The sequence below is a fragment of the Idiotropiscis lumnitzeri genome, chromosome 2 (assembly GCF_059441095.1).
Source record: "Idiotropiscis lumnitzeri isolate Australia: NSW breed Sydney's pygmy pipehorse chromosome 2, RoL_Ilum_1.0, whole genome shotgun sequence".
NCBI lineage: Eukaryota > Metazoa > Chordata > Actinopteri > Syngnathiformes > Syngnathidae > Idiotropiscis > Idiotropiscis lumnitzeri.
The window spans coordinates 23,208,938-23,281,026 of record NC_142392.1 but is presented as its reverse complement, the minus strand read 5'-3'; the positions used below and the strand labels follow the sequence as shown (position 1 = coordinate 23,281,026).

The 72,089-nt window shown below is 41.0% G+C and overlaps 4 protein-coding genes across 4 annotated transcripts; 1 reads left to right on the top strand and 3 right to left on the bottom strand.

The window, feature by feature from the left end:
• Positions 1-13,965: 13,965 nt before the first annotated feature.
• On the bottom strand, positions 13,966-14,616 carry LOC148342021 (general transcription factor II-I repeat domain-containing protein 2-like). Its single transcript, XM_088288033.1, has one exon. The coding sequence runs from the start codon at positions 14,614-14,616 to the stop codon at positions 13,966-13,968; it is 651 nt and encodes a 216-aa protein (XP_088144159.1).
• Positions 14,617-30,626: 16,010 nt separating this feature from the next.
• On the bottom strand, positions 30,627-31,589 carry LOC148342020 (general transcription factor II-I repeat domain-containing protein 2A-like). The gene has a single exon (XM_088288032.1). It carries the CDS (start codon positions 31,587-31,589, stop codon positions 30,627-30,629), a length of 963 nt encoding a protein of 320 aa, XP_088144158.1.
• A 10,369-nt stretch (positions 31,590-41,958) lies between these two features.
• On the bottom strand, positions 41,959-59,672 carry LOC148342019 (uncharacterized). Its single transcript, XM_088288031.1, has 3 exons — positions 59,599-59,672; positions 54,226-55,046; positions 41,959-42,761 (listed from the first exon to the last, which is right to left on the bottom strand). Exons 1-3 carry the CDS (start codon positions 59,670-59,672, stop codon positions 41,959-41,961), a joined length of 1,698 nt encoding a protein of 565 aa, XP_088144157.1.
• Positions 59,673-60,350: 678 nt separating this feature from the next.
• On the top strand, positions 60,351-61,679 carry LOC148342018 (uncharacterized). Its single transcript, XM_088288030.1, has one exon. The coding sequence runs from the start codon at positions 60,366-60,368 to the stop codon at positions 61,677-61,679; it is 1,314 nt and encodes a 437-aa protein (XP_088144156.1). The 5' UTR covers positions 60,351-60,365.
• Positions 61,680-72,089: the final 10,410 nt, after the last annotated feature.

Genomic DNA, 72,089 nt, shown 5'->3' with positions numbered 1-72,089 from the left:
AAAGAGACCTGAACATCAACTGAGTCAAAAAAATGAAAGAAAGCAATGGACGAAGAGATGAAGTCCTTAGAGGACATCCACACTTTCACTTTGACTAAATTGCCAGATGGCAGAGAGACAGTGGAAGGGAAGTGGGTCTATTCAATCAAGGAAAGCAGTGATGGACGTGAGATGTACAAGGCCAGGTTTGTAGCGAAAGGCTATAGCTAGAGAGCAGGAATAGACTATGGTGAAATATTCTCACCAACAGCAAATCTGACTCGTGTACGGGTGGCGATGCAAAAGGCTGACGTAAAAACAGCTTATTTGCACGCACCCATTGATAGAGAAATATACATGGAACAACTTGAGGGTTATGAGAAAGGAAGAGATGGGCTAGTGAATAAGCTGGAGAAGTCCATTTACGGCCGAAAACAATTTGGACGTAATTGGAATTTATTACTTCACAAATACCTAATCGGGAACAAATTTATCCAGAACCCAGCAGACCACTGTGTATACACGAAAGAGTCTAAAGTAGAAGGGAAAGTGATAATTGTTATCTGGGCTGATGAACTTATCATTGCTGCCAATAACACAAAAGTGGCTTCAAGCAAGTGAAGAGCATGTGATCCACCAAGTTTAAAATGAAGGACCTAGGCAGGTTAAAACATTTCCTTGGCATGGTCTTCAGCCACTCGGAAGGCTGTGTAAATGTGACACAAAACAAGTATGTGGAAAAGATCCTAAACCATTTTGACATGTAAATGTGTAGAACAAGGGAAACACCCTGCAAACAAAAACTAGACTACACTGAAGATGCGCCGAGAATGACTGATGTGAAAATGGACAGAGAAGCGGTTGGCAGTCTCATATATTTGGCCACCGGCACACGCCCTGATCTATGTTTTGTGGTGAGCCGACTATCGCAGCATTTTTCTGAACCCACAGATGAGCACTGGATCACGGTCAAACATGTCTTGCGTTATCTCAGAGGTACAACCGACGGACAGCTCTGTTTTAGAAAGAGCAGCGAGGGTCTTGGTATTCGAGCTTACAGTGATGCAGATTGGGCGTCGGACGCCACTGACAGACGCAGTACCACGGGGCATTGTGTGAGTATGTGTGATGACAGTGCACTGGTCTCATGAAGGACCAAGAAACAACAAACAGTAGCACTATCTTAGTGTGAGGCAGAATACATGACTTTTGCCTTAACAATACAGGAGTGCATACATTTGGAACAACTATTGAAAGGTATTGATGACTATGTGTGCACGAAAACTGTCATTCATGAGGACAATCAAGGGGCTAGCGCACTTGTGAGGAACCCTGTATACAGGCAGAGGTGTAAATATGTGGTCATCAAATATCATTTCATTAGATCCATCATAAAAGATGAGAAGATGATACTTGTTTCCTGTTCCACAAATGAGATGGCAGCAGATGTTATGACCAAGCATGTGACCAAATCTAAATGGAAAAAATTTACAGGGGTCATATTTGGCATGTAAATATTTGACATTCAAATGTCATGTGATTTGTTTTTCTTGATATATCTTTGTGAAAGTTGTACAGTTTACAAGTAGTTCATAAGTGGGAGTGTTGAGTGTTATTGTATGACTGCTTGTTTCTGTAATGTGCTTATTTGCCACTAGGGGTGCTGTCCCTGACAGATGATGTTAACATGCGATGTTCGGCAGGTGCTCACGCCTTATTTCTCTCTCTCTGCTTTTGGCTCTTGTGAGGAGCAGTTTGTGTGCGTTGCTGGAATAAACTACGCCACTTGGCAAAAGAGAGAAGTTGTCTGCATATCAGAATTATTCTTCTGCTGCGACTTGGCATTAAGGTATAATCCTAGTTTGCCACAAAACGGTGGATTTTATCAATGGCGAAACGGTTAATTCGTGCAGATTTATTAAGAGTCGCCCTTTGTTTTTCATTCATACAGAAGAAACGGACAATTTTAAAAAGATTTTGTTGAAATGAGAAACAGAATGTGCTGTTCTAAAGATAAAGATAAATATGTCCTTTATTAGTCCCACAATGGGGAAATTTGATAATATGTTGGGTTTGTTTCTCTGAATATACTTTTTTTGTTGTTTATTATATTGTGTGTTGTTTCCAGCAGCCAATCACATCACAGCGAGGAATGTCCTGACTGACTTCCGGTTTTCACTCCGGTGTCGGTACTAGATGTGTTCGGGTTGTGGATGGGGTCCTTCGGAAGCCTGCTGATGACGTCAGGCGTTATAATATATTTATGTACTATATTTCTTTGACTGCATGTTTGTCACCCCTGTGTGTTACATTTGTGTGTTCTGAGTTACTAAATAAAAACAATTACAAAATAATAAAGTATATTTACATCATACTCTGTGTGCCTGTCGAAGAAGTCACGTCAATTGAAAACTTGGAAATACTAGATTGAGAAATATTTCACACTATATGCAGACATTATATTCATACAATCTTGCAGCCCGAGTGAACCACAGCATTGTTGTAAATTCGGTCGGAGAAACGTAAACGTCCCACTGCTGGAGCAACAGCGGCTTTTCGGGAAATAGGCGGAAGTGACGTCGGAGCTGACTCGTCAATGCGGCGTTAATTTAGTTATTTTGTAAAAACAAAAATATCAACCGAATTAAAATATTATATAAAATATATATTAAAATAGAACGGCCAGGGGTAAAAACAAACACAGAGGCAAAGAAATATATTTGGAAAATACGCGCTTAAAGCATGACGTCATAAGCAAGCGCGCAGCTTCCGAAGGTCTTCGACCACATCCACCGACCCGTCCACACCGGAACAAAAACACCCACCGCTAAATTCTTCTGATTTAGTGTGGAACTGACTGTAATTTCCACACAGGATGTCCAGTGCTACTCTAAAGGACTTCGACATAATTCATTAAGTCTTTGTGTCCCGATAACCTCATCTTCGCGCGTTGATGCTTTTCGGCGTAGTTAGCTTAGCTTGTTAGCTAGCTAGCCGCTAACGAAAAGAGGCACATGACTCATCGCCGAGCAGAGATCGGAATTATTGGAATTATCATTTGAAAATGTGTGCGAGAACGACACCCAAGTGCAAAGAGGACCTTTGTGCAATAAAAGAAGAGAACGAGCAACATCTTCAACTGCTGGACGAAGTTTGCAAGCAGCCTCGTGTTGTGCCACTCAAAGCAGGTTTGTACACGAGTGGGTTGATCTGAATCAGAATGAATTGACCAAACCAAATCTGTGTTCATCTTTTTGTGTCCTGCAGACGTTAGTGAAAAATATTTCTGTTCTGTGAAAGAGGAGCCAGACTTGACTCACATCAAAAAGGAGGAGGAGGAGGAGGAGATTAACCAGTCATCAGTAAACTTTGACCCGATAAAGACTGAAGATGAAAAAAAGGATGAGAATGAGGACAAAAGAGGGGCGGGGCCTCCAAGCAGCAGCTCAAGTCATCACGTGACAACAGAAGGTGATGAAGACCACTGGGGACCATCACAAGTACATAATGAGGACACATTATCAGACGATGATGATGATGATGATGATGGGCAAGCCAAAACTGAAAGGGCATGTCACACTGACTCATTAACCTCAAAGTTGTCTTTAAAACGGCACACAAGAAACCACGGTAAAGAAAAACCTCTATTTTGCTCAATTTGTGGCAAAATTTTCTCTCGAAAGTTTCATTTGACAATTCACACAAGAACACACAGTGGAGAAGCATCTTTTCGCTGCTCAGTTTGTAGCAAAAGCTTTTCTTTAAATTCAAATTTAATAACACATACACGATTACACACTGGAGAAAAACCTTTTTCCTGCTCAGTTTGTGGTAAAAGCTTCTCTCAAAATTCAAGTTTAACAATCCACACAAGAACGCACAGTGGAGAAAAACCTTTTTCCTGCTCAGTTTGTGGCATGAGTTTCGTTGAAAAGTCAAATTTAAAAAGGCACACAAGAACACACAGTGGAGAAAAACCTTTTTCCTGCTCAGTTTGTGGAAAATGCTTCTCTGTAAAGTCAACATTAACAAGCCACACAAGAACTCACAGTGGAGAAAAACCTTTTTCCTGCTCAGTTTGTGGCAAAAGCTTTTCTGGAAAGTCAAATTTAACAAGTCACATAAAAACACACACTGGAGAAAAAAACTTTTCCTGCTCAGTTTGTGGCAAAAGCTTTTCTGTAAAGTCAAATTTAACAAGTCACATAAAAATACACACTGGAGAAAAACATTTTTCCTGCTCAGTTTGTGGAAAATGCTTCTCTCAAAAGTCAAGTTTAACAGAACATATAAGAACGCACTGTGGAGAAAAAACCTTCGCCTGCTCAGTTTGTGGCAAAGGATTCTCTCTAAAATCAACTTTAACAAAACATAGAAGAATACACAGTGGAGAAAATCCTTTTTCCTGCTCAGTTTGCGGAAAAAGTTTCTCTCAAAAGTTAAGTTTAACATATCACACAAGAACACACAACGGAGAAAAACCTTTTTCCTGCTTAGTTTGTGGCAAAAGTTTCTCTGATAAGTCAAATTTAACAAAACACACAAGGACACATAGTGGAGAAAAACCTTTTTCATGCTCAGTTTGTGGCAAGAGTTTCTCTCAAAAGTCGCATTTAACGAGCCATACAAGAACACACAGTCGAGACAAGCCATTCAGTTGCAGCGTTTGTGCTAAAAAATTCTCCACTAAACATAGTACTGAGAGACACAATTGTGTTGGTGAAAAAAGCAGCGATGCTTGAAGCTTAAAAAATGACAAAAAAAACTGAAGGAACCGACTCTTTGTGGTAAGACGTGAATGTGATTTTCAATAAAATATGATGAAATTGAATTTTGCAAAGCTCTTTTATTGACACAAAGCCAATGTGATCAGTGCCAGAAGAACCATTGTGTCTGAGTGATGATGAGTTTTTTTGTGTGTTAACATCAATCATTATAAATGAAATTAATTGCCTTTGCCTAGAACAACATTTGTTAACGTTATGCTTTTCAGTTGTCTTTTTAATCGTAGTTAATGGAAAAGGTGTGAGAAGAAACGGTGCTTATGAAATCGTTGCCTTCCACAATCATCAATAAAATCACTTGTTCCACTTGCTCAACTGGCCTTCATTACGCTGTGTGAAAAGGTGAAAAACAGAACTAGAAGTTGAACTATAAAAAGAACAAGAAAGAGAAACGCAAGTAGTCTCAGTTTCTCTCAAAGTTTTTGGAATGGCAGTAGTGTAGTCCAGCAAAAAGGCCACGATTCAGACTGATATCCAGATTTTCCTTTTTTATTTCTCCTTTTCCTCTGACGGCGTTCGGAAATTCCGGAGCCCCTTAGGGGACATGGAAGAAAAAATAACAACAACAAATCTTTGCTTTCCCTTGCAAAGATTGCGTTCCCTCGCAAACGCAAAGTTGTTTTTTTTTGAGTGAATGTTCGTTTATTTATTTTTTTAATACGTGTTTTTGTACTTCCGGGTCAGTTTGGCTTGCCTAGCCTCTGATGCGCGGCTGTTCGAGAGACGACAGTACGTCAGATGCGGCAATAATCTTAGAGGGGGACTTGGAACGTTTCTTGCGGTCAAGAGATGTCCCTCACGGTGACATTCTGCACATGAAAAGCAACAAGGTACATACAATTCACTCGAACGCACATGTCAAACTCAAGGCCCGGGGGCCAGATCTGGCCCGCAACCTCATTTTATGTGGCCCGCAAAGGGCAAATCATCTGCATCAACTTCCTGTTTCTATCATATTTTCTTCACTTTTAACAACACGGAGGTATGAGATATTGCCATTTATTTGTTAGCAGTCCTCCCCTTTTAAAATAAATGGAAAAATTGTTGAACAATTACTTACGAGCTTCTGATTTCAAAACCTGGCTTTGCATTCAATTTATATGGGTTCACAGTCCTCTGAGGGAAACCACAACTACGATGTGGCCCGTCCACAAAAATGAGTTTGACACCCCTGCTCTAACGAAATAACCTTAATAATAGCAATATGGGTCCCTACTGTTAATGTTTTTGCATAATACTAGCGTGCAAATTGTTTACCTTTTGAGTGGCTAGAAAAGTATTGCTTTTCTGTTTTCAATTTGTAGTTCATTTAAATCCTGTTATTGCATTCAAATTACTGTGAAGTGTAACGTTAAATATTTTTCTAAATGTTTTTTGTACAACGCAACTTTAGTTTCGTTCTGAAGCAGCGTAGTTCGTACCCGGAAATGACGTCATCAAATCGGATGTCGCAGAAGCAGGAAGTATAATAATAGATCACCAATAAGAGAGAAATGTGATGATAATGAAGTCCAATCGAGCACAATCTGCATACATCTTTTGCCTTATCGAAGCCGGACCGAGATCTTACATTGTGGAAACAAAGCATGGACAAAGAGTGAGGAGGAACAGGAGTCTTCTGAAGGTTCCCGAGGACTGGAAGAAATCTTCTGATGCGGCTGAGGCTGAAAAGCAGGTGGATACATCGAAGGAGCACAGACCTCAACCACCAGTAATTTCTGGGATTACTGAACCTCTTCGAAGATCAACAAGAGCTCGACGACAACCGGACAGGCTGATTGAAAATGTTTAATGTTGTGTGATTGTTGCTAAAATTGTTGTAGAGCTGCTTGTTGTCATAAAAATGTGTGGATATTGATAAGAAGTGAAAATAATTGATAACAAAACAAAATAATAATAATAATAATAAACAATAATAATAATAAAAAAAGGCATAGGCATTGTTTAACGTTTGAAAGGGAGATGTAATGATAGCAGTTATATCATTGGCCACTAGTTAGCAGTATTGCCTGACGTGTGTTTTGGTTACCAGACGAACAAGTGTGTCTGCACATAGACGAGAATGCAAGTCAATAAATAAAGAGACACAAGCTTTCAGCGTCACGTTGCCTGCGTGACTTCTTAAGATAGAAGACGGAACATTCCAGTAACCATTAAAAAAACGTAAAGTAACCATAAAATTATATTAAAAAAAACATATCGTCAACATACTAAAGCTGTTGCTTTATGGTATTTACAAAGAATTTTTGTTTAAAATCCCCCTCGCTCTTCTTTTTGTCATTTCTATATTATGTACGTATTAATAACTGTGTTTGGTTTGCTAATGTGAATAATGTTTTTTTTTTGACAAAAAAACGTATGAGTAAATATTTATCATCTCATCAATATTTGCACAACAGAGTACTGAGTTTCGAGATCCTCACAATAGTAGTTCTCAAAATCATATTATTTCTTATGAATTTAGCTTAGTTAAGGGATATTTTATTGACAATATAACATCAATTTACAAATATATATATATGTATAGCGTTTTTGACCGAAAGTTGTTGTTATTGTACCTTGTGACGCGCCACTTTCGTTTCCTTCTTGAAGGATGCCGTTTCAAGGCTTATGTGGCTCATAAGCCACTTACATTGGCAATGTCGAAGGTCACTGAACCATGGTCGGCCCGCCAGCAACAGCACTTAGCGGCCATTTCTGAGTTTACGACAGACATTGGGCACGTGGCTGGTAAATGTAACCCTGTAGCTGATTGTTTATCACGTGCGATTGTATGTCCAGTCCAGCTCGGGGTTAATTTTTCAGAAATGGCTGCCGACCAGTCCGATGATCATGACAACCGCAAGACGGTGAGTACGGCTCTTAAACTTGAAGTAGTGATGCGTGGCGGCGGCCCTGCTGTCCTCTGTGTGGCAGACATTAGGACTATGCCTCTCACCCAGCAGGCATAGTGCTTGGGGGCGTGTTCATGAAAATGTTTTTTGGTGCAAATTTATGATTGTGCATTATTCTGTTGTTGCTAGTCTTCAAATAAATGCCAGTTTCCAGTCAGACGTGTGTGTTCATCCGACTGCCACATAGTAACCATAAATGAAAAAAAAATAAAAATGTCGCGTATACATACTAAAGCTGTTGCTTTGTAATTTATGTAGAATTTTTGTTTAAAATCGCCCTTGCTCTTCTTTTTGTCTTTTCTCTATTTTGTACGTATTAATAACTGTGTTTGGTTTGTTAATGTTAATAAAGTTTTTTTTAACATAAACAAATATTCGTAAATATTTATCATCTCATCAATATTTGAACAACAGAGTACTGAGTTTCGAGATGCTTGCGATAATCGTTCTCAAAATTGTATTTCTTGTCAATTTAGTTTAGTTAAGGGATATTTTATTGACAATCTAACATCAATATAAAAAGACAGAAAAAAATGGTGGTGGGGTGGCGCGAATCTTTTTTTCTTGGTAGGGGCGGGCGTGAAATATTTGAGAAGCACTACTAGTATATGCAGGCATTATATTCATACAATCTTGCAGCCCAATTGAACCACAGCATTGTTGCAAGTTCGGTAGGAGAAACTTGAACGTCCCACTGCTGTTCCAGCAGCGGCTTCTCGGGGCATAGGCGGAAGTGACGTCAGAGCTGACGCGCCAATGTGGCGTTAATTTAGTTTTTTTTAATCAACCGAATTAAAATATTATATAAAATATATATTAAAATAGACCAGCCAGTGTTAAAAAACAAACACAGAGGCAAAGAAATATATTTGAAAAATACGTGCTTAAAGCATGACGTCATTAGAAAGCGCGCAGCTTCCGAAGGACTTCGACCACTGTATTACTAATAAAGCCAAGGTGATACATTTTAATATCTTACATAATATATATCCGGTTAATTCCTTAATTTCCAAATTTATTGATATTAGCAATATTTGCTCTTTCTGTGGGAATGAAACTGAAACAATATCTCATTTATTCTTTGACTGTATGATCACAAAGCAATTTTGGGCTGACTTAACGTTTCATTTCTTTAAACCATCTGAAACCCCCTGTGTTCTTAATCTGAAGGATATTGTTTGCGATTATTTTATTATAGTAACCCAAACGATAACAATTTTGCATACTTAATTAATTTATTCATTGTTGATGCAAAATTTTTTTTATCCACAAACAGAAATTCTCAAGATCCTCTCCCAGATTTATGCCTTTCCTGATAGAGTTGAAATCCATATTTAATTCGATTAAATTAATTAACAACAAGAAAAGCAACAAGATATTGACATTTTTGAGTGCCTTTTTCCTTTAAAAGCCTTAATTACATATCCAGAGACATTGTTCCTGTTTTACTGTGTATTTTTATTTTATAATATATTTTTTTTTCTACATTCATTATCCTTTGTTGTGAATTCTATTTAAGGATGAAAAATGTATATGTTCGTTCAATACCTGAACTGATCTTGTGATACTGTAGTACTGTCTATTCAAAGTGTTCAATAAAGTTAAAAAAAAAAAAAAAAGGACTTCGACCACATGCACCGACCCGTCCACGCCGAAATAAAAACAAACACCGCTAAATTCTTCTAATTTAGTGTGGAACTGACTGTAATTTTCTCACAGGATTTTCAGTGCTGCTCTAAAGGACTACGACATAATTCATTAAGTCTTTGTGTCCCGATAACCTCATCTTCGCGCGTTGATGCTTTTCGGTGTAGTTAGCTTAGCTTGTTAGCTAGCTAGCCGCTAACGACTCATCGACAAGCAGAGATCAAGTGCAGATTTTTTGGAATTATCATTTGAAAATGTGTGCAAGAACGACACCCAAGTACAAAGAGGAACTTTGTGGAATAAAAGAATAGAACGAGCAACATCTTCAACTGCTGGGCGAAGTTTGCAACCAGCCTCGTGTTGTGCCACTCAAAGCAGGTTTGTACACGTTTTACTCTCATTTGCTTTGTAAAGAACGACTTTCTATCGTTAAAAATATGCATCACAACATTAAGTTGTTTGGGGAAATGCGTTCAAGGTTATTGCCGTTTTATTTTTAAATATTGCTTGTCGGTTTGCTAAACATTTGTTTATTCCAAATAAAATCAGTGCAGAAAATAAATGCCAAAGAATAACCAATAGTGGGGGGTAAACTCCATGTTTTTTTTAAATAAAATTTGAACTGATTATTTTACATTTTCAATTTTCTCGTTTTTATATCTTGTTCAAGCAATTCCTTACGGAAGGAATTCTGCCTAACTCTACAAAATGTGCACACTGCGGCGAAAACATCAATGGCGGTTGATCAATTTTAGTGGATAAAACACAAAATATTAAGGTTTTTTTTTTTTTTTTTTTTTTAATCAAGTACGTATTGGTCTTATTTGTTTATGAACTTTGTACTGGCTTGGTCGGGTGAGAGTCAAAGAACCTCGGGTGGCCCTGCACAGTTTTGTACACATGTGCGTAGTTTCACCTCATCCAAACATTTAAAATACATTTAATGCATCCATCCAAGGTTGCACGGATCTCATCGGTGAACAAGCGCATGCTGCAAGGAATGCATCTGCATCTTTGGCTTACTATGGGCTGAAAAAGGGAGAACGTCACTAACCCCTTTTCTACCAACAAGGCCAGGAACATTTAGTTCCTGGTCATAAAGTTCCTGTGGCCCAGGTGGTTTGCATCTCCCCCACAAATCATAGTTCCTGGTAATTTTTGCAAATGAAAATGATGACGGAACAATGGGAGTTGTTGTTACTTTGTTACTCATTACTGACACCCTATGGCTGTTAAGCGTCATTGCAGTTACAAAATAATTCAGTGAAGTCTAATAATATTATGGTGTATCTTAGTCTATTTTTAATACATATTGGATAACTTTAAAATATACGTTATTCAAATATGTCAAAGTGAAAGTGTTGTTGCTTAATTTATGTGTAGGGATTTTGACTCTTCAAACGTTAATTTTGTTTTAAAATTTATTTAGAAACAGAAATTTTATAAAAAAAGTAAAAAGGGGAATGTTGGAACGTACTAGCAGGCTAAATGTCATTTTGGGCAAAAAAAAAAACAAACAAAAAAAAACCAAACGTAAATCATGCAATAAATAGCGACTCTGATGCCAGGGCCCCTTTAATTCTTTTAGGGATCCAGATTATAATGAAAGCAAAAAGTACCCACGATGAAACTATCCATAAATGCAAAATTTTTGCCCTACGAGAATAGCAGCGATCCTTGAAACTTAAAAAAAAAGGACAAAAAAAAACTGAAGGAACTGACTCTTTGTGGTAAGATGTAAATGTGATTTTGAATAAAATATGATAAATTTAATTTTGCAAAGCTTTTTTATTGACACTAAGCCAATGTGATCCATGCCAGAAGAACCATTGTGTCTGAGTGATGATGATTTTTTTTTTTGTGATTTTACATCGAGATGTAAATAAAATTAATTGCCTTTGCCTGGAACAACATTTGTTACGTTATGCTTTTCAGTTGTCTTTTTAATCATATTTAATGGAAAAGGTGTGAGAAGAAACTGTTCTTATGAAATCGGTGCCTTCCACTATCATCAATAAAATCACTTGTTCCACTTGCTCAACTGGCCTTCATTACGCTGTGTGAAAAGGTGAAAAACTGAACTCAAAGTTGAACTATAAAAAGAACAAAAAGAGAAACGCAAATAGTCTCAGTTTCTCTCAAAGGTTTTGGTATGTCAGGAGTTGGCAACTTGATGGTGACTGGAGTCAACGTTTATTTGTCACCAGGAACGAGATGATTCGCATCACGCAGTTCGTTGGTGCTGCTGTCTTAATTGAACCCTGGAGGTCACCCGCCAGCGTCCCTGAATTTCACCGGCGGATCTTCAGCTATCCCACGTCTGACCCCAGATTGTTGTGGAATTTTCAGCAGTAAGGGAAGATCAATGAGATAGTCTGGAAAATAAATTGTCTTTTGAGTCAGTCTGCAGAGTAATCTCAGTGGGAGAAGTGCGTGGGAAGATACTGATGCACACAGAAAGATGAAGATTTATTTGACAGGAACTGTGTAATCTTAAAACAAAAAGATACTTTTTCTGCGTTGAGCCTACTTATCAGTCAAGTTCGTGTTGTTTTGGCTTCACAAAGAATCCTCGAGTACAAGAACCGAAAAGCACTTTCTTCAAAAGCAGGTGGCCACAATAAATAACAAAAACCTTACTTGCTAAATAATTTTCCATAACATTAAGATTGGACAAAATAGTGACAAATATTTAAAAAGTAACTACAGTAACGATTAAACATTGAATACTAAATTATTACTAAAACAGTTCAATGAATCTTGAAATAATGAATCAACGTAGTTTAATGAATACTGAAACGAATAATGAAATACTTAAGGACTTATATCAACACTGAAATCATTTTTAACACGAACATTTAGATAATAAAACAGTGACGTATTTTAATTTAAAATTCGCAACCACGTCGCTGGCAAAAAACCCAGTAAAAAGGCAAAGGTGCAAATATGTTGACATAAAGTATCACTTTATCATGTCAACTGTTAATAATAGGGAAAATACATTTGGAATACTGTCCAACCGACGACATGGTGGCAGATGTTTTAACAAAACCAGCAACAAAAGTAAAATTCAATACATCTCTCAAGTTCATATTTGGGAACTAAAATGTTTGTTCACGTGCATACGGTTCAAATCGTACGTTTTTCCAATGTTTAGAAGAAGATAACAATGATTTGCATCGCAAATGGTGACATCTGTCGGTGAGTTGGTGACAGTGCGCCACACAGCCAGCAGCCAATCATATCACAGCGGGGTGTGTCCTGCTCTTCCGCTTTAGTGCCGAACAGACTGCGGTTTTCTCGAAGGAAAAAAACGACGCCATCTTTCATTCGTCTCGTCGAACAAAGAGAAGCTCACGCGTTATCGCCAAGCAGAGATCAAGTGCGGATTTGTTGAGATAGGCGTTTGAAAATGTGTGCAAGAACGACACCCAAGTACAAAGAGGAACTTTGTGGAATAAAAGAAGAGAACGAGCAACATCTTCCACTGCTGGATGAAGTTAGCAAGCAGCCTCGTGTTGTGCCACTCAAAGCAGGTTTGTACACGTCTTACTCTCATTTGCTTTGTAAAGAACGACTTTCTATCGTTAGAAATATGCATCGCAACATTAAGTTGTTTGGGGAAATCCGTCCAAGGTTAATTGCCTCTCTCATGTCTTGAATATTTCACAAGTTTGTCTAAGGCGAAGATTTTGAATTTGTTCACCTTTCCTCATAAACAAGTATATTATTATAAGTTCACCTCCGAAGAAAAAGAGAGACGACATCGTCGTATTTGCAAAAGAGTAGCTCATGGCGTGGTAAACGTACTCCAAAACACTTGAGTCTTGGAAGGCTTTCGTTATTGTGAGTGTTTCCAATTTCATAAAAATGTATTTTCGGTCAAGTGTGTACGTCAGGAGTCCCCAAACTTGTTCCTGTGGGGGCCATATAACTTTTCCCTTCTCTGATGAGGGGCCGGGGTCAGTTTGTAACAGAAAAAGTGTGATGATTGCAGGAGTGCCTAAATGTAAAAAAATATTGTTTTCCAGAAAGCCACAATCAAATAACCCTTTCTGGACTATTCACAGAACAAAAGTCAGAAAATAAATAACACTATTAACGAAATAAATAATAACCAAATAACCCTCTCTGGGCTCTTCATAGAAAAATAGCCAGGAAATAAATAACACTATTAATGAAATAAATAATAACCAAATAACCCTCTCTGGGTTCTTCACAGAAAAAAAATTCCATGGAACAGAAACTTTCTGTTGTGCCGTGCACAGTCTTAACAGGTCCAAGTTCAGCTTAGTTGTCAGAGCAGAATCTCTCACTCAAATGACTCATATGAGCAGTCTCTCAAAGTTCTTGTGTCCCTTCCTTATAATCCTTTTGTAGGTTCCAGTAGGCTTGTCGACATCGTTGTTTGCAGCTCTCTCTCTCTCTCTCTCTCTCTCTCTCTCTCTTTCTCTCTCTCTCATACTTCCCTGTGAAAACCACCAAGCAAGCAGGCTGAGAAACTGAACTAAGTGATACAGAACCTACACAGCACAACCAGTACCACTACCAGTATGGTTGTGGAGATGGATTTTATCCCAGTAGATTTATTATGATTATATTTGTTTATACTCAGAATGACTCATTCAAGTCAGAAAAGTGATCTTACCTTTGTTTGTTCATCAGTGTGAACTGTGGGCCTGCATCTGGCTGGTAAGAATAGGAATGTCAGGTTCGATTCTAGTCACTGCCAGTCTTAAACACTGATGCAGATGTTCATCTGTCAATCTTGATCTCATTGGAGTTTTCAGCAGTTTCATGCGTGAAAAGGTTTGCTCGCAGATATACGTGCTGCCAAGAAGTGTTGACATCTTCATTGCGTGTTTTCTGATGTTAGGGAACCTGTCGTTTGGGAGGGCGGCATAGAAGTCAATGAGACTGTTGGGCTTGAATCCGTCTTTCAGAACATCACAGTTCTGGAACTCGGCCAACTCAAACTGATAAGAAGGCTGGGCTTCATCAATGTCGGCAACAAATGGGTTCTGGTAAAGACGGATTTCTTTTGCATAAACATGTAGTTCACGGAATCGCACACCGAACTCCGCCTTCAGCATTTCCAATGCTTCCACACATTTTTCAGCTGGAAACGGGACCGCTGGGTTCTCTGCAGAGAGGTTTTGTGTAGCAGGGAGATGGATGAAGCTGTGCATTTTCACTTGTCCCAAAAGCAGCTCTAGTTTCACCTCAAATGCTTTTATGTGGGAATACATGTCGCAAATGAGTTTTCCCTGGCCTTGTAGTTGCAAGTTAAAGCTGTTCAGCATTTCTGTCATGTCTGTTAACAATGCGAGGTGCCATTTCCATTCTGGGTCCGTCAGCTCTGGCACCGTTTTGTTTTGTGAATGAAGAAATGCGTTAATTTCAGGTAGCAGCTCGTAAAAACGCCTCAAAACTCAACCATCGGACCTCTGTGTAGTACAGCACATCTCCGTGCGCAGATTCCAGTTCAGACAGGAATTCTTGGAACTGCCTGTGTTTAAGTCCCTTTGCTCTGATGAAGTTTATGCATGACACCACAACCTTCATGACAGAATCCCACGTCAACACTTTGCAGCACAGTGCTTGCTGGTGAATTAGGCAGTGGACTTGTAGCAGGGCGGTGAGACCCCGTTCTTCCATCTCATGCGTCCTATTAGACCCCGAGACACACCCACCATACTAGGAGCCCCGTCAGTTGTGATGCTGGCCAGCTTTGACCAGTCCAGGTCCAACTCTTCCATGGTTTGGTACACTTTGCCGAAAATATCCTCCCCCGTCGTAGTCCCTTTCAGACTTTGGAGTGCTGCCAGCTTCTCGCACATCTCAAAGTTTGCACTAACTCCATGAATAAAAATGAGCAGCTGCGCGGTGTCCGGCACGTCTGTGCTCTCATCGAGTGCTAATGAAAAAAAATTCAAATTCTTTTGTCTTCTGCTGCAGCTGGACATATACATTACCCCCGATTTCTTCAATGCGTCTGGTGATTGTACTCGCTGATAGACTCACGGCATTAAAGACATCTTTCTTCTCGGGACACACCTCCTCCGCGACAGCGTTCATGCATTTCTTGACAAATTCTCCATCAGTGAAAGGTTTACCACTGCTTGCTATCAGTTGAGCAACCCGAAAGCTGGCCCGAACAGATGCCTGGTTCAGCTGAGCTTGGCGTACAAAAGTATTCTTCTGAGCTAACAGTCCACTTTTTAGCTTTGAGAGTTTGTCTGCTCGCATTTGTTCGCATTTGGCCTTGCAAGCTATCATACTTGTCTTGGTGACGGGATTCATAGTGTCGCTGCAGATTGTATTCTTTGAATACCGCCACCGCCTCTTGACAGATGAGACAGACAGCCTTTTCTTTGCATTGAACAAAAAAATAATAGTTTGTCCACTGCAGGTTAAATGCCCTGCATTCTGAATCAATTTTTCTCTTACCTAATCTTTTCGCCATCATTCCGCTCTCTCTTTGAGAGGGGCGGGTTTAGGATTTTTTTTCTGGGGGGTTGCCAGATAGGGGCACAGACTGCAGAAGGTTGGAACAGAATGTCACGTTATATGCGTGTATAAAATAGTTACTGACTAATAGTTAATAATGAAAATAGTTCATAACTAAGGAACATTTTATTGCAAAAGTCCAACTTTATTATCAAATACAAATACACTTATATGAAAAAAAAAATCTAAATGCTTTCTGGTATTGTTCAGGGGGCCGGACCAAATGTGGAGGCGGGCCGTCTCCGGCCCGCGGGCCGTAGTTTGGGGACCAATGGTCTAGTGGTTAAAGAGATGAGAACTAAGAAGTGTAAAATTATAGCTATAGACATCATAGTTTCTTTCCGAGAGCCATCTCCATTCTGAACTCTCACACACACACGAGACCACCCTTACCTTGCAGAACAGCATCGTGATGTGTTTTTATATACCCGATTCAGTACTAAATTCCATTGCACTCTCTTATTTATTTATCTAATTTATATATTTGTCTGTATTATTGTTGTATTGCACTGGAGAGGGGAGCCCTCTAATCTCGTTGCACACTTGTGTACAATGACAATAAAGGGATTTCTATTCTATTCTATTCTAGTCGTGAATAAGCTCAGTTTGAGCACAGACCCTGGCCAGGGTGTAAATTTTAGCAGGAAAATGATTAGCTGGAAATAGAAATAATGAAGAGAAGCGCGCTTCCACGTATCGTATTGGGCACTTTGTGGCATGGAACACAGTAAGGATCGAGGCGTACCGTTGTGTGGAGAGCCCGACGGTTTCGCTGGTACGTAGCAAGAGTAATGCATTAAGTCTGGGCCGGTTCGACTCCGCTGTTCAGATACGTACCCTGTGATGACTCGTGTTCTGGTCAAGGCCACGCAAAATCAAAAACCTGGCTGCGGTCCGCCCCGTATTGGCACAGGATGTACGCAGGGGTTTGTGAAGAGATGAGATGAAAGTACGTGGAAGTTCGGCCTAATTAGGGGGGTTGCTGCTTCGTTTGTTTTTATTGTTATTTGTGTTGACACATGTGGGGCATGTGTCAAAGGGGGGAGATAGGTGCAGTATTTTGTTCTCATGATTGTTTTTTTGCATGTAAGGATTTTTAATATGACATGTCAACAATGATCATGCAGAGGTGAAAGAGTTGAAGATTGGGCCCAGCAGGAAGAATGCAAGCAGAGCGCTGTGGTCTCACCTCCATCTACTGTGGGACCAGGAAGTCAGGCAGCCCCCACGCAGGAGATAAGGGGTGATAGTTATAAACCAGTTCCAGTCCCTCCTTTGTAGAAAGAAATGCCCCTTCTAAAACCCATATGTTATTGCATTAATATTCCGTTTTATCAGTTCAACTAACGCGTGTGCGTCCTAGTGTGCATTGAAAGAATGCAGCATAAAAAATGTTCAAAAATTTGGATAATAACTAAAGCAAAATTAGAATGAGAAAGATAATTGGCTACATAATCATTGGGGTGAAATTAATCTTCATTGCAAGAAGCGGTGAATTAAATACAGAAATATAAGATCATAAAAGAATGAATGCATGTTCCGTGGAATGGGATTTGTCAACACGGAAAAGCCCTGAGTGATGAAATCGTTAACACAGATAAGAGATACAATTTTGTTGAAACAGAACATGCAAGGTTAAAGGTCATGCAAAACAAAAAAAAACCCCATCTAATGTTCCATACTTCAGTTTTGCGACCGATGTACTACGGTAATTCAATTAATGGAACGACATTTTGAGATGGAAATGACAGGAATATGATGAATTATCATGTTATGAGGGGACTTTTGATTTACAGTTAATTGATATAAATTAAATTAGAAATTTTTAGTCTGCGGATAATCCACTTCAAAGAATACTGACTCATGGGTTGAGGAAAACGGGGTTATATTAGTTAGTTAAAAAAGAATAGCTAAATTATAATTGACGTGTTCATGGGGATTGAATATGAATCATAAACAGAAGACAAAACCAATTGGCATTGGCATTTGTAAAATATGATGAGGGATTAAATTGGTGAGCTCTTATGGGAGACGGGGCGAGACGCGAATGGATTGAAGCTTCCGCCAGTGACCCGTCCAATAGTGTCACCACCACTCAGCTGTGCCGGGTGGCCGTCCTCAAGGGCGTGCGCCTCCCAGTTACTGACATCATGCGAAACAGTCCGTCAATGAGAAACTGCTAATCAGAATGAGTAGAACCCCCGTTTTTGCATCGATGAAAGAAAATATTGTATTGGATGTAGAAAAAGAATTGTTACAGTTGCGGGTTCAGGGGGCCAAGAGTGCTAGTTCACACAGAAAGGAATAAAGAATATGGGGAAAAAATTAAAATAAAGCAGGGGGGAAGCAGCTAATGCAGCAGCCGACGCATGCAGCTCCCATTGCGTCTGCTCTTTCCGTTTCCGCTGCTCCTGGGCCAGGTTCTGGTGACGCAGCGCCACAGCAGGATTGTTGTCCGCACCTGCCGGTCAACAAGGTCACGTAACAGAAGTAGGGGTGGTTATAGACATGGGTTGTGAGTGGGACGTGCTCTTGCTGTGGGTTGTGGGGTCACTGGGTGATGAGCGGTCCAAACCGAGCCACTTCCTGAAATGTACCATCCTGTGGTCCAGCGCCATGCCTGTCACAAAGAGCTCCACTAGCACAGGGGCGCCACCGCTACCCCCTTCTCCGACAACGCTTCCATGGCTTCCAAACGCACAGTTGACTCCTCAACCCGATTGGGACCACATTCCACGATAGGGGTGCCCGCGGAGCCTCAGCATTCAAGGACCGGCAATTCTTGGCATTCCGGTGACGATTGATGGACAACAGTTTTTGATGGTGGAACAAGATATTCCACGCTTTGCAAGCTCCCTTTGCATATCCCAATGAGCAACAACACTGTCACGTTTGTGGGACTCTTGAGATTGGCCGAGTCACTGCCAAGGACAGAACCCGCACCTGTGAAACACTGGAATTCGAGTGGGACTGAATTTCAAGAAGGGACTGAATTTGACTGTGCACGTCCGCCGGGGGAAGCATATGTTGTCCTCTGTTCCAGTAGACTGGGCAGCTCTGAGACCAGGGTCTCCATCCTCCCGCGGGTGGTCCGTCCTGTTCCTGCTCTGGTCTGCGCGGTGTAGCCGCCTCCACCCATTCAAACCACCAATTGGTCCTTTGCATTGAACACTGAGTTATGATGATTTGGTTTGTCAGGATGCATTCACCCAATTTCGAGGGTCAGAAGTGCATCTTGCATTAGGATTTTGTATTTGTGATGTCTACCGGTGCTGCCTCGCATGTGTGCCTTGCCCCAGAGCAGAGGAAACGGTATGAATTGTCTATGATCGCTGAGCCACAAATCACATTAACTATCGGTGCGCATCATCATACTCAAGATTTATGCCCATTGGTGAAGACGGTTGGCAGAGTTAATTTTTGATGTTGAATACTCCGTCACAAGAAGGGTGTGGTGTTTCAGCACCCATGACGAATTCTTCTGTTATGGAACATTTTCCGAATTTCTCGGCACTATGGTAGACAGTGAATAGGTCACTCTGAAGCAAAAGCTCTGTTTGCGTCTCTGTCAGAGGGGTTGTGGACCCGGGGTCTGACTGATGTTGTGCTCTGCTCCACAGCTTGTCCAATTTGTTTTTGCTATATCTGCAAAAGTTTTTATATTATTGTGAAAGAAATTAAGTTTGTCATGTCATCATGTTTCAAAACTATGCTTACGGGTTAATAGGTCACAAAAACATGGACCTCTTAAACAGGAAAACGTGAGTTCAGTGGTAAAAGAGTTGTGTCTATGCTGGCAGTTTAGCAAGAAGCCACAAAAACAGATGCACGTCTTGAACCGTGTTTGACAGGAAACCGTTTAGCTCGCATTGAACAGAAGTGTGACCCAAACATGTGTTGTAAGCTGAAACCGTTCGAACAACAGGAAGCGTGTGGACGGGTGTGATAAAGTCAAAGTGTACATGTTTTTCCATTCTTTATGAGTTTGCATATTCAAATTGCTTTGCTGTGCTTCAATAAAACGCCGCACAGGAGCGGGAACGCTTTTCTCTTTGGCGGACTGCTCCTCGCAAGTGACAGACAATCTTGGCTGGGTGAATCATTTATGAAGGCTTGTCTCGTTTTTGACAAAAACTCTGACATATCTTGTTCAAGCAATTCCTTATGGAAGGAATTCTGCCTGACTCTAAAAAATGTGCACACTGCAGCGAAAACATCAATGGCGGTTGATCAATTTTAGTGGATAAAATATTATTATTTTTTTAAATCAAGTACGTATTAGTCTTATTTATGAACTTTGTACTGGCTTGGTCGGGTGAGAGTCAATGAACCTCGGGTGGCCCTGCTCTGTTTTGTGCACATGTGCGTAGTTTCACCTCATCCAAACATTTAAAATACATTTAATGCATCCATCCAGGGTTGCACGGATCTCATCATTGAACAAGCACATACTGCAAGGAATGCATCTGCATCTTTGGCCTACTATGGGCTTAAAAAGGGAGAACGTCACAACCCCCTTTTCTACCAACAAGGCCAGGAACATTTTGTTCCTGGTAATAAAGTTCCTGTGGCCCAGGTGGTTTGCATCTCCCCCGCAACTCAAAGTTCTTGATAATTTTTTGCAAATGATAATGATGTATCAATGGGAGGTGTTGTGTTACTTTGTTACTCATTACTGACACCCTATGGCTGTTAAGCATCATTGCAGTTCCAAAATAATTCAGTGAACTCTTAAAATATAATGGTGTATCTTAGTCGAATTTGAATACATATTGGATAACTTTAAAATATACAGTCATTATTCAAATATGTCAACACGAAAGTCAGAGTGAAAGTGTTGTTGCTTAATGCTTATGTGTAAGAACTTTTACTCTTCAAACGTAATTTTGTTTTAAAATTCATTTAAAAACAGAAATTTTATAAAAATAAAAAGGGTAATGTCGGAACTTACTCGCAGGATAAATGTCATTTTGGGTAAAAAAAAAAAACCCAAACGTAAATCATGCAATAAATAGCGACTATGATGCCTTTAATTCTTTTTGGTATCCAGATTATAATGGAAGCAAAAAGTACCCACGATGAAACTATCTATAAATGCAAAAAGAAATACTTGAAAACATATTTCACTTGAACGATTCCTATTTTATCAATGACATTATGTTGCGATGGCCCCCAGTGGCCCCCATTAATAAGTTAGGGTCCCACAACAGGTGTTCCTTCAGACGCACACAATAGCCTGTGTGTGCTGACTTCAGCTCGCTTCCATAAACGTCTGTGACTATGTCAGGAATGAAATCGGGCATCAGCCGCAACGTGCTTCCTTTTTAAATGCTCGTTTATCACAGTTCTGCTGCTAAAGGGAGGTTTACATCGTAGGACGTAATTTTGTGAAATGCCCCCATGGTCCGGTCCAAATCGGGGTCGCACGCATTGCTCCGTATGCGACAGGCACAAGTCAAGATAGCACGGTAGAAATATAAGACAAAGTTGCCGCCTGAGCTTTGACTTGACCAAACCAAATTTGTCTTTTTGTGTCCTACAGACGTCAGTGAAAACGATCTCCGTTCTGTGAAAGAGGAGCCAGACTGGACTCACATCAAAAAGGAGGAGGAGGAGGAGGAGGAGGAGATCAACAAGTCACCAGTGAACGTTGTCCTTATAAAGACTGAAGATGAAAACAAGGATGAGAGTGAGGACAACAGAGAGGCGGAGCCTACAAGCATCAGCTCAAGTCATCACATGACAACAGAAGGTGATGAAGACCACCGGGGGCCATCACAAGCACATAATGAGGGCACATTATCAGACGCTCATGACAATGATGATGATGAAGATGATGATGATGATGGGCAAGCCAAAGGTGAAAGGGCATGTCACACTGACTCATTCACTTCAAAGCTGTCTTTAAAAGGGCACAGAAAAACACACAGTGGTGAAAAACCTTTTTCCTGCTCGGTTTGTGGCAAAAGCTTCTCTCAAAAGTCTCATTTAGTAAGGCACACAAGAACGCACAGTGGAGAAAAACCTTTTTCTTGCTCTGTTTGTGGCAAAAGCTTCTATCAAAAGTCAAGTTTAAAAAGGCACACAAAAACACACGGTGGTGAAAAACCTTTTTCCTGCTCAGTTTGTGGCAAGAGTTTCTCTCAAAATTCAAGTTTAACATACCACATAAGAATACACAGTGGAGAAAAACCTTTTTCCTGCTCGGTTTGTGGCAAAAGCTTCTCTGGAAAGTCTCATTTAGTAAGGCACACAAGAACGCACAGTGGAGAAAAACCTTTTTCTTGCTCAGTTTGTGGCAAAAGCTTCTCTGGAAAGTCTCATTTAGTAAGGCACACAAGAACGCACAGTGGAGAAAAATATTTTTCCTGCTCAGTTTGTGGTAAAAGCTTCTCTCAAAACTCAACGTTAACAAGCCACGCAAGAACACACAGTGGAGAAAAACCTTTTTCCTGCTCAGTTTGTGGCAAGAGTTTCTCTCAAAATTCAGGTTTAACATACCACAAAAGAATACACAGTGGAGAAAAACCTTTTTCTTGCTCAGTTTGTGGCAAAAGCTTCTATCAAAAGTCAAGTTTAAAAACGCACACAAGAACTCACAGTGTTGAAAAATCTTTTTCCTGCTCAGTTTGTGGAAAATGCTTCTCTCAAAAGGCAAATTTAACAGAACACGGAAGAACACACACTGGAGAAAAACCTTTTTCTTGCTCAGTTTGTGGCAAAAGCTTTTCTTTTAAGTCAAGTTTAAAAAAACATAAAATATTACACACTGGAGGAAAACCTTTTTCATGCTCAGTTTGTGGAAAATGCTTCTCTCAAAAGGCAAGTTTAACAGGACACACAAGAACACACAGTGGAGAAAAACCTTTTTCCTGCTCAGTTTGTTGCAAGAGTTTCTCTCAAAGGTCTCATTTAATAATTCACACAAGAACACACAGTGGTGAAAAACCTTTTTCCTGCTCAGTTTGTGGAAAATGCTTCTCTCATAAGGCAAATTTAACAAGCCACACAAGAACACACACTGGAGAAAAAACATTTTCCTGCTTGGTTTGTGGTAAAAGCTTTTCTCTAAAATCAAGTTTAAAATACCACACAAGAATACACAGTGGAGAAAACCCTTTTCCCTGCTCAGTTTGTGGCAAGAGTTGCTCTCGAAAGTCTCATTTAATAATTCACACAAGAACACACACTGGAGAAAAACCATTTTCCTGCTTGGTTTGTGGTAAAAGCTTTTCTCTAAAATCAAATTTAACAAGTCACACAAGAAAGCACAGTGGTGAAAAACAATTTTCCTGCTCAGTTTGTGGCAAAAGCTTCTCTCAAAAGTTTGATTTAACAATCCACACAAGAACGCACAGTGCCGAAAAACCCTTTTCCTGCTCAGTTTGTGGAAAGAGTTTCTATCGTAAGTCGCTTTTAACAAGCCACACAAGAACACACACTGGAGACAAGCCATTCAGTTGCAGCGTTTGTGCTAAAAAATTCTTCACTAAACGTACTGCTGCGAGACACGATTGTGCTGGTGAGAAAAGCAGCGATCCTTGAAGCTTAAAAAAAAGAAAACAAAAAACTGAAGGAACTGACTCTTTGTGGTAAGATGTAAATTTTGATTTTGAATATATGATATATTGAATTTTGCAAAGCTTTTTTATTGACATTAAGCCAATGTGATCTGTGCCAGAAGAAGCAATGTGTCTGAGTGATGATTTCTTTTGTGATTTTACATCAAGATGGAAATGAAATTAATTGCCTTTGCCTGGAATAACATTTTTTAACATTATGCTTTTCAGTTGTCTTTTTAATCGTACTTAATGGAAAAGGTGTGAGAAGAAACTGTGCTTATGAAATCGTTGCCTTCCACAATCATCAATAAAATCACTTGTTCCACTTGCTCAACTGGCCTTCATTACACTGTGTGAAAAGCTGAAAAACTGAACTAGTAGTTGAACTATAAAAAGAACAAGAAAGAGAAACGCAAATAGTCTCAGTTTCTCTCAAAGGGTTTGGAATGTCAGGAGTTGGCAACTTGATGGCGACTGGAGTCAGCGCTGGTTTTCTCGCTGTGTTTGGCTGGCTCGTATATGAATGGTCCATTGAACAAAACTCAAACTCTTCAAATATCCCCTCACATACATTTAATATTTCGCTTTCTGAATAAATTTCTGACTAGCTAAAACCTCTTTCTAGGTTGAGCTCTATCAAGCGTTTGGGGTTTGTTGCAAAGCACAATCTCACTTCGGAAAAACTATCATTTTGTCAAATATACCAAATATTTTTTTTCATGCTTTATTATATTTTTTATACATTGGATTATTTTTATAATGAAATAGGAAAATATTAAAATGTAAAATTGGAAACCACATACAGACTTAATTCAATTAACAAATATAGAAACATTTTATAAATATTGAACTATTTGAGAAGAGTCCTGATCTTGAAATAAATATTGAATTATAAAAAATACTAAAAAATTATTTCAATAACCCGACCCCGGATGAGCGGCCGGAAATGGCTGGATGGATGGAATAATTTAAATTGCATACATATTCAAATGAACAAATATGTTAAGAAATATTCAAGTGTGAAATAAAAAGGTTTAAATTAATATTTATATAATTTAACACATTAAAATAATTGAATAAATATTCTAATTTTAATTATTACATAAGCAATCTTAAATATAAATTGAAATAAATGAAAAAAAAAAGTCGTGTATTTTTAAATGGCCTAATCTAGATATGGGAAGTAATTCTCTTTATGAAACTATGAAGGGACTAGAGCTCACAGAAGTGACAAGTCTTGGTTCTGAAGTTCCGATGTAACCAGATACTGCCCTGAGAGAAAATAGGCCTGAGCATTGTTTATGGTGGGGGCAATTCTCTCGCCTGGTCAGTGACCTTCCAGGGTATGGAAGTAATTTAAGGTGGTCACGAGTAGACTGGTCGTATCAACGGGGAGACGCATCTGCTCTCCCTCTGGGGGACTTTTGGACGGAAATCCCAAAGACTAGCGGGATGGGAATTGCATATGAAACAAGGGAAAATGAGATATTCATGTCCTATTTGGGCATTCCCTGTAAGAAGGGAATGTCTGAGAGGGGGCTCGCACGTGCACGGAGCACACACACACGCACACATTTTTGGGGAGACTTCTTTTGACATCAGCATGTGACGAGAATAAAATCTTTTTCGAACCAGTTCTTTTCCATCACCAATCCAGCCTTGCTCGGCTGCCTCTCCGGAAGGCAGCAAGGACCCACACTTCAAAGACAAAATATACGACATATTGAAAGAAAAATAATACTCAAATATTGAAATAAGTATAGAATTGAATGAATAAACAACAAAGAAATAAATACCTCCTGGAAAATCTCATTATTTATCAACATTTGTCAACATTTTTCTTTCTTGCACATTCTTAAACGTAATTATTTTTTTTACTTTTACTTTTTAAGTTACTTCAGTGCATTTCACACCTGTGCCTTCGGGGAATTCCTACTTTGTTCTACTTGAATGAACCCCCATCAAAATACCATCATTTATGACACCACGGCTGGACAAATAATATCCAGAAACACACTTACGCACCACTGAGTGAGTGTTGGACGATATAGCTTCTCTTGAAAGGTCCGACTTGAAAATGTCCTTGCAAGTGTATCTGCAATAAAAAATCACAATTTTCCCTCCTTCGGCCATTGTGGTTTAAAAAAAGAAAGAATATATTTCAGATTTTTGAACGGTCGCCAGTTACGACTTTTTGGTGTGTTGGTTCGGCATAGCGCCGCACTGCCCCGCAGTATTGGAACTCACTGGAGTTGCATCTTCATTTGAAGTTTGAAAAACACAACAAAAACCTACGATATTTCGTCCGAAAATTGACAGTCGGAAGTTTTCTTACCTTCCGCGCATGTTTACAAGTGGCGACAAGTTCGTTCAAATCCGAACATTTCGGATTCTGACATGACTAAAGTAGCTCGCATATTTTTAAGTAGACAATTCAGTTGCGAGTAAGGAAGGGAGTAATATTTCATTATTGGCTGTTAATTCATTAGCTCCATGATGTGACCTGACATAGTGTCAGTGACTGTGTTCTGTTTATGCTATGAAAACAAGACTGTGTAATTGTAATTCTGTTGTAATTCTTTCGAGGCACTGTCCGAAAAAAAAAATTCATGCAATTTGTAATCAGACACTTTGTCATCCAAAAAGTCACTCAGGGCAAGGTAATTTAATCTTTGGGCAAGAGAAAAAAAATTGTCACTTGCCCAAGTTGGGCAAGTAATTTGGCCACTCGGGCAAGGCAAATTTTAGTGGCACTTGCCCTATGGGCTAGCAGTTTTTAAAGTTAACTTCGAAGCCTACGAGTGAACCACAGCATTGTTGCAAGTTCGGTCGGAGAAACGTAAACGTCCCACTGCAGTTGCAGCAGCGGATTCTCCGGGCAAAGGCGGAAGTGACGTAGTAGTTGACTCGCCAATGTGGCGTTAATTTAGTTTTTTTTTTTTTATCAACCGAATTTAAATATTATATAAAATATAGATTAAAATAGAACAGCAAGGTGTAAAAAAAGAAACAGAGGCAAATAAATATATTTGAAAAATACGTTTCTGAAGCATTAGCAAGCGCGCAGCTTCCGAAGGACCTCGACCACATCCACCGACTCCTCCACACCGGAACAAAAACACCCACCGCTAAATTCTTCTGATTTAGTGTGGAACCGACTGTAATTTTCTCACAGGATGTCCAGTGCTACTCTAAAGGACGTCGATATAATTCATTAAGTCTTTGTGTCCCGATAACCTCATCTTCGCGCGTTGATGTTTTTTGGCGTAGTTAGCTTGGTTTGTTAGCTAGCTAGCCGCTAACAAAAAGAGGCACATGACTCATCGCCAAGCAGAGATCAAGTGTGGATTTTTTGGAATTATCATTTGAAAATGTGTGAAAGAACGACACCCAAGTACAAAGTGGAACTTTGTGGAATAAAAGAAGAGAACGAGCAACATCTTCAACTGCTGGACGAAGTTTGCAACCAGTCTCGTGTTGTGCCACACAAAGCAGGTTTGTACACGTCTTACTCTCATTTGCTTTGTAAAGAACGACTTTCTATCGTTCGAAATATGCATCACAACGTTAAGTTATTTGGGGAAATGCGTTCAAGGTTATTGCCGTTTTATTTTTATTTTTTGCTTTTAACTTGCCGGTCTGCTGAACATTTGTTGATGCCAAATTAAATCAGTGCAGGAAATAAATGCCAAAGAAAAACCATTAGTGGGGGGTAAACTCCATGTTTTTTTCCAGTATAAAATTTGAACTGATTATTTAACATTTGACATATGACAATGTCAAAGTGTTCATGTTTTTCCATTCTTTATGAGTTTGCATTTACAATTTGCTTTGCTGTGCTTCAATAAAACGCCGCACAGGAGCGGGAAAGCTTTTCTCTTTGGCGGACTGCTCCTCGCAAGTGACAAAGACAATCTTGGTTGGGTGATTCATTTATCAAGGCTTGTCTCGTTTTTGACAAACACTCTGACATATCTTGTTCAAGCAATTCCTTATGGAATGATTGAACCTGACTCTAAAAACTGTGCACACTGTGGCAAAAAGATCAATGGCGTTGATGAATTTTAGTGGCTATAACACAATGGATTAAGTTTTTGAAAAAATGAAGTACGTATTGGTCTTATGTATTTATGAAAATTTTACTGGCTCGGTCAATGAACCTCGGGTGGTCCTGCACAGTTTTGTGCACGTGTGCGTAGGTTCACCTCATCCAAACATTTAAAATACATTTAATGCATCCATCCAGGGTTGCACGGATCTCATCAGTGATCAAGCGCATGCTGCAAGGAATGCATCTGCATCTTTGGCTTACTATGGGCTTAAAAAGGGAGAACGTCACAACCCCCTTTTCTACCAACAAGCCCAGGAACATTTAGTTCCTGGTCATAAAGTTCCTGTGACCCAGGTGGTTTGCATCTCCCCCGCAACTCAAAGTTCTTGATAATTTATGCAAATGGCAATTATGATGTATCAGAGGGAGGTCTTGTGTTACTTTGTTACTCATTACTGACACCCTATGGCTGTTAAGCATCATTGCAGTTACAAAATAATTCAGTGAACTCTTAAAATCTTATGGTGTATCTTAGTCTAATTTTAATACATATTGGATAACTTTAAAATACACCTTATTCATATATGTCAGAGTGAAAGTGTTGTTGCTTAATTTATGCGTAGGGATTTTGATTCTTCACACGTAATTTTGTTTTCAAATTTATTTAGAAACAGAAATTTTATTAAAAAAAATTAAAAAGGGGAATGTTGGAATGTACTAGAAACAATATAAGACAAAGTTGCCGCATGAGGTTTGACTTGACCAAACCAAATTTGTCTTTTTGTGTCCTCCAGACGTCAGTGCAAACGATCTCCGTTCTGTGAAAGAGGAGCCAAACTTGACTCACATCAAGAAGGAGGAGGAGGAGATTAACAAGTCACCAGTGAACGTTGTCCCTACAAAGAGTGAAGATGAAAACAAGGATGAGAGTGAGGACAAGAGAGGGGCGGAGCCTCCAAGTAGCAGTTCAAGTCATCACGTGACAACAGAAGGTGATGAAGACCACTGGGGGCCATCACAAGCACAAAATGAGGACACATTATCAGACGCTCATGACAATGATGATGATGATAATGATGATGATAATGGGCAAGCTAAAGGTGAAAGGGCACGTCACACTGACTCATTAACTTTGTGTTTAAAAGGGCACAAAAAACACACAGTGGTGAAAACCCTTTTTCTTGCTCAGTTTGTGGCAGAAGCTTCTTTGATAAATCAACTTTAACAAACCATAGAAGAACACACAGTGGTGAAAAACCTTTTTCCTGCTCAGTTTGTGGAAAAGGTTTCTCTCAAAAGTCTCATTTGGTAAGGCACATGAGAACACACAGTGGTGAAAAATCTTTTTCATGCTTAGTTTGTGGAAAATGTTTCTCTCAAAAGGCGAATTTAACAAGCCACACAAGAACACACAGTGGAGACAAGCCATTCAGTTGCAGCGTTTGTGCTAAAACATTCGCCACTAAACAGCAAGCTGAGAGACACAATTGTGCTGGTGACAATAGCAGCGATCCTTGAAGCTTAAAAAAAGACAAAAAAACTGAAGGAACTGACTCTTTGTGGAAAGATGATGTTGGAGTTCAGTCACCATGGAAATGAGAAGTAGTTTCGTAAATCAACCTTTAAAAGCCAAACTTACGCCAATGCATGTTCGTTTTTTGTACTCAAGAAGAAAAGGGTAAAAAAAAAGACTCAACAACTGATTAGAGTTCCGATATTTAGTTTCTTCAATTTCTGGAGTTCAGGAAATAATACAAAGACATCTGGGCGGCTTTTTCTGAATCTCACGAGAAACTGCACTCGGGCGAGCACAGTCGAAAAATGCGCGCCATCTTTCAGCCCAGCTTCAGTTTTTATAGGAGTTTTTTATGTCAAGGGTAATGTAGGTTGAATCGGTTGTCCTCGCTCCCTCCCACGGCACGGGTCCACGTCCAAGGGAAGGTCCTCCCCAGGTTAGTCATCGTCTGGATAAGTTGATTGCCGTCTGGTCCCGTAGACTGGCACGCCAAGGCTGGCCTTCCCCGGCGGGCAGTCTCTCCGTCTTTCTACCCGCTGGCATTCCTCTGGAATATTGTCGGTGTGCATGTGTATATGCAGGTATACGTGTATGTACGTGTGTATGTGCAAGTGTATGTAAGTGTTTGTGTGTGTGCATGCGTATGTGCATGTGCTCCGATCTCCAATTGTTCTGTCTTTCGGAATGTGTTTTTGCGATAGCGTCTATGTGAGTCCTCCAGTGCCTAATTTGGTATGTTTGCATCTCTACAGCCAATGTGGAGAATGTGCTTCGTCGTATTTGTCCATGAAGTGCTGTGAATGCAAGTCATGGAAATGCTATGTGTGCAAATTTGTTCTCACTACTGAGAATTTCAATAAAGTTCACACATTTAAACTAAGTACTATAAATTTAGCATATGAGAAAAATATAATAAATCAGAAAACATCAGGACTACAATCCCAGTTATTCTTGTGACCCGTGCTTCTAGTTCCATTTGATAAATGCTTCTTGTTTCATCAATGTTTAACATATTCCGTAAATATGAACCTGCTAAATTAAATAATTGACCTACTGTCCTGTAAGTGATTAAAATAATGCCAGTAATCGTAATACAATCCTTTAATCCCCGCCGAAAAATATTTTACCATGAAAATGAAAACGCAACCTGTGGCCACAAAAAATGCATGCGGCAAGAAATATACTATGACCCCACCCCCTAGTGGGGTTGATCCCAATCAAAGTTATATGAGCCAACAAAAAGTAACAAATTAATTAGTGCCGTCCCGCAATTAAATTTCTTAACTAAATAATCGCAACACTACCGTCATTAATTGCACTCAATCACTTTTTTTAACTTGTTTGTGAAGCTTGTATCAGTCACTTGAATAAGATATTGTAATTAACGTAGACCCACCAAATTTTATATCTATATCTATTTCAATTCCCAGACTGTTGTAAAAGCTTTTTTTAATATAATCTAGACCAGGGGTGCTCACACTTCTTTCAGCATGCGAGCTACTTTCAAAATGACCGAGTCAAAATGATCTACCCACTACAAAAATGCAAAACATCGATTTATTTTCAAATGTATTAAGGATTATTTGTACGTACAATGTATGTTGATGTACCTTACATAACCAAATGAGCCAATATTGCAAAACACACATAATTAACTATGAACATTTTTTAAATTAACTGAGTTTACTTTGATGACTTGCACTGAATTGAATCAGCCAGGGATGCATAGTCCGGACAGTAGCTGCTGATAGCCAGCCTCAAACACACTTCCAAATGTTCATCAGTCATGGTGGAACGGTATTTGGACTTAATGATCTTCATGTAAGAAAAGGCTGACTCACATAAATAAGTGGAGCCGAATAATGCAGTCAAAGAGATAGCACATTTCCTCATGTTAGGGTACTTTTCCTCCGTGAGTAAGTTCCAGAACTGTCCATGAGCTCTCGACTTCAGTTCAATGTCGGTTTGTAGAGTCAAAATCTCATCTTCCACTCCAGAAGAGTTCATGTGAAACAGTGATGCAATGTTTGATGCGAGTGAATCAACCTCAACATCTTCCTGAAAAGGATAGCACATGAATGTAGCGACTGGCTCAAGCAAAGAAAAGTCTTGAAAGCGTTTGTTAAATTCTGACAGACAACCGGTGATCTGCTCCGTGTAGCGTGCACTGTCAAGTTGCTCACAGGCCTTCCCTTGCGTCTCCAACTCTGACGCCAGGTTCTGGAAATTTGCCAAATCATGGTGCTGCAGCTTTGTGGAGAAATGTTGCAACTTTCGTTTGAAAGCGTGAACTGAGCTGATCATATTGGTCACTGTTTTGTCTTTTCCTTGCAGCTCAAGATTAAGGTCATTCAACAAGTTTGTCAGATCGGTTAAAAATGCCAAGTCTAACAGCCACTGGCCGTCATTTAGCTGCTTGTATTCTGCATGTCCAGATACACGGAAAAACTCCTTAATCTCCGGACAGAGCTCTCGAAATCTTTTGAGGAATTTCCCACGACTAAGCCATCTCACGTCAGTATGTAGCAACAACTCAGAGTGGTCGCAGTCAGCCTTCTCCAGATGTGCACGGAATAACCGTCTTTGAAGAGATCTGGCTCGAATAGAACATGCGATCTTCGTTGCCACATCCATGATCTCTTTCATGTTAAGCATTTTAGCGCATAGCGCTTGTTGGTGGATAATGCAATGGTAATTCAAGAAGTCTGGGAACGCATCATTCTGCCTGCACTTGGCAATAAATCCATTCACACGCCCAACCATTGCAGGTGCTCCATCTGTGGTGATAGACACCAATTTGTACATTGGGAGCTCAGTTTTCTCGATAAAGTTTTTAAACGTCTGAAATATGTCCTCTCCTCGCGTCTGTTCTTTCATGGGAAGTGCAGTGATATCACTTAACACAATGCGAATGAAAACAACATCTGGGCTGTGTCACTCACATCCGTAGATTCGTCCAACTGCAGTGAGAAAAATTCACAATTTCTGATGTCCGTCCACATTTGCTGGGTTAAATCCTCGGCCATGGCATCACAGCGACGTGTAACTGTATGTCTTGACAACTGCAGAGCTTTGATTGAAGATAATATCTCTGCCTTATTTTTAAAGTCCCGGAACAATGAGTCAGCTGCTTCAACGAATGCCTCTTTTACCATCTCTCCGTCTTGGAAGGACTTCTTGTTTTTAACAATGGCGTGACACACCCGGAACGATGCTTCGGTGGCCGCCTTCGCTTTTGAAGTATGTTGTGTGAAAAATGACTGCTGTCTTGTCAACTGGGATTTTAGTTCATTCACCTTTCTCTTTCTTAGCTCGCTTTTCGGCGGGAAGTCGTTTTCGTATCTTTCTTGAACAGTCCGAAAATGCCGCTCCACATTTCTCTTCTTTGGTACTGCGATGATAGAATGGCATATGAGGCAAACGCACTTCGAAAATGACATTGTGAAAAAAAAGTCCACCTCCCATTCTGTATGGAAGTGATATGTTTTTGCCTTTTTACTTGGTCCAGCTCCTTCACTCATTTTAGTGACCATAAACTTTAGCGAGGGCTTAAAATCTGACACAATTCGCCGACTAGCTTAGCACTTTGCGTCGTTGTTTACGCATGAGCGGTGACCTAAAGGTCAAAATTCAGTTGTTATCTGACTGGTTGTCCTGTATGTCAATCAAGTAACGGGGATGGATGATAGGCTGACATCGTAAGTTCTGCTGCACTTAGAGCCGTTTTTTTATTTGATTGGTCAACAGAATGGCAACATTCAGTTGTCATCTGAATGGCTGCCTTGTATATTAATCAAGTGACGGCATTGATGCTAGGATGATATTTTTTTAATGTCACGCCGCGATCGACCAGTACCACCTCCGCGATCGACCGGTAGATCGCGATCGACTTAATGAGCACCCCTGATCTAGACAGTGGCATCCTCACAGGCATTGCCCCGAGAAACAATTTTCCAACGTATACATTTCGTTGTGCCGATAATCACCACAATCCAGCAGTGTTGGTTCGCAATAATGTCCGAATGATATCCAGCTAATATGGCACAATGTTAGAATTTGGCTTTGCAAGATGGGCAAATTATTCCTGAATTAAAGAAAATGTAGTTCACCGAGTTCAAATATCTAACTGTTTAGAGATTATAAATTAAGCCCTGAGCTAATGCTCCAATTTTGACCGTTTTTTGGCAAATCTTCAAAGCAAACCAAATGAAATTGTAACCATTTATGATAAAAAAAATAAATAAATAAATAAAAATCCCAAACTAGAATTACGCAGATACCAAATTAAACCATTTTTTACGGGAAGAATAGGTGCTCTCCAAGACGTAGACAGCTCCAAGAACCGCTGCAGTCTTCACCTCCTATTGTCTCCCGAATGCTTCAATCCACCTCCAGGCTGTGCCAACTCTGATTCTGTCAACTGGGCGAGGGTGTAGAGACAGTAAAACAATTGGGGGAGCTGTGGAGCAGAGCCCAAAATCAGTCGGGCCCCGTGTCCACAAACCCTCCGGCAGAGACGCACACAGAGCTACCTCTCCCGAGTGACCCGTCTCGTGAAATTTTGAAATTTAGTCACGTTCCCAAAACCGAATAATTTGTAGTGGGTGCTGAAGTATGATACCCTGTTAGTGACGTGGAGTATTCAACATTCGTAATAGACGTCTGAACCCAGCCCAACCGCCTCTACACACCGCTTTACCATGGGGCCTAGATCTTTAGTATGAAGACGCGCATCAATAGTCAATGTGATTTGTGGCTCAGCGAAAGTAAACAATTCATACCATTTCTGCTGCTCAGGGACAAGGCACGCATGCGAGGCAACGCCGGTAGACATAACACACATATAATCCTAATGCAAGATGAACTCCTGACTAAATTTGGATGAATGCATTTTGATAAACCAAATCATGTGTGCGATCATATGTACAGTGTACAAGGTACTGGGTCAATTGGTGAATGGGTGGAGGTTGGATCAGGAACTGGGCATACCCACCGCGGGAGGATGGAGAACCAGGTTTCAGAGCTGCCCTCAGATGTTTCAGTTCAGCCAGTGGAATGGAAGAGAGCACCACATATGCTCCGCGGCCCCCTGTCATGGAATGGGGTACCAGCGGGTTGGTGTGAAGAGTACGTTGGGAGTGGGTAACGGTGGCGCCCCCTGCGCTGGTTGAGCTCTGGGCGACAGGAATGGCACCGGACCAGAGGATGGCACATTCCAGAAAGTGGCTCGGTATGGACAGCTCATCACCCAGTGACCCCGCAGCAAGAGCACACCCCACTCACAACCCCCGTCTATAACCACCCCTACCTCTGTTACTGCAATCCCGACCTCGTTGACCGGTCGGGTACGGACAGCCAGTCTGCTGTGGTGCCGCGTCAACCGAACCTTGCCTAGGAGCAGCAGAAGCGGAAGGCGCAGGTGCAATGGGAGCTGCATGCATTAGCTGCCCCCCCCCTTTTTTTTTTATCTCTCTTGGCCTCCTAAACATGCAAGTACAACAATTTTTAGTAACACTCCTTAATCCAATCCCACATTTTCCTTTTCTGATGTCGTGCAAAATGATGTAAAAAAAAAATGTGTTCTCCTGAGACTGATTAGCATTTTTTCATTGATGGACTGTTTCACATGATGTCCGTAACCAGAAGGACACGCCCTGAGGACGGCCAACTGGAACAGCTGCGGAATGACGACATTATTGGACGGGTCACTGCCGGAAGTCTCACTCCATTCACGTCTCGCCCTGGCCACATAGACCAGGCCTGTCTCCTCCGCTCCCCACCTGAAAGACACAGCAACATCATGCTGCTCTGTAGGTCTGGCCTCGGCCTCAAGTAAGGACAGTTCCTGACATCATTCACTTGATGCTTGAATTTGATTAGTCCAATCTGTCTCCAATAACAATTTGAAAATCAGTACTTGGGAGTGCAATAGGGATTCAGGTTGATCAGACCTGTCCACCCATTGCATCCTACGTGCTGTTCGGGCTTACCGGTGCCCTCAATCAGGTTTCTTTCCTGAGGCCCGTCCCTTAAACATTCACTCAAACCACTTAGACATACAAACACTTTTTCTGTCACACTTTCATTCACCAAAAAGATACTTTCCAATTCCACACAGAGACCCCTCCCTCGGCGCGTCCGCCTTTATTACACTGAGATTTGTGCTGGCAGAACCTTAATTTTGCCTCAATTTAGCCAGCGTATGCCAAAGTTTACCACTGTGCGTTTGTGGATTTTCCCATTCAGTCTCCGTGAAATCGTTTCTCCTGTTCCTCCTGGACGTAGCTGACGATCCTGCACCTGTGACGTCAAACAGCTCATAGATGCGGATGTTAGTCTGGTATTTCTGGAATGCTGTCTTGTCCCTTAAAAGTTGTCATGTCAGGGCTGGTGTCGCAAAATCCAACTTTATACTTGGCAAACCTCTCATCAATTGCTAGACATCTCGTGTTCTAAAGACTTTCTTTAAACATGATCATCAAATGTTTAAATTAAAACCTGTCCCAAAAACCTAATCCCTTTGTGTCATGGTCCGTTTTGTCCTGTCATGTTTTTGTTTTGTGTTTGCCCAGCTGGAGTGGGGGCGTTTCCTTCCAGCGCTTGTTCCTGTTCATGTCGTCATGGCTGGAAAGATGCGCCCACCAGCCACGCACCTGTCACTCGTCAAGTCATTGATTACTGCACTATTTAAACACTCCACGCTGACTACTCAGCGTCTGAATATTCCTCTTGCTCATGCTCATGTCCCAAGTTGTGAATTCTAGACACCTTGTTATTGCATTCCGTGTACCTTGTTCCCGTTCATTGTTTGTGTTTCCGTTTTCATTTATTGATCTTCTCGGTTGAGCTCAATTGGTTTTCCTTGCCCTTCTGCGGTAAGCGATTTTTGTTCATTTTGTTCCTTGCCTTTTGCAAGCCTTTTTCGTTCCCGTCGTTATTCCCCTGGTGTCAGTTTTTCCACCAGCGTCTTTCGTGGCACTTTGTCGGTATTGCGTATGATTATATATCTTATATATATTGTCCGCACCCCAGCCACGCCTCCCCATCTCCAACCCTCACAAACATCTTCCGTCCATCGGCCACTCGACCCCCATCTTTCCAACCTCATATCTGCAACTCCCCCTGCTCATCCAACTGCTCCCACCATTTTCCCCACACTCTTCACCCTGCTTGCTTTGACTTTTTTCTTTCAATTTCCTAATCAACTCAGAGTTTCCAATGGTCACATTTTGTACGTCCGCAAGACACATGCTCAATGAAGCCTTTGTGTTTCGGTTTCATATACTTTTTATCTCAAGTAATTTCATCGCCAATCCTAATTTAATTGCAAATCATCCCCTGAAATTTTTATACCAATCATAATTTTACACTCCCACCATTTCCCCATTTTTAATCAACTACGACTCAAGCAGTGTGGAACTCTCATCGGAGCAAGGTCCATCCTATCACAGATTTTTCCGTGTTTTGGATTCTCCTCTCTGTACTACCAAAATATCCACAACTTCATTATTTATCCACTCCAACCAATCAGGCAGTTTTATCTTATCACCGTTAGGTTTCCCCCTGTTCTGCTTCAGGGTTGCATTCACTCACACGATCGCTTGAACTTTCACACGATATATTGTATGCACCACACGATACTTTAAGCATGTTTTGTTGTGAGTGTGGGACGCAAACCCCACTCTCTCCTTTTTATCATCACTCACCAGACATTAACACTCTACTTTCTCACACACCCCCTAACATTAAACCAATTGAGCATCATAGGACATAGACGCGGGAATTATAAACATGAGACACAACAACCCAGTAGAACGCAGCACAGCAAGGGCCACAAATTGCCACGGGACACACACAACGTATAGACAATTGCACAACAAATACATGTCACAATTAACATTCAGACAACAGCACAAACACACAACAGAGCAAGTGAACCACATTGGAACACCCCGAAATCAAGAAACTGTCAACAATATTGGAACACCTTAAAATCTATTCTATATTCCAGCAACCGGAACGCTCCACGCCTCGGTCAACCACATATACCGTGACTGCCCGCTCTTTTACCGTGACTGCGCGCTCTTTATTGAGGTTGCAGTGCGACCATCAGCTCGTCAGCTGTGCACTTCCCTCCACCGTGTATGCCTCTGCAGCGACAGATAATGGTGGTCCGAAAGATCCAATCTTTCCCAGCCTCAGTCCACTTATATACTATACTATACTAACTATACTGAGCGTCACTTTATTGGGATCGCCGTGCACACATTCTGCTAGTCAGCTGTGCATCCCCTTCTTCGACTACCGGAGCAGGAGTCCCCCTTTTTGACTCCGGGTGCTAATTTCTGTTGCCGGCCAACAACAGGAGCCCCCTCCTTATTTCACCTGCGTACGCTTCCAATATTACGAGTAATCCATGCGCAATCTACATTCTATACAAAGCATGCAACCATTCCTGAAGTGCAAAAACGATATATCCAGAAACACTGACAAAATTTAACGGTCTAATAATCGACCACGTCTTTCCACTCTACAATATAACAAATCAGGAGACTTTGAATAAACAGGCTCTCCCCTACCTTTGTTCTGATTGTCCAGGCCTGGAATATTGTAGAGTGTGAAGAACAAGCCGCAAGGACTCCCTTTTTGAGAAAATCACGTCGGGGTCACCAAAACTGCTGGAGTTGAGCCACCGAGAAAACGAGAAATATTACGTAAATGAACCTGAAAAGCCAAATTTACCTACCGTATTTTCGCAGCCATAAAGCGCACTTTAAAGTCCTGAAACCCGTCCAAAAAAGCCAAGGCGCCTTTTGAGGTGGAGCGCCCATTTTGTGGACCAAGTGCAACAAGTGCACTGCTGGGCTGACTGCGAACATGAACTGCCTGCACACTGCTTATATAGAGAGAAGGCAGGCATGGCTAACACAGCAGGCAGATGTGGGAGGGGAGATGGGCGTGAATGACAACGCAAAGGCACGCCCCCAGTGCAAAGCAGGCTCCAGTGCCCCTGTATGGGCAAATGTGTCTGCTTGCTCTGTCGTTAGAGCTTTCGCAAGAGCCGGCATCAAGAGGAGCCGCACACAGCAGCGACACGGGAATCTGACAATGACAAGAGGGAACCTGGCGTGTTAGTGGGAGAATTTGCCCAGCTGTATATTTCTGATACAGAAGATGATTTTGATGGATTTGTGGATGATGACTAATTAATAATAATGTGAGTGCATTGTTAAATAGTTCAATAAAATACAACCAAACTCAGTTTTGCTCCTGTTGCCTTTTTAAAAACAGCTAGCCACGCTATCTTCTGTTTTAGTGTGCATGCATGTTAACTAAGGTATTGTAGGCAGAATTTTGCTGGGCCTACACTATTACGCTATTCAGTTGATTTGGGGTGATAGTTTTAGTTTTGATGTAACACCATGATGACACATTGTTTGTTGATTAGTGATTTGCTCACACCGGCATTGTGTCGGCATCCCATCTGAGGGGCTACGCGGCAGCGAGACGGCGAGGAAGACTGATAATGACTCTCGTGTTTGGTGGAGAATAGTGGATACAGAAGACAAGGACTTGGTGCATTTTTGGATAAGGACAACTTCTGCACGTTGTTAAAAGCTAAAATAAAATACCACAGAACTCCCGCTGCCATTTTAAAAACACGCGAGCGCGATTGAGCAGCTAGCGCGACTGCTCGGTTGCTTGGTTCTGTTTGCGGCCAATGATACCGCGCGTTCTATCTATGTATCAAATACAGAAATAGCACCCTCACCTGGGACTGCGCCCTTTGATACGGCGCGTCTTTTGGCCGTAAAAATACGGTACTCCAATGCGTGTTCGTTTTTTGTACTCAAAAAGAAAAGGGTCAAATAAAGACTTAACAACAGCTGATTATAGTTGCGATATTTTAGTTTCTTTGATTTCTGGAGTTCAGGAAATAGTACAAAGACAGATATCTGGGCGGCTTTTTCTTAATCTGACGAGAAACTATAATCAGACGAGCACAATCGAAAAATGGCGCGCTGATCTCAGCCCAGCCTCACATTTTATAGGAGGTTTTTTTATGTCAAGGGTCATGTAGGTTGAATCGGTCGTCCTTGCTCCTTCCCCGGCCTGGCCCACGTTCCACGTCCAAGGCTGACCTTCTCAGTCAGGCGGCAGTCTCTCCGTCTCTCCTTCCCTTGGAATCTCGTCAGTGTACAGATTGTGTGGTGTATGTTTTCCCAGATCAAATTGTTATGTTTTTGGGTGTTCTTGATCGCGTCCCGGTGACGTCCTCCCCGGCCCAATTTGATATGTTTGTATCTTCTATGGCCTATGTGGAGAATGTGTTTAGTCGTATTTGTCCATGAAGTGCTATCCGGTTTGCAAGTTTGAGGTCTTACATTGAAACGAAGTCATATAAATTTAGCATATGAATGCATCAGTAAACACCATGACTACAATCCCAGTCTATTTTATCGATGCACTGTACTTCTACATTCATTTGAGAAATGCTTTTTGTTTAATCAATGTTTAACATATTCAGTAACTATGAACCTGCTAAATTAAATAATTGACCTTCTGTCCCGTAAGTGTTTAAAACAATGCCAGCAATCGTAATACAATCCTTCACTATTAATTACATAACGCCTACAATAAAGCATAACTTTAACTCTATTGATGAAAGTAAAGTTTAATTTAGGCTATTAAGTAACTCAGTGGTGGGCCTTCAAGGCCTTCTCAGTTGGCCAAACATAATCAATAAAAAAAATGATCATAATCGTTGCATTGACGTCATATTATAGCTGAGCGTTGTATTTTTAGGTGAGTTTTGAATCCAATCGGAATTCCGCTCGCTCGTGTTGCCGGGCAGGTTTCACAATACGAGGAGCGCGCATTATTCGTTCCGAGGCCTTAAGATGCAATTGTACGGGCATCGCTTCTGTCAAAGTCAATGAGCTTTCATATTTGTTAGATCACGAGTTGGTTACAGTGAGCCTTCTCGCTGGCCTTATGCTGAGGGTGATGAACGCGTTTTGTGAAGCGCGATGTCGAATCAACACACCCAAAAGTCGTAATTGGCGGCCGTTCGAAAATCTAAAATATATTCTTGCTTTTTTTTAAACCACAATGGCCGAAGGAGGGAAAAGTGTGGATTTAATTGCAGATACACTTGCAAGGACATTTTCAAGTCGGACCTTTCAAGAGAAGCTATATCGTCCAACACTCACTCAGTGGTGCGTAAGTGTGTTTCTGGATATTATTTGTCCAGCCGTGGTGTCATAAATGATGGTATTTTGATGCGGATTCATTCAAGTAGGACAAAGTAGGACTTCACTGAAGGCACAGGTGTGAAATGCACAGAAGTAACTTAACAAGTAAAAGTAAAAAAATTATGATTGCTTAAGAATGTGCAAGAAAGAACTCAATGTGATCGAAATGTTGTACTTAGGTATTTATTTCTTTGTTGATTATTCATTCAATTCTATACTTATTTCAATATTTGAGTATTATTTTTCTTTCAATATGTCGTATATTTTGTCTTTGAAGTGTGGGTCCTTGCTGCCTTCCGGAGAGGCAGCCGAGCAAGGCTGAATTGGTGATGGAAAAGAACGAAAGAAAGAAGAAAGATTTTATTCTCGTCACATGCTGATGTCAAAAGAAGTCTCCCCAAAAACGTGTGCGTGTGTGCGCTCCTGCACGTGCAGCCCCCTCTCAGACATTCCCTTCTTACAGGGAATGCCCAAATAGGACATGAATATCTAATTTTCCCTTGTTGCATATGCATTCCCATCCCGCTAGTCTTCGGGATTTCCCTCCAAAAGTCCCCCAGAGGGAGAGCAGATGCGTCTCCCCTTTGGTACGACCAGTCTACTCGTGACCACCTTAAATTACTTCCATACCCTGGAAGGTCACTGACCTGGCGAGAGAATTGCCCCCACCATAAACAATGCTCAGGCCTATTTTCTCTCAGGGCAGTATCTGGTTACATCGGAACTTCAGAACCAAGACTGGTCACTTCTTTGAACTTCCCATATCTATATAAGGCCATTTAAAAATACATGACTTTTTTATTTATTTATTTCAATGTATATTTAAGCTTGCTGATGTAATACTACAATATTTATTCAATTATTTTAATGTGGAATTATATCAATATTAATTTAAACCTTTTTATTTCACACTTGAATATTTCTGAACATATTTGTTCATTTGAATATGTATGCAATTTAAATCATTCCATCCATCCAGCCATTTTCTGCCGCTCATCCGGGGTCGGGTCATTGAAATAATTTAAAACACAAGTATTTTTTATATTTCAATATTTATTTCAAGATTAACTCTTCTAAATGTGTTCAATATTTATAAAATGTTTCTATATTTCTTATTAATTGCAGTCTGTATGTCGTTGCTAATTATACATTTCAATATTTCCCGATTTCATTATATAAGCAATCCAAAGTATAAAAAATATAATATAGCATGAAAAAAGTATTTTGTATATTTGACAAAATGATAGTTTTTCCGAAGTGAGATTCTGCTTAGCAACAAACCCCAAACGCTTGATAGAGCTCAACCTAGAAAGAGAAACTGAGACTGCTTGCGTTTCTCTTTCTTGTTCTTTTTAGAGTTCAACTTCGAGTTCAGTTTTTCAGCTTTTCACACAGTGTAATGAAGGCCAGTTGAGCAAGTGGAACAAGTGATTTTATTGATGATTGTGGAAGGAACCGATTTCATAAGCACCGTTTCTTCTCACACCTTTTCCATTAGGTATGATTAAAACGACAACTGAGAAGCATAATGTTAAAAAATGTTATTCCAGGCAAAGGCAATTAATTTCCTTTACATGTTTGATGTAAACACACAAAACAAATCATGATCACTCAGACACATTGCTTCTTCTGGCACAGATCACATTGGCTTAGTGTCAATAAAAGAGGTTTGCAAAATTCAATATATCATATTTTATTCAAAATTTACATCTTACCACAAAGAGTCAGTTCCTTCAGTTTTTTGTTTTCTTTTTTAAGCTTCAAGGATCGCTGCAATTCTCGCCAGCACAATTGTGTCTCTCAGCACCCGTTTTAGAAAAGAATTTTTTAGCACAAACGCTGCAACTGAATGGCTTTTCTCCACTGTGTGTTCTTGTGTGGTTTCGTAAATGCGACTTTTGAGAGAAACTCTTGGCACAAACTGAGCAGGAAAAGGGTTTTTCATCACTGTGTGTTCTTCTATGATTTGTTAAAGTTGATTTTTGAGTGAAACCTTTCCTACAAACTGAGCAGGAAAAAGGTTTTTCACCACTGTGTATTCTTCTATGTTTTATTAAAGGTGACTTTCCAGAGAAGCTTTTGCCACAAACCGAGCAGGAAAAAGGTTTTTCTCCACTGTGTGTTCTTGTGTGCGTTGTTAAATGTGACTTTTGAAAGAAACTTTTGCCACAAACCGAGCAAGAAAAAGGTTTTTCACCACTGTGTGTTCTTGTGTGGCTTGTTAAACGAGACTTGTCAGAGAAACTCTTGCCACAAACTGAGCATGAAAAAGGTTTTTCACCACTGTGTATTCTTCTATGTTTTATTAAAGGTGACTTTAAAGAGAAGCTTTTGCCACAAACCGAGCAGGAAAAAGGTTTTTCTCCACTGTGTGTTCTTGTGTGCGTTGTCAAATGTGACTTTTGAGAGAAACTTTTGCCACAAACCGAGCAAGAAAAAGGTTTTTCACCACTGTGTGTTCTTGTGTGGCTTGTTAAATGTGACTTTTGAAAGAAACTTTTGCCACAAACTGAGCATGAAAAAGGTTTTTCTCCACTGTGCTTTCTTGTGTGATATGTTAAACCTGCCTTTTGAGAGAAGCATTTTCCACAAACAGAGCAGGAAAAAGATTTTTCCCCACTGTGTGTTCTTGTGTGAATTATTAAATGAGACCTTCGAGAGAAACTCTTGCCACAAACTGAGCATGAAAAAGGTTTTTCTCCAGTGTGTAATCGTGTATGTTTTTTTAAATATGACTTGAAAGAAAAGCTTTTGCCACAAACTGAGCAAGAAAAAGGTTTTTCTCCACTGTGTGTTCTTGTGTGCCTTACTAAATAAGACTTGAGAGAGAAGCTTTTGCCACAAACCGAGCAGGAAAAAGGGTTTTCACCACTGTGTGTTTTTCTGTACCCTTTTAAAGACAGCTTTGAAGTGAATGAGTCAGTGTGACATGCCCTTTCACCTTTGGCTTGCCCATCATCATCATCATCATCATTAGTATCATCATCATTGTCATGAGCATCTGATGTGTCCTCATTATGTACTTGTGATGGCCCCCGGTGGTCTTCATCACCTTCTGTTGTCACGTGATGACTTGAGCTGCTGCTTGGAGGCTCCGCCCCTCTGTTGTCCTCATTCTCATCCTTTTTTTTATCTTCAGTCTTTATAGGGACAACGTTCAGTGGTGACTTGTTGATCTCCTCCTCCTCCTTTTTGATGTGAGGCCAGTCTGGCTCCTCTTTCACAGAAAGGAGATCGTTTTCACTGACGTCTGCAGGACACAAAAAGACAAATTTGGTTTGGTCAAGTCAAACCTCAGGTGGCGACTTTGTCTTATATTGTTTCTACCGTGCTACCTTGACTTGTGCCTGCCGCACACGGAGCAATGCGTGCGACCCCGATTTGGACCGGACCATGGGGGCATTTCACAAAATTTCGTCCTACGATGTAAACCTCCCTTTAGCACAGACATGTCCAAAGTCCAAATGCGGCCCGGGGTCAAACTTCATCTGGCCCGCAGCCTCTGTAATAAAATTAATAAATTCTGGCCCGCACATATACAGTGCTTAGTTCGCTCTCTTCTTAATTGCTGTTCCTAATTTACCCACTCTGCGACATCACCCCGGGTGACCTTTACCCCCAAGTTCTAAAATGGCGACCATAAACAAAAAAAGGAAAGTTGACTGAGAGCAATATCAGTGCGCAAACAAAGTACGCATTAGATATGAAGTCTTTGGCTGAAGAGTTCACACGACGCTTTCGGGATTTTGCAGCTATTGAGGAGGATATCTCTCTTTTTTCATCACTTTTCTCCGTGGACACAGACAATGTTCCAGCCCAGCTGGAGCTCATTGAGCTGCAGTGTGACGCCGAGAGCCGCAGTCGGCACCGGCAACTTTCTCTCGACAACTTTTACCGACAGATGGATAAAGGCAGGTTTCGAGAGATTCGAGGGTTTGCTAGGAAAATGCTGAGCTCGTTTGGGTCGACGTATTTGTGTGAAAAGACATTCTCGGTAATGAACTTAAATCAGAGTCGCGTGAGGACACGGCTCACAGACTCTCACCTCGCGCATCAATACCACTGCCTTTGAGCCAGACCTGGCCTTTGTGCTGCAGTCCAGATCTCAGTATCACCCGTCACATTAATGCAGGCAAGTCATTTGTCATTTAAATAACTGACTTAATTTTGTTTTGTTCAGTCACAAATTTAGACAAGTTGTCGGTTTTCATTCCAGAATATAATGTTCATTCAACATTTATATTTGATGATATGTCATGTATATCAAATTAGTCCTGCACTTGTGGTAATCATTTCTGTTATTCAAACATTCTGTGAACATTGAACTCCCATGATGATATAATTCATGTTCAAATATTATTTGCACTCAAGACTATAATTACTTCTGTTTAAGAAAAAAAGTTAAGCAAATATTCAATTGCATGTGATGTTCATGCTTCAAATGAACCAAAATACATGTTTGATGGTTTAAATGAAAATAAAAAAGCAAATGTGAAACACAGAATCACTTGCTGAAATGTGTTTGAATATGTTGTTCTTTATGTAGTTAATGTCAGCCGAGGTCGGCCCTCCCACATTTTACAACATCAAATCCGGACCCCTTTGCAAAAAGTTTGGACATCCCTGCTTTAGCAGCACAACTGTGATAAAAGAGCATTTAAAAAGGAAGCACGTTGCGGCTGATGCCCGATTTCATTCCTGACATAGTCACAGACGTTTCTGGAAGCGAGCTGAAGTTAGCACACACAGGCTATTGTGTGCGTCTGATGGAACACCTGTTGTGGGACCCTAACTTATTAATGGGGGCCACTGGGGGCCATCGCAACATAATGTCATTGATAAAATAGGAATCCTTCAAGCGAAATATGTTTACAAGTATTTCTTTTTGCATTTAGAGATAGTTTCATCGTGGGTACTTTTTGCTTTCATGATAATCTGGATCCCAAAACAAATTAAAGGGACCCTGGAATCAGAGTCGCTATTTATTGTATGATTTACGTTTGTTTGGTTTTTTTTACCCAAAATGACATTTATCCTGCGAGTAAGTTCCGACATTACCCTTTTTATTTGTATAAAATTTCTGTTTTGAAATAAATTTTAAAACAAAATTACGTTTGAAGAGTAAAAGTTCTTACACATAAGCATTAAGCAACAACACTTTCACTCTGACTTTCATGTTGACATATTTGAATAATGACTGTATATTTTAAAGTTATCCAATATGTATTCAAATTCGACGAAGATACACCAAAATATTATGAGTTCACTGAATTATTTTGTAACCGCAATGATGTATAACAGCCAGAGGGTGTCAGTAATGAGTAACAAAGTAACACAAGACCTCCCACTGTTACGTCATCATTGTCTTTTGCATACATTATCAAGAACTATGAGTTGTGGGGGAGATCCAAACCACCTGGGCCACAGGAACTTTATTACCAGGAACTAAATGTTCCTGGCCTTGTTGGTAGAAAAGGGGGTTGTGACGTACTCCCTTTTTAAGCCCATTGTAAGCCAAAGATGAAGATGCATTCCTTGCAGCATGCGCTTGTTCACTGATGAGATCCGTGCAACCCTGAATGGATGCATTAAATGTATTTTAAATGATTGGATGGGGTGAATCTACGCACATGTGCACAAAACAGTGCAGAGCCACCGGAAGTTCATTGACTCTCACCCGACGAAGCCAGTACAAAGTTAATAAATAAATAAATAAAACCAATACGTACTTGATTTAAAAAAAAAAAGTTAATATTTTGTGTTTTATCCACTAAAATTGATCAACCGCCATTAATGTTTTTGCCGCAGTGTGCACATATTTTAGATTCAAGCAGAATTCATTCCGTAAGGAATTGGTTGAACAAGATATAAAAAACAGAAAATGTAAAATGTTAAATAATCAGTTCAAATTTTATACTGGGAAAACATGGAGTTCACCCCTCACTATTGGTTATTCTTTGGCATTTATTTTCTGCACTGATTTCATTTGGCAAAAATAAATGTTCAGCAGACCTGCAAGTAAAAGGCAATATTTAAAAATAAAGCGGCAATAACCATGGACGCATTTCCCCAAACAACTTAATGTTGTGATGCATATTTCTAACGATAGAAAGTCGTTCTATACAAAGCAAAAGAGAGTAAAACGGGTACTAACCTGCTTTGAGTGGCACAACACGAGGCTGCTTGCAACCTTCGCCCAGCAGTAGAAGATGTTGCTCGTTCTCTTCTTTTATTCCACAAAGTTCCTCTTTGTACTTGGATGTTGTTCTTTCACACATTTTCAAATGATAATTCCAAAAAATCCGCACTTGATCTCTGCTTGGCGATGAGTCATGTGCCTCTTTTCGTTAGCGGCTAGCTAGCTAACAAGCTAAGCTAACTACGCCGAAAAGCATCAACGCGCGAAGATGAGGTTTTCGGGACACAAAGACTTAATGAATGATTTCGTAGTCCTTTAGAATATCAACGGACATCCTGTGAGAAAATTACAGTCAGTTCCACACTAAACCAGAAGAATTTAGCGGTGGGATTTTTTGTTCCGGTGTGGACGGGTCGGTGGATGTGGTCGAGGTCCTTCGGAAGCTGCGCGCTTGTTAATGACGTCATGCTAAAGCACGTATTTTTCAAATATCTTTCTTTGCCTCTGTGTTTGTTTTTTACCCTGGCTGTTCTATTTTAATATATATTTTATATAATATTATAATTCGGTTGATAAAAAAAAAAAAACGAAATTAACGCCACATTTGCGCGTCAGCTCTTACGTCACTTCCGCCTATCCGCCTATGCCCCGAGTAGCCGCTGCTGGAACAGCAGTGGGACGTTTACGTTTCTCCTCCCGAACTTGCAACAATGCTGTGTTTCACTCGGGCTGCAAGATTGTATGAATATAATGTCTGCATATACTAGCAGTGCTTCTCAATTATTTCACGCCGGCCTCTACCGAGAAGAAAAAGATTCGCTCCCCCCCAGAACCAATTTTTTTTCTGTCTTTGTATAGTGATGTTAGATTGTCAATAAAATATCCCTTAACTAAGCTAAATTGATGAGAAATATAATTTTGAGAATTATTATTGTGAGGATCTCGAAACTCAGTACTCTGTTGTGCAAATATTGATGAGATGATAAATATTTACTCATACGTTTTTTTTAAAAATCTTTATTCACAGAAGCAAACCAAACACATTTATGAATACCGAAATCCATGCGATGCATCTAATTTGAAGTACTTAGCACCTGCCATGTCACTCAGGATTTTTTCACGCTTGGGAATCTGATAATGTTCTCTTATATGAAACAAATCAGTGCCTACCTTCTGCCAGGGAGTTGTGGGAAGGTCAGCTACCAGCATTGGCTCTTTGACTTGTTTGTGTTGATGTTTTTGGCAAACTTGGCATTTTTAAATCATTTCTTCTATGTCTTTGTTAATGCCCGGCCAGTAGATGGCTTCTCGTGCTCTTCTCTCACATTTCTCTACTCCCAGGTGTCCTTCGTGAAGACGCTGAAGCATGTCCTTGTGCATAGCTTGTGGAACTACAATCCTGTCCGTCCTCAGCAGGAGGCCGTCCGCCATGCACAACTGCGCTCTCATCGGGTAAAACTGAGGGCAGTTCCCTTTTGACCATCCATTGTTCATACATTGTGACTCTTTGTTCAAGACTGACAGCATAACGTCAGTAGCAGGAAGCGCGGCTGTGACCATGTTGATGTGAGCCTCAGCCTCCTCCGCCGTAACGCAGTCCTTGATGTCACTGTTAGGGTGCGACGCTCGGGATAACGCATCAGCAAGCACTATGTATTTTCCAGGCGTGTATATTAGCTCAAAATCATAGCGCTGCAATGTCATCATCATGCGTTGAATTCTGGGCATCATGTCATTGAGATTTTTCTTCCTAGTTTAAATCAGTGGCTTATGATCAGTCTCTGCTATGAACGTGGGCAGTCCATAAACATACGTGTGAAATTTGCCAAATCCAAACACTAGACCCAGTGACTCCTTTTCGATCTGAGCAGAGCGTTTTTCAGTCTCTGACATTGACCTGGATGCATAGGCTACAGGTTGCCATGTGTCTCTCGCCTTTTGCAGCAGTACGTGCCGTACATCTTTCGACGCTTCAGTGGAAATTTTGATGGATCAAAGTAGGCAAGGACTGGCTCAGCTGTCACAGTTCTCTTTAGATCTTGCCATTCTTTGTCATGTTTTGTCGTCCACTCAAAGGCGACGTTGTGATGCAGCAGCTCTCTAAGGGACTTTGTCCTCGACGAGAGGTTTGGAATGAACTTGCCCAGGAAGTTTATCATCCCCATTGCTCGCAGAAGTCCTTTTTTCTCAGTTGGAACTGGCATGTCCAGTATTGCTTGCACTTTGGTTCTGTCTGGCACCACTCCATCTGCTGTGAGCTTGTCTCCCAAGAATGTCAATTCTGTAACTCCAAACAGATATTTCAGAAATCCCTTTATTGACATTGTACTCAAGTGTGCAACGAGATTAGACATTTCTCTCGTTTTAGTTTAAGTCCATTCATTTTAACTCTTTGTAGCAGTTCCTCAAGTCTTTCATTGTGTTCTTGTTCTGTGTTCCCCCAAACAACCAAATCATCAATGTACACACGGGTTCCTTCCAGACCTTCTATGATTGACTCCATAGCTCTGTGAAAGATCTCAGGCGCAGATTTTATGCCAAATGGCAGTCTCAGAAAACAGAAACGCCCAAATGGTGTGTTGAAGGTGGTGTACCTGCTGCTTTCGGTGTCCAGCTTCAGCTGCCAAAATCCATGCGATGCATCTCATTTGCTGAAGAACTTAGCACCTGCCATGTCACTCAGGATTTCTTCACGCTTGGGAATCTGATAATGTTCTCTTTTAATGTTCTCATTCAGATCTTTGGGGTCGAGGCAAACACGTAACTCTTGGGAGTTCCCCTTTTTAACACACGTGATGGAATTTTCTTCCACTTTCTCGCTGACTCTGATCGGTGTCATTCTGCTCAGTTCCTTTTTTAATCTATCTTTGAGAGGGGCTGGGACTCTTCTCGGGGGCATGTACTACAGGTTCAGCATCTTCCTTGAGCTGTATTTTATAAGTGTAAGGTAGCGTCCCTTGTCCTTTGAAGACAGAAAAGTATTTGTTCACTATACTCTTACTACCTTCACTCTTCAACATTTTGTTGTTCTTATTGACATCCTTGCTGTTGATTTGGTAAATTCTTTTTACCAGTCCAAGCTCTTCAGATGTCCTGTCTCCAAGGATTGACTCCAGTCCACTTGGCACAATTGTGAACGTTAATTTGTGTTGTCTTTCCTTTGCTGTCACTTTTAGCCTACAACATCTCTTTGTTTTTATTGGCTGATTGTCGTAGGTTTTCAATTTCACGGGCTTGTCTGTGACTCTTTCCGGTTTCTCTTCAAGTGATTTCAAGTCTTTTTCATTAATTTTGTTTGCTTTTGCTCCTGTGTCAATTTTAAAAGTAACTAGTGTCCCATTGACAGGCAGTGGTGCAATCCATTTATCTTCTTTTACTGCATTAACAGCATGCTCTGGGTCTCCTATAGTTTGTTGTTGCACATCGCTTTCGTCATATGACACGATTTTTGTGATGTCCTGTGCTTTTAATGTTTGGTGGAGTCTATGACTTGTCTTGCAGGGCTTGGGCAACTTTCTGGTTCTACGCCCAGGCACGCCCTGCAATTTCTGGCGCCGGCCCCTGTGCACCTGCAGCTCATCAGCAACAGCATAAAAGATCAGCGCAGCCAGGAGTCAGGCGCCGGATTATCCCGTTATACCCGTGGTACTTTGGCCGCAGTTGCACGACACAGAGTGGCATTGTTGGCGCTGTCCTTGGTGCTCGTAATAACTCCGTTCTCTTATGTGCTTCCTCAAGCCTTCTTCCTGCCCGCCCAAGCCCGTGACACCACCGCCTTCCCGAGAAGACCAGACCGCGTCTCTCACCTCATCGCCCGACCTGCGCCCTCCGGACCCGCTGCCTGCGCTTGCTTCCCGCCGCGTCTACCGCCCCCTCGCCTGCCCTGCAGAACTCCGGACCCGCTTCCGCACAAATAAAATCCCATCTCATATCCAGGTTGCTCTTGGGTTCCTTTTCTCTCTCCATTACGGTTCCTCAACCCGTGACAGAATAATCCGGCCAATACAATGGACCCAGCGACCCCGGATCCCCTCAAAGAAGCCCTATCTATCCAAGGTAGGCAGCTCGGCCGCCACGAAAAAATGTTTCACGAGCTTATGGAATCGGTCCAAAATCTACACCATAAGATCACGCACCTCTCCACCCAGGTCCTATCTCTCTCTCCCTCCACCCATCCTCCCGTAAACACTCCCCCGGTCCCTTCTGCTTCCGCAATGCCCGCTCTTGGCAGCAAGGAACCTTTTGTTCCTACTGCCGAGCCGTTTACCGGGGATCTAGGATCATGTAGTCAGTTTCTCCTGAATTCTTCGTTAGTTTTTGACTTACAACCGCTAAGCTACCCCTCTGATCGATCCAAAATAGCCTTTATGGTTAACCTGTTACGCGGAAGAGCCGCAAAATGGGCTACCGCGCTGTGGGAGGCGTCTTCGCCAGTGATGTCCTCTTATGCAGATTTTTGCCAGGAACTAAGGAGGGTTTTCGATCACCCAGTCAAAGGACGCGAAGCGACCCGCAGATTGCTAGCCCTTCGGCAGGGAACACAATCCGTAGCGGATTACTCCATCGAGTTTCGAATCCTGGCGAACGAGTGTGGATGGAACGAGCCCGCTCTGAGAGGTATTTTTGTGAATGGTTTGACCGAACGATTAAAGGATGAGCTGGCGGTCCGTGACGAGCCCACCTCCCTCGAGGAGTTGGTCTCACTATCCATAAAAATTGACAATCGGCTGAGAGTGAGAAGCGCAGAAAAATCGCGGAGGGGGGATGGAAAAGCCGTTCCGCCTGTCTATCATTCTGAGCCGTCATCACCCGGCCAATTTCTGCCCTCTGCTCGCCAGGAGGAGCCTATGCAACTGGGAAGGACTGGTCTGGACGCTCAGGAACGCCATAGACGTTTGACTAATCGCTTGTGTATTTATTGTGGAAACCCCGGACATTATCTTGCTGCCTGTCCATCTAGGCCAAAAGACGGGGCTTGCCAATGAAGGAGAGCACATTGGTGAGCCAAATTGCATCTCTTCCCCTCGCATGTCTGTTCCCTCCAGTATCTTATGGCAAAGCAAATCCTTCTCAATCCCTGTTTTAATCGACTCCGGAGCAGATGGCAACTTCATAGATCAAGCCCTGGCTAAACAGTTGGGGGTTTCTTGGGAACCCCTTACTTCCCCTCGAAGAGTGGTGGCCCTGGATGGACATCTCATTTCCTTGGTCTCCCAGCAAACTATACCATTTACACTCATCATCTCAGGTAACCACAGAGAAACCATTCAGCTGTACCTCATCAATTCACCCCATGTTCCCCTAGTGCTGGGGTTCCCCTGGCTCCAAAAACACAACCCCTCCATCGACTGGAGAAACTGCTCCATTACCAGCTGGAGTGTTTTTTGCCACTCGCAGTGCCTGTTGTCCGCTGACCCGGCTCCCCGATCTTCCCCTCCGGCTACGACTCCTCCGGATCTTTCCTCGGTGCCCTCCAACTATCATGACCTCTCCCGGGTGTTCAGTAAGGACCTCGCTCTCACCTTGCCTCCTCACCGCCCTTACGACTGCGCCATTGACTTTCTCCCTGGAGCTTCCCTCCCCACCAGCCGACTGTACAACATCTCTCGTCCAGAGAGGGATGCCATGGAGACGTACATTCGAGATTCCCTCGCCTCCGGTCTCATTCGGCCCTCTTCCTCACCCCTCGGGGCAGGATTCTTCTTCGTTAAGAAGAAAGATTCCTCACTCCGCCCCTGTATAGACTTCAAGGGCGTAAATGATATCACAGTTAAAAATAAGTCCTCGTTTCCACTCATCGATCCGTCATTTGAACCTCTCTGCGAGGCCCAGGTCTTCTCCAAACTGGATCTCAGAAACGCCTATCATTTGGTCCGGATTAAAGAGGGTGATGAGTGGAAAACGGCATTCAACACTCCCTTGGGTCATTTTGGCCTCACAAACGCCCCTGCGGTGTTCCAAGCCCTCATGAATGACATCCTGAGAGACATGTTGAACCGGTTTGTTTTTGTCTACCTAGATCAGGGGTGGGCAATTATTTTTTCCATGGGGCCACATAAGAAACATAAAATATTGTGGAGGGCCGGGCCAAAAGGCTGAACTCAATTCTGCATAATATTAATTGTATTTCTTTTTTAAAAAGCAGTAAATAGCACTGTTTTGACAAGCTGGCAAGAGTATATATTAAAGTTAAGCAATGAAACTAAATACCAAATAAACTGAAAAAATGAGGTTGCCTTACAAAAATTTATTCATTCAAATTTCTCAACACAATGGTAGACAAAATATTAACATTTTTTACTATTTGTGACTCATATTAGTAAACATATTCTGTCACATTCACTTCAAAACACATTTTGAGTTCCATATACTGTTGGATAGTTGTGTAAAGGTTCTGAGCATTTTAAAGACATCACAATATTGTCTTTTTGCACCAAACATTTAGCAAGATACAACATATTGACTGTCACTGAACTGTGATTTTGAGAAAAAGTGTCCCAGTTCATTGTTATCTGGTGCCTTACAGTAACATGCCTACATTTGTGGTCTAACATTTGGTGTTTCAATGTTCATTTTTCTTGTTCAGTGAGAACCAATCAGTCAGAACCAAGACTGGTCACTTCTGTGAGCTCCAGTCCCTTCATAGTTTCATAAAGAGAATTACTTCCCATATCTAAATTAGGCCATTTAAAAATACATGACTTTTTTAAAATTTATTTCAATGTATATTTAAGCTTGCTTATGTAATAATACAATATTTATTCAATTATTTTAATGTGTAAAATTATCAACAATTTAAACCTTTTTATTTCACACTTGAATGTTTCTTAACATATTTGTTCATTTGAATATGTATGTAATTTAAATTATTCCATCCATCCAGCCATTTTCTGCCACTCATCCAGGGTCGGGTTATTGAATTAATTTTTTAGTATTTTTTATAATTCAATATTTATTTCAAGATCAGGACTCTTCTCAATGAGTTCAATATTTATAAAATGTTTCTATATTTGTTATTAATTGAATTAAGTCTGTATGTGGTTTCCAATTTTAATATTTCCCTATTTCATTATATAACTAATCCAATGTATAAAAAATATAATATAGCATAAAAAAAAAATATTTGGTATATTTGACAAATGATTTAAGTTTTTCCGAAGTGAGATTCTGCTTAACAACAAACCCCAAACGCTTGATAGAGCTCAACCTAGAAAGTGTATTTAGCCAGTCAGAAATTTATTCAGAAAGTGTAATATTAAATGTATGTGAGGGCATATTTGAAGAGTTTGAGTTTTGTTCAATGGACCATTCATACACGAGCCAGCCTAACACAGCAAGTAAACCAGCGCTGACTCCAGTCGCCATCAAGTTGCCAACTCCTGACATTCCAAAACCTTTGAGAGAAACTGAGACTATTCGCGTTTCTCTTTCTTGTTCTTTTTATCGTTCAACTTCTACATCTGTTTTTCACCTTTTCACGCAGCGTAATGAAAGCCAGTTGAGCAAGTGGAACAAGTGATTTTATTGATGATTGTGGAAGGCAACGATTTCATAAGCACCGTTTCTTCTCACACCTTTTCCATTAAATTCGATTAAAAAGACAACTGAAAAGCATAACGTAAACAAATGTTATTCCAGGCAAAGGCAATTAATTTTATTTACATGTTTTATGTAAACACAAAAAAAAATCATCACTCAGACACATTGGTTATTCTGGCACTCATCCCATTGGCTTAATGTCAATAAAAGAGCTTTGCAAAATTACATTTTTCAAAATCACATTTACATCTTACCACAAAGAGTCAGTTCCTTCAGTTTTTTTTTTGTCCATTTTTTAAGCTCCAAGGGTTGCTGCAATTCTCGCCAGCACAATTGTGTCTCTCAGCACCCGTTTTAGAAAAGAATTTTTTAGCACAAACGCTGCAACTGAATGGCTTGTCTCCACTGTGCGTTCTTGTGTGGTTTCGTAAATGTGACTTTTCAGAGAAGCATTTCCCACAAACTGAGCAGGAAAAAGGTTTTTCTCCAGTGTGTGTTCTTGTGTGACTTGTTAAATATGATTTTAGAGAAAAGCTTTTACCACAAACCAAACAGGAAAATGGTTTTTCTCCAGTGTGTGATCTTGTGTGTTTCATTAAAATTGACTTTACAGAAAAGCTTTTGCCACAAACTGAGCAGGAAAAAGGTTTTTCTCCACTGTGTGTTCCTGTGTGTTTTATTAAATTTGACTTTGAAGAAAAGCTTTTCCCACAAACCAAACAGGAAAATGGTTTTTCTCCAGTGTGTGATCTTGTGTGATTTATTAAATCAGACTTTCGAGAGCAACTCTTGCCACAAACTGAGCAGGAAAAGGGGTGTTCTCCACTGTGATTTCTTGTGTGTTCTGTTAAACTTGCCTTTCGAGAGAAGCATTTTCCACAAACTGAGCATGAAAAAGGGTTTTCTCCAGTGTGTAATCGAGTATGTGTTTTTAAATTCCACTTCAAAGAAAAGTTTTTGCCACAAACTGAGCAAGAAAAAGGGTTTTCTCCAGTGTGTGTTCTTGAGTGAATTATTAAATGAGACCTTCGAGAGAAACTCTTGCCACAAACTGAGCAGGAAAAAGGTTTTTCTCCACTGTGTGTTCTTGCGTGGCTTGTTAAATGTGTCTTTTGAGAGAAGCTTTTTCCACAAACTGAGCATGAAAAAGGTTTTTCTCCAGTGTGTGTTCTTGTGTGATTTGTCAAAAATGACTTTACATTAAAGCTTTTGCCACAAACTGAGCAGGAAAAAGGTTTTTCTCCACTGTGCTTTCTTGCGTGCCTTGTTAAATGCGACTTTTGAGAGAAGTTTTTTCCACAAACTGAGCATGAAAAAGGTTTTTCTCCAGTGTGTGTTCTTGTGTGACTTGTTAAACTTGAATTTTGAGAGAAGCATTTTCCACAAATTGAGCAGGAAAAAGATTTTTCAACACTGTGTCTTCTTGTGTGGATTTTTAATTGAAACTTTTGAGAGAAACTCTTGCCACAAACTGAGCAGGAAAAAGGTTTTTCACCACTGTGTGTTTTTCTGTGCCCTTTTAAAGACAACTTTGAAGATAATGTGTCAGTGTGACATGCCCTTTCACCTTTGGCTTGCCCATCATCATCATAATCATCATTAGTATCATCATCATTGTCATGGGCGTCTGATAATGTGTCCTCATTATGTGCTTGTGATGGCCCCCAGTGGTCTTCATCACCTTCTGTTGTCATGTGATGACTTGAGCTGCTGCTTGCAAGCTCCGCCCCTCTGTTGTCAAGTCAAGTCAAGTCAATTTTATTTGTATAGCCCTTAATCACAGACAGTCTCAAAGGGCTTTACATAGCCACAATCGACATCCCCGATCTTAACCCCCAGGAGGGCAAGGAAACACTCACAAAACCTCATTAGGGGAAAAGTGAGAAACCTTGAGAAGGGACCACAGATGGGGGAATCCCCCTTCCAGGATGACCAGGCTGCAATGGATGCCAACTGGGCAACATTTGACACATACAATGATGCTATGCAATAATAGATGAGATAATATAAGAGTCAATTGAATGAAGTGCTGCAGGAAGATGACTTCAGTGGAGTGGGTCCTCATCCAGGGCCGTAATATCCATGGCAGCATATCCGAAGATGAGCCTTCGATCTTGTACCGGTCAGTTGGTGTAAATTCAGTACAGCCACTTCCAAGTGAATCGCCATCACCTAATTCGGGGAATTGGGAACAGAAAAGAAAGAACAGAAATAGCAAACAGGCCAACAAGTAGTTCAATGAAGTGCTGAAATATAAGGAAATCAGAAAAGGCGCTGCATGAAGACGACTTCGGCAGAGCAGGTCCCTTCCCGGTTCGTCAGTGCCGTAATCTTCAAAGCATGTCCCCATCACCTAATTCCCAAGCAGGGGAAGGAGGGGGCAGAAAAGAGAATAACCGGCAGTAAACAGGCCAACAAATAATTAAATTAGATGCTAAAAGTATATAAATAAATTGATCAAATGTCGCGCTGCAGGAAGACGACATCACTGGAACAGGTGCATGCCCAGTTGGTCAATGCCTTAAACTTCCTAGTGGGTCACCGTCACCTAATCCCCCAGCCGGGGGAAAAGGGGGCAGAAAAGAAAACAAAAGAAAAAAAGCGGCAGTAAACAGGCCAACAAATATTTCAGCTAAATGCACAAGAGTATAAATGCGTCTTTAATAGTGTTTTGAACATTTCTACTGAGGTGGCGCCTCTAATATCTGAGGGAAGTGCATTCCAAAGCATTGGTGCCCGAATAGAGAACGCTCTAGAACCTGCGGACTTCTTTTTGGCTCGCGGGATCACTAAAAGACCAGCATTTTGTGAGCGAAGGTTTCGGGACGGAACATATGGTACCACGAGGTCAACGAGATAGGAAGGTGCTAAGCCGTGCAATATTTTAAAAGTAAGTATCAGAACTTTAAAATCACATCTTCCGAGGACCAGAAGCCAATGCAAATTGGCTAGTATCGGGGTAATATGATCAAACTTTCTCGTCCTCGTCTTTTAATACTAGACATGGGGAGACCCGAGAGCAAAACGTTACAATAGTCGAGGCGAGACGTAACAAACGCATGGATTAATCTCTAATCCTCTAATCTCGTTGCACACCTGAGTACAATGACAATAAAGGGATTTCTATTCTATTCTATTCTAAGATTTCCGCGTCACACGTTGATAGAATTGGGCGAATTTTAGCAATGTTACGCAGATGAATAAACACAGTTTGAGTAATATTTTTTATGTGCATTTGAAACGACATAGTTGCGTCAAATATAACGCCGAGATTTTTTGTTGAATCCTTTTGGGCAATATTATATTTATCGATACTCAGAGTGGTGTCTTTGAAAAGGTACCGATGACGCGCTGGTCCAATGATGAGCATCTCGGTTTTATCTGAGTTAAGACGCAAAAAATTGAAAGACATCCATTGTTTAATTTCGGCAAGACATTCCTCTAATTTATCGCAATCACGCGGATTCGTTATATCCAACGGCATGGATAATTGCGTATCATCAGCATAACAATGAAAACTAATGTTATATTTCCATATAATATCACCAACCAGTAGCATGTAGATGCTAAACAAGAGAGGTCCAAGTACCGATCCCTGCGGAACTCCACGTGATCTTACAAAGATCAGAAGTCGCATTGCCATGAATTACACGGTGCGTCCTCTCCGACAGATACGAATTAAACCAAGAAAGCGCTGAACCTGAAATGCCAACACACGTTTCAAGGCGTTTTAATAATATGTTATGCTCAACGGTATCAAAAGCGGCACTAAGATCGAGTAAGAGTGTTAGAATAATATTAAGAGGTTATTATACATTTGCCGTGATGCAGCTTATTTTAATATGTAGTGCATATAACATGTTGCAGTTTAATATAGTGAACTATGCTGAGTGTTTGCAGTGTGACGGGGTGATACAGGGAGACACCTCTACTGCAGGGAGGTGTCTGCAATTGGCGGGGCGGTGGCACTTCTTCAGAAGTGAGGTTGAAGTAAACAACATCTTGAAGAGCCCTGATAAGTTGGCATCGAAGTCTGAAGCAAGCAACTGGGTCCTGATAAAAGATGTTGACGTCAAAGTCAGCTGCGATCCATGGCGACACCCCAATGATAAACCGGACTGAACCAGCTTTTGAGAAGACGAACTGTACCACCCTTGAGTGTAATCTGATTCCCCGATGTTATAAAAGGGAATGTGTGAAAAGCATCGAGGAACGGGAGGGGAGATAAAGTTGTCAAATAAACTTTGTTTAACCTTTCTGTCTCCACAAGAACTGTTTGTCTCTCCTTTTAGCTCACGAACACTATATGTCAAATTGGCGAACCTGACATACAATTGGTCCTTCAGAGCCGTGGACCCAACATACTGGAGGCGTCCAGGGGCGAAGCCGACGACCGAGGACAATCGTGGCCACAACAAGGATTTATTTTTTATTTTTTTCCAGGATTTCTTTTCTTTTTTTGTTTTTTGTTTATCTTTTTTTTATTATTTTTTTGGACCTGGTCCTCGACTTTGCTACTGGATGCTGAAAGTTGAAGGGCGGCTGCGGAGAGAGACGTTCAGCTCATCTTGGGTGAGTGTGTGAAGTCCGAATGTGATGAATGAGTGTGATAAATGTGGGCATTTGAAGGGGTACGTAGTTAAATTCTGCGTTAACAGGAGGGCGGACTCCTCTGCAAGTAAGTAGTTAAATTCCGTGGGGATATTGTGGGGACTAGACAGAGTAAGTCTTTAAAACTGTGTAAAACCGTAAGAATACTAGTCAATGTTACGTGAAGAGACAGAGATAGTCTATAAAACTGAGAGAGGATAACAGGGGTGTATCCTCCACGCGCGTTTGAAAGGGGAAAAAAGAGAAATAAGGGGAAAAAAGACGAGGGGAAAAAAAATAAATAAATAAAAAGGGAAAAATAGTGTGAATGTAAAAGGGTGCATGGAGGCTTGCAACCTCATTTTGGAACAGGAAATTTAACTGACAACTGTCTGGGAAGCAGAAGCTTGGGAATTACCTAAAACAGAGTAATTGTCAGCCTGTTCAGGGATTGGAGAACAGTTTAGGGAAAAATGGGGAAATCAAACAGTAAAAAAAGCTAGCAAAAACGATCCGAAACAACAATTGACGTGTAAGGACTAGAAATTTATAGAAAGCCAATGTCCGGAAAAAGTAAAACATTTAAACTCATGGATAACAAAATATAAATTCGCTGGTCAGCTTAGTACACAAAAAATAGTCGACTTACAAAATAAAACGAAGAGAAGAAAGAGAAAAAAAAAAGAGGTGAAGAAGCAGCTACCAAGCCATTCATAGGTGTGGCTGTGTGTGCGCTGATAGATAACGTTCTGCGAGGCAACATCCTTGCAGACATGTAACAACAAAGTCTTATGCAAGAGAAAATCTATGGCTAGAAAAAGGAGCTACTTTGACTAATGGCATATATGTCAGTTCAGATAAAAAAAAAAAAAAAAAAAACAATTCTTCCCAAAAATATTTTTCGCAATATTGACACATGTTGTCACACACATGTCAAACAGGAGGGATGGTATGGTAAGACAAACCAAACCAATTTTATACAACATATGGGTTTTAATTTTTTCTCAAAAGATTTTTTGAAGAGCCTGTATGATCTGTGCTCGACACAATTGTCAGGGAAACATAAGCCCAAAACGAGGACAGTTTCCCCAAGCAACATACACCTTGCGCATTGTAAGAAGGTCATCTCAACCGAGACACCCGGCAAGGGGAAGGTAGGCAAGCCTGGTGACTAGGTGGGGGCAGATCAATAGGATCTGAAAACATTTTAGGCCAGTGAAGAACTATAAGCCACCCTACCCTATTAGGGGTCTCTCGGCCGATATGACTTTCGCGTGGATAAAGTTTGAGATTTTGTGTTGTGCAGCCTTGGTTGCAGTGAAAGCTTTGTATACACCAACATATACACCGATAAATAATAATAATGGACATTCAACTAAAAATCTTAGGTTACCTGATAAGATGGACTTTACATCATGCGCTAGGAGCAACAGCATTGCTGACTCAGCAACAATGATTTGTTTGCCGACTAACAAGGTGACAACTGCTATTATACCATGGTCTGAAGTTAAATTGAGTGAAGCATCCGTTTTCAAAGTAGGACAACATGCGTATAGTGCGCAAAGTTATGGACGCCGGTACACATGGTACTTAACTGTGAGAACTAGAAGATGGGATGGACTGGTAGCAGAAACGGGACAAGACTGGTCTGACTGGACGACTGAAAAATGTGCAAAAACTTTGCGGAAGAAACTTTCATTAACACACGTAGCGATAGGAATTCAGTTAACTATTAACTCGACAAATTGGGGATGCGACAATAATCCGTGTGAAGAATTAGATTTAAGCCCATATTCTCAAGGGGTAGATCCTTATCATACTATTGTAATTTGTGTATCTACCATTTTAGAGAATCCCGTTAAGGCTACCCCTATAAAAAATATAGAGACCAAAACTTCGATGAAAAAACGATCTAAAACGGTGCTAAAATTTAAAGGAAAACTCTCTGTAGATGATCACTTTTTGGCTGTTACAGGAGTTACCCAATTAGGAAATAATTGGCTACTATTAATGGAATCAGCTGCTAAGACTGCAAATTCTAGTTGTGTTTCATGTATGGGCCCGAGACCATTGCTACGAGTAATTCCAGCAGCTCTTCCATCGACATGCCTTTTAGAAGTAATGACAAAATTGACGCCTAATGCGGATTGCATTGCTTGGAATGATGTCTACCCGGCTACGAAAGCAACGAAAGATAAGCCTATCTTTTCGACCGATGTGGCAGTGGCTAACTTTACTTGTGTTAATCTTACAGGAACACAAAATAGAGTGGGAGGCTTATCATCAGCGTGGTGCAAAACAACTCTGCTCCAATCAGGTACACTACTGCCACGCAGCGATGTGTGGTGGTGGTGTGGGGGTACTAAATTATTTGATTCATTAAAGGACGCAGTTGGAACTTGTGCATTGGTGTCACTTCTCTTACCAGTGTCTATTTTTCCATCCACAGCAGGGGACATTCAAAGAGCAGTTGAAGCCCACGAATCCCCCTATTATTACGCCAGGAAAAGACGAAGTGCTTCCTGGAGGGATGGTGATATGACCTATTTGGATGCAATTGGCCAACCAAGGGGCGTACCAGATGAGTATAAGTTGGTAAATCAAATCGCAGCGGGGTTCGAGTCCATTCTCCTTTGGATTACACCGAATAAGAATGTGGATCGAATAAACTACATACACTATAACGTGCAAAGATTGGGGAACTTCACTGAAGAAGGATTTATAGCTATTAAAGAACAATTGGCAGCAACATCACTCATGGCATTTCAAAACCGCATCGCGGTGGACATGCTGTTGGCAGAGAGAGGAGGGGTTTGCGCCGTGATTGGTGATCAGTGTTGTACTTTCATTCCTAACAACACTTCTCCGGAAGGGTCCCTCACAAGAGCCATTACAGGCTTGCGCGCCCTGAACCGAAAGCTGAAGGAACACTCAGGTGTGAGTACCTCTGCATGGGATGAGTGGTGGAACAAAACGTTTGGTAAATATAAAAATTTGGTATTTTCGGTAATGATTTCTATAACAATGTTCACCTCAATCCTTGTACTGTGTGGATGTTGTTGTATTCCCTGCATTCGCGTTTTGATTGTCCGACTTATCTCAACAGCTCTCGCTCCAACAAATTCCAAACTACAGGAAATATATCCTTTGATTGATTACAGAAGTGCTGGTGATGGAGGAGACAGTGATGACCAAGTTGATGACGACGACTGAATTTACCTGGGAGATACTATTCGTTAATCCAAAACGCTCAAATAAAAAAAATAAAAAAAAATAAATAAATAAAAAATAAAAATGCACAATTATTAACCATATAACTGTGTATATCATAAAGCCATCACAATTAACATTAGTTCGGAAAATATCCCCTTCTTAATCACAACTCAAAGGGATGATTCTATAAACATGCGAACCTTCAGAACACCCATGAACACGTCAACTATAATTTAGCTATTCTTTTTTAACTAACTAAGACAGTGATTCTCAAATAGTGGGGCGTGGTGCGATGCGAAGGGGGGCGCATGAATTGATGACAGTGCTCCACACAGCCAGTAGCTAATCATATCACAGCGGGGCGTGTCCTATTTTTCCACTTTTGTGCTGAACAGACTGCAGTTTTCACCCAGGAAATCCATTCAGCACGACATTAAAAAACGACAACGCCGTTCATTCTTCTCGTCTAACAAAAAGAAGCACACGAGTTATCGCTAAGCAGAGATCAAGTGCGGATTTGTTGAGATTGGCGTTTGAAAATGTGTGAAAGAACGACACCCAAGTACAAAGATAAGATAAGATAAGTTGTCCTTTATTAGTCCCACAATGGGGAAATTTGAGGTGTTACAGGAGTAAAGATATAGATCACACAGAGTCGGCGGCGTAATGTAGCCGTTAATGTATAACATTAGCAGCAGACATTCATAAAAAGCATGCAAATATACACAGTATAAACGTATCTAGTGTAAGGAAACACTCCTATTGCCTGTCCATTATACAGAGGGGGAAAACACTGTAATGATAAAAACTACTGAATGATTGGAAATACTGCAATGATAAAAATATTGCAATGATAAAAGTACTGCAATGGTAAAAGTACTGCAATGATAAAGTATACTGTAATGGTAAAAGTACTGTAATAGTAAAAGTACTGCAATGATAGAAAAATACTGCAATGATAAAAGTGATAAAAGTACTGTGATAGTAAAAGTACCGCAATGATAGGAATACTGCAATTATAAAAGTACTGCAATGATAAAAGTACTGTAATAGTGAACATCCTGCAGTGGTAGAAATACTACAGTGATAGAAGTACAGTAATAAGAATACTGTAATGTAAACAAAATACATCATTGGTCAATATTTAAGTACACCCTTGGCTGAAAGTGCAGTAGTAGTTAATATTGCATCCTAGGACTGCACAATTGCACTAATGCCCTCCCGTTTGTAGGCCTGACCCAATGTTCTTGTTAAAAAGTCTGACAGCAGTTGGCAGGAAGGAGCGGCGAAATCTCTCTTTGGTACAGCGAGGGTGTAAAAGTCTATCACTGAAGGAGCTGTGGAGTGTTCTCAGAGTGTCATTGAATGGGTGGGCTGGTTTGTTCAGCATTGATGACAGTTTTGCCGTCATCCTCCTGCCCCCCACAGAGTCCAGGGAGCAGCCCAGGACAGAGCTGGCCCTCCTCACTAGTTTGTCCAGTCTCTTTTCGTCCCGGCCCGAGATGCCTCCTGCCCAGGAGACCACTCCATAGAAGATGACTGATGAAACCACCGAGTCATAGAAGTTCCTGAGGAGTGTTACCCGAACGCCAAAGGACCTCAGCCTCCTGAGTTGGAAGAGTCTGCTCTGACCCTTCCTCCAGCTTGTCTCCCAATAAGGCGGGCTGTATGGTGTTGAAAGCACTTGAGAAATCAAAGAACATGATCCTCACCGTGCCCCCCGCCTTCTCCAGGTGGGAGAATGAAGTGTGGAGCAGGTAGATGATGGCATCATCCACACTGATGCCAGGCTGGTATGCGAACTGGAGTGGGTCCATTAAGGAGCTGACCAGGGGGCGCAGATGGACAAAGAGGAACTTTGTGGAATAAAAGAAGAGAAGGAGCAACATCTTCAACTGCTGGGCGAAATTTGCAAGCAGCCTCGTGTTGTGCTGTTGTGATTCTCAAATAGTAGCGCGCGGTGCGATGCTGAGGGGGGCACGTGGGACCCTGGCGAACATGCTTTTTTGCATGGTTTTGGGACCGAAAAAGGCGATCTCAGGCAATGCGAGTTTGAGCTCGTCAAAGCTGTTTGTGCCCCGAGTTCACGCAGTACTGGTTTTAAAAAAAAAAAACGTGTCGCCCTGTCACGCAGTACTGATTAACAAAAACAAAAAGCGTCGCCCCGTCGCTCGTTGACCCGGAAGTGATTTCTTTCGCCGCTCCTTAAATCCCCCGCGCCAAGCTATCTTGCGCCGCAGCAGAGCGAGCAAGGAGGCGCTAAGCGCGCTAATCGCTAAAATGAATTGCTTCGATGGACGCTCAACTTTGAAAAGAAGTCTGACTTGAACTGCGTTCGGGCGGAGAGCCAGCAGCTATGAACAGAAATGTTGTATTGCAACCATTACGTATCCAAACAAAATAAGACGATGGCTACGTGAGGAAATGGCTGACGTCATCAAAACGAAGCGGTTTGACGTCAGATTGTAAACATTAAAAAAAATGTCTAGTCAACATATTCAAACATGTGCTTTATGTTATTTATATAGAATTTTTGTTTGAAATCCCCCTGGCTCTTTTTGTCTTTTCTAGCTTATCTATGTATTAATAACTGTTTGGTTTGTTCATGTTAATAAAGTTCAGAAAAACTAAACAAAAACGTATAGTAAATATTTATCATCCAGTCAATATTCGCACCACAGAGTGCTGAGTTTCGAGATCCTCACAATAGTCGTTCTCAAAATGATATTTTTTTAATCAATTTATCTTTGTTAAGGGATATTTTATTGACAATCCAACATTAATATACAAAGAACATATACATGAGTACGAAATGTAAAAATATTGTGGTGGGGGGAGCTAATTTATTTTCTTCTTGGTAGAGGGGGCGTGACAGGAAATAATTGAGAACCACTGAACTAATATAACCCCGTTTTCCTCAACCAATGAGTCAGTATTCTTTGAAGTGGATTATCCACAGACTAAAAATTTGTAATTTAATTCATAATCTAATTTAATCCATCACAACATGATAATTCATCATATCCCTGTCATTTCCTTCTCAAAATGTCGTTCCATTAATTGAATTACCGTCGTACATCCGTCGCCAAACTGAAGTATGGAACATTATTTTTTTTTTTTCGTTTTACATAACCTTTAACCTTTCATGTTCTGTTTCAACAAAATTGTATCTCTTATCAGTTTCCCTGTTTCATGAGTTGCTGCCGGGGGCACAAAGGAGGAGTTCAGAGAGGAATTTCACCCTCAGGGGCAATCCCAAACTTTTGTTTCCAGGACATTGTAACACTCTGGGCTGGTTTATTGTTCTTCTTATTGCAATTTTACTGCATTCAGTCTTCCTCGAGACTGAATACGTTCTAGTGTGTGCCAAATAGTTAATCCTAGTTTCTCACTTTAGCTTTTCACAGTCAAGATATGAACTTTTTCAACTGCACAATCACTTCATTGAGGTCTAATTATCAATTGTTTACCATAGTCAGACTTTTGCCGTCAAAGAGACCTGTTCCTGAACCATAAGTTCACGTTTTCATCACTCAGGGTTTTTCCGTGTTGACAAATCAGATTCCATGGAACATGCATTCATCCTTTTATGATCTTAGATTTCTCTATTTATATGACCCCTTCTTGCAATTAAGATTAATTTCACCCCAATGATTATGTAGCCAATTATCTTTCTCATTCTAATTTTGCTTTAGTTATTATCCAAATTTTTAAACTTATTTTTTATGCTGCATCTTTCAATGCACACTAGGACGAAAACGCGTTAGTTGAACTGATAAAACGGAATATTAATGCAATAACATTTGGGTTTTAGAAGGGGCATTTCTTTCTACAAAGGAGGGACTGGCACCGGTTTATAACTATCACCCCTTATCTCCTGCGTGGGGGCTGCCTGACTTCCTGGTCCCACAGTAGATGGAGGAGAGACCACAGCGCTCTGCTTGCATTCTTCCTGCTCGGCTCACTCTTCAACTCTTTCACCTCTGCATGATCATTGTTGACATGTCCTATTAAAAACCCTTACATGCAAAAAACAATTATGAGAACAAAATACTGCACCTATCTCCCCCCTTTGACACATGCCCATGTGTCAACACAAATAACAATAAAAACAAACGAAGCAGCAACCCCCCTAATTAGGCCGAACTTCCACGTACTTTCATCTCATCTCTTCACAAACCCCTGCGTACATCCTGTGCCAATACAGGACGGACCGCAGCCAGGTTTTTGATTTTGCGCGGCCTTGACCAGAACACGAGTAATCACAGGGTACGTATCTGAACAGCGTATCTCTTGCTACGTACCAGCGAAACCGTCGGGCCCTCCACACAACGGTACGCCTCGATCCTTACTGTGTTCCATGCCACAAAGTGCCCAATACGATACGTGGAAGTGCACTTCTCTTCATTATTTCTATTTTCAGCTCATAATTTTCCTGCTAAAATTTACACCCTGGCCAGGTTCTGTGCTCAAACTGAGCTTATTCACGACTATGTTGTCTATAGCTATAGTTTTACACTTCTTAGTTCTCATCTCTTTAACCACTAGACCTTTCTTTTCTTTATCTTCTGCACATTTCTCCCGCACTAGTCCCATTTACTTAGTTCCTATCATCATTTTTTAAATTTTTTTTTTTTTTTTATACTTTTTCTAATGTTCTTTTATAGTGCAGTTACTTTGACATCTTTTAATGTCTTAATCAATCATTATAGAGGCCTCTTGTTTAAACGATAATTGAAACTAACACAGGGACATTTTCCATGACCAATCAGCCAGCAGACCCACACGCACAAGCTCTCTTTAACGACCCCAAAAGCCCCGACCGCTTGGACACAGGCGCACAACACCCATTGTGAGTAAAAGCATCTCACCTAAAGTTCAGCCGGCCGGCTGTTGAACGCCTGCGCCCCAGCACCCCGAGACCCTCAATGGAGCAAAATGCCAAAAATGTGGTATATTTTGTTGTTGATGTGTGGGTCCGGCTCAGCTTCCCTCCGGACAGGTCGCGGAGCATGGCAGAATTGGTGATGGAAAAAGATTCTCTGACAGTCATTTTGGTTCGGAAGAGATTTTATTCTCGTCACATGCTGATGTCAAAAGAAGTCTCCCCAAAAAGAAAAAAGGGAAAGGTGTCCCCTCTCTCCGGCCTTTCCTTCTTATAGGGAATGGCCACACCAGACATGAATATTGAAGGATTGTATTTCGATTGCTGGCATTATATTAAACACTTACGGGACAGAAGGTCAATTATTTAATTTAGCAGGTTCATATTTACTGAATATGTTCAACATTGATAAACAAAAATCATTTATCAAATGAAAGTATAAGTGCAATGCAGAGATAAGATTGACTGGGATTGTAGTCATGGTGTTTACTGATGCATCCATATGCTAAATTTATATCCATCCATCCATCCATTATCTAGACCGCTTCTCCTCACTAGGGTCACGGGGGGTGCTGGAGCCTATCCCAGCTGTCTTCGGGCAGTAGGCGGGGGACACCCTGAACTGGTTGCCAGCCAATTGCAGGGCATAAATTTATATGACTGAGTTTAAATGCAAGACCTCAAAATTGCACACAGTATTTTCATGACCCACACTCTCATTCCGAATAAACAGATTCAGTCTGCTCAGGTCAAACTGATGACAAACCAGATAGCACTTCATGGACAAATACGACTAAACACATTCTCCATATAGGCCATCGAAGATTCAAACATATCAAGTTGGGCCGGGGAGGACGTCACAGCGATGCTATCAAGAAGACCCAAAAATATAATCTGATCTGGGAAAACATACACCACACAATCTGTACACTGACGAGATTACAGGGGAAGGAGAGCAGGAGAGACGGAGAGACTGCCGCCTGCCTGAGAAGGTCAGCCTTGGACGTGGAACATGGACGGGGTAAGGAGCAAGGACGACCGATTCAACCTACATGACCCTTGACAAAGAAAACCTATAAAATGTGAGGCTGGGCTGAGATCAGCGCGCCATTTTTCGATTGTGCTCGTCCGAGTACAGTTTCTCGTCAGATTAAGAAAAAGACGCCCAGATACTATTTCCTGAACTCCAGAAATCAAAGAAACTAAAATATCGTAACTCTAATCAGTTGTTGTTGAGTCTTTATTTGGCCCTTTTCTTCTTGAGTACAAAAAACGAACACGCATTGGAGTAAGTTTGGCTTTGAAGATTCATTTACTAAATGTTTCTCATTTTCTCGGTGGCTCAACTCCAACAGTGGATATAAAAATACACTACATCTGTCAGCATAGTTTTGAGACATGACAAACTTAATTTCTTTCACAACGTATAAAAACTGGAATATGTAAAATGTTAAATAATCAGTTCAAATTTTAAACTGGGAAAAAAAACACGGAGTTTACCCCCCACTAATGGTTATTCTTTGGCATTTATTTTCTGCACTGATTTCATTTGGCATAAACAAATGTTCAGCAGACCTGCAAGTCAAAAGCAAAAATTAAAAATAAAACGGCAATAACCTTGAACGATTTCCCCAAACAACTTAATGTTATGATGCATATTTATAACGATAGAAAGTCGTTCTTTACAAAGCAAATGAGAGTAAGACGTGTACAAACCTGCTTTGTGTAGCACAACACGAGGCTGCTTGCAACCTTCGCCCAGAAGTTGAAGATGTTGCTCGTTCTCTTCTTTTATTCCACAAAGTTCCTCTTTGTACTTGGGTGTCGTTCTTTCACACATTTTCAAACGCCAATCTCAACAAATCCGCACTTGACCTCTGCTTGGCGATAACTCGTGAGCTTCTCTTTGTTCGACGAGACGAATGAAAGATGGCGTCGTTTTTTTCCTTCGAGAAAATGGCAGTCTGTTCTGCACGAAAACGGATGAACAGGACACACCCCGCTGTGATTTGATTGGCTGCTGGCTTTGTGGAGCACTGTCACCAACTCACCGACAGATGTCACCATTTGCGATGCAAATCATCGTTATCTTCTTCTAAACATTGGAAAAACGTACGATTTGAACCGTATGCACATGAAGAAACATTTTAGTTCCCAAATATGAACTTGAGAGATGTATTGAATTTTACTTTTGTTGCTGGTTTTGTTTTCACATCTGACACCATGTTGTTGGTTGGATAGTATTCCAAATGTATTTCCCTGTTATTAACAGTTGACATGATAAAGTGATACTTTATGTCAACATATATGCCTTTTTACAGGGTTTTTCACCAGGTTGTGATGTGATTGCGAATTTTAAATTAAAATATGTCACTCTTTTATTACTTAACTGTTATTGTGTTTGAAAATGATTTCGGTATTTATTTAAAGTACTGTAATATTTCATTATTCGTTTCAGTATTTATTAAACTACAATAATTCACTATTAATTTCAAGATTCATTGATCTGTTTAAGGAATAATTTAGTATTCAATGTTTAATAGTTACAGTATTTACTTTTTAAATTTTTGTTTCACCATTTTGTTCAATCTTAATCTTATGGAAAATTATTTTGCAAGCACCAACACAAGGTTTTTAAAGATAACGATAAAGATGTCTTTTAATAGTCCCACAATGGGGAAATTTGCAGTGTGACAGCAGCAAAGATATAGATCACACAGAGGCGGTGGTGCAATGTGGCCGTTAATGTATAACATTAGCAGCAGACATTCAGAAAAAGCAAACCTATGCGAATATACACAGTATATACGTAAACACACAAATCCCCATGTGTATATACACACTTACATCCCACAACATTTACAAGTGTAAGGAAACACTCCGAATGTCTGTCTATGGTACAGAGGGAAAATTAATCAAATGCTGCAATGATAAAAAATACTGCTGTCATAACCCGTGTCGGTCATGTCAGTGTTTTTGTTATTATTTTCTTCACCTTCCTGCCAAGTGCTCATTCTGTTTATTTAGTCAGCTGAGTGGGGCGTTCCCTCCAGCACTCGTTCCACACCAGCCACGCACCTGTTCCCCGTTACCCTCACACATCTGATGCCCATCTGCTCCCCTAATTACTGGACTATTTGAACACCTCACTCCGACAACTCATTGGCGGTGCATTGCTCCGTTACGGACTGTCACGACCGCTCTCTGATCTCGTTCATGCACTTGTCCTCGCCCCCGCTCTCGCCCCCGCTCTCGCCCCCGCTCTCGCCCCCGCTCTCGCCCCCGCTCTCGCCCCCGCTCTCGCCCCCGCTCTCGCCCCCGCTCTCGCCCCCGCTCTCGCCCCCGCTCTCGCCCCCTAGCATTTTTCCCTCTCCTTGCTCCTCACTCTTGTGATCCAGTTTGCCACGTTAAGTTCGTCTTTCTTATTTTGCACCCTGCCCCGTTGTCTGTCATTATTTTGGTCCCCTAATAAATTGCTTAAGTTACACCTTCTCCAGCTTCCTCGCATTCTGGGTCCACCTCCTCCTCGCCGACCGGCGACCCTGACAACTGCAATGATAAGACGACTGCAATAAATGAAGGATTGTATTATGATTGCTGGCATTATTTTAAACACTTACAGGACAGAAGGTCAATTATTTAATTTAGCAGGTTCATATTTACGGAATATGTTAAACATTGATGAAACAAAAAGCATTTATCAGATGAAAGTAGAAGCACGGGTCACAAGAATAACTGGGATTGTAGTCCTGTTTTCTGATTTATTATATTTTTCTCATATGCTAAATTTATAGTACTTAGTTTAAATGTGTGAACTTTATTGAAATTTTGGGTAGTGAGAACAAATTTGCACACATAGCATTTCCATGACTTGCATTCACATTCACAGCACTTCGTGGTCAAATACGACGAAGCACATTCTCCACATTGGCTGTAGAGATGCAAACATACCAAATTGGGCACTGGAGGACTCACGCAGACGCTATAAAAAAACACATTCTGAAAGACGGAACAATTGGAGATCAGAGCACATGCACATACGCATGCATAAACACAGACACACCCTTACACCTGCACATACACGTATACCTGCATATACATGTGCCCATACACACGCACACATGCACACCGACAAGATTCCAGAGCAATGCCAGCTGGAGAGACGGAGAGACTGCCCGCCGGAGAAGGCCAGCCTTGGCGTGCCAGTCTTGGGGACAAGACAGGAATCAACTATCCAGACGATGACTAACCTGGGGAGGACCTTCCCTTGGACGTGGACCCGTACCGTGGGAGGGAGCGAGGACGACCGATTCAACCTACATTACCCTTGACATAAAAAACTCCTATTAAAACTGAAGCTGGGCTGAAAGATGGTGCACATTTTTTGACTGTGCTCGCCCGAGTGCAGTTTCTCGTGAGATTAAGAAAAAGCCAACCAGATATCTGTCTTTGTACTATTTCCTGAACTCCAGAAATGGAAGAAACTAAATATCGGAACTCTAATCAGTTGTTGAGTCTTTATTTGACCCTTTTCTTCTTGAGTACAAAAACCGAACACGCATTGGCGTACGTTTGGCTTTTAAAAGTTGATTTACTAAATACTTCTCATTTCCACGGTGACTCAACTCCAACAATACTAAAGCTGTTGCTTTATGTTATTCATATAGAATTTTTGTTTAAAATCCCCCTGGCTCTTCTTTTTGTCTTTTCTATATTATGTACGTATTAATAACTGTTTGTTAATGTTAATCAAGTTTTTGACAAAAAACGTATTCGTAAATATTTATCATGTCACTGATGGTGGAGTGGTACACTCGCCTGAGTTGTGTGCAGGCAACGTGGGTTCAGTTCCCTCTCAGTGACGGTGTCTATGTCTGCCCTGTGACTGGCTGGCGACCAGTCAGGGTGTCGTGCGCCTTTCGCCCGAAGTCAGCTGGAATTGGCTCCAGTACCCTCCCGCGACCCTGTTCAGGATAAGCGGTGAGGATAATGACATGACATGACAAATATTTGTCATCTCATCAATATTTGCACAACAGAGTACTGAGCTTCGAGATCCTCACGATAATAGTTCTCGAAACTATATTTCTTATCAATGTAGGTTAGTTAAGGGATATTTTATTGACAATCTAATCTCAATATACAAAGTGGTGGGGGGGCGCGAATCTTTTTCTTCTTGGTAGGGGCGGGCGTGAATTAATTGAGAAGCACTGCTAGTATATGCAGACATTATATCCATACAATCTTGCAGCCCGATTGAACCACAGCATTGTTGCTTCGTTCGGTAGGAGAAACGTAACCTTCCCACTGCTGTTCCAGCAGCGGCTTCTCCGGGCATAGGGGGAAGTGACGTCGGAGCTGACTCGCTTTTGTGGCGTTATTTTAATTATTTTGTTAATTTTTTTTATCAACCGAATTAAAATATTACATAGAATATATATTAAAAGAGAACAGCCAGGTGTAAAAACAAACACAGAGGCAAAGAAATATATTTGAAAAATACGTGCTTAAAGCATGACGTCATT

Bases quoted from the DNA above. Each gene is read 5' to 3' on its own strand.
- LOC148342018 (XM_088288030.1), top strand. From the start codon at position 60,366: ATGAAAAAACGATCTAAAACGGTGCTAAAATTTAAAGGAAAACTCTCT.
- LOC148342020 (XM_088288032.1), bottom strand. From the start codon at position 31,589: ATGAAAGAGATCATGGATGTGGCAACGAAGATCGCATGTTCTATTCGA.
- LOC148342019 (XM_088288031.1), bottom strand. From the start codon at position 59,672: ATGTTTTCAGATCCTATTGATCTGCCCCCACCTAGTCACCAGGCTTGC. The intron at 55,047-59,598 runs GTTGAGATGACC...AAATCACACAAG, and splicing joins TCCCCTTGCCGGGTGTCTCG to AACACACACTGGAGAAAAAC. The intron at 42,762-54,225 runs GTGCTGAGAGAC...CTCAAAAGGCAG, and splicing joins AAAATTCTTTTCTAAAACGG to GTTTAACATATCACACAAGA.
- LOC148342021 (XM_088288033.1), bottom strand. From the start codon at position 14,616: ATGACAGAAATGCTGAACAGCTTTAACTTGCAACTACAAGGCCAGGGA.